This window comes from Muntiacus reevesi, chromosome 22 (assembly GCF_963930625.1).
Source record: "Muntiacus reevesi chromosome 22, mMunRee1.1, whole genome shotgun sequence".
Taxonomy (NCBI): domain Eukaryota; kingdom Metazoa; phylum Chordata; class Mammalia; order Artiodactyla; family Cervidae; genus Muntiacus; species Muntiacus reevesi.
The window spans coordinates 29,784,863-29,856,951 of record NC_089270.1 but is presented as its reverse complement, the minus strand read 5'-3'; the positions used below and the strand labels follow the sequence as shown (position 1 = coordinate 29,856,951).

General features: G+C 38.8%; 1 protein-coding gene and 1 non-coding gene across 2 annotated transcripts; one reads left to right on the top strand and one right to left on the bottom strand.

Moving 5' to 3' along the window:
• Positions 1 to 29,675: 29,675 nt before the first annotated feature.
• LOC136152734 (mucin-2-like) lies at positions 29,676 to 42,586 on the top strand. Its single transcript, XM_065914120.1, has 3 exons — positions 29,676 to 29,711; positions 32,891 to 41,633; positions 41,775 to 42,586. Exons 1-3 carry the CDS (start codon positions 29,676 to 29,678, stop codon positions 42,584 to 42,586), a joined length of 9,591 nt encoding a protein of 3,196 aa, XP_065770192.1.
• Positions 42,587 to 52,861: 10,275 nt separating this feature from the next.
• LOC136153095 (U2 spliceosomal RNA) lies at positions 52,862 to 53,057 on the bottom strand. Its single transcript, XR_010660336.1, has one exon. It is a non-coding gene; the product is annotated as a U2 spliceosomal RNA (small nuclear RNA).
• Between the last annotated feature and the right edge of the window lie 19,032 nt (positions 53,058 to 72,089).

Below are 72,089 nucleotides of genomic sequence, written 5' to 3'. Positions count from 1 at the left end.
TAATTTGCCTTAAATTTAAAAGCTAATTTAATTTCAAAAGCAACACATTGTTCATGGCTGTTATTTGGGGAAATTTGGATCTACAATATCAGGCTACTTTATACAGACATGTATAAATGTGGGTCCCACACATTAGCAATTTCACAAGTGGTTGAAACAAATTGATTGAAAGTCTGAACATACTGAAAATAATATTTGAATATTATTGATATTTAACACTGTTGTTTAATGTTTGGGGTGCTTTATTTCCTAATCTATAAAATGAGATAGTTAAAAAAGAACATTTGTGGTCATCATAGTGTTCATGGAAAATCCCATGGACAGAGGAGCCTGGCAGGTTACAGTTCATGAGATCATAGAGTCGGACAGGACTGAGCACATATACATAGTGTTCATGGATCATCTACATCAGAGTTAACAGATTCATTTATTAAAAATATGCTATATATTCTGCACTTCATCCTGCAACAAAAAAAAGAGACCAGAGGGGAGGATTTAGGGATATACATTTTGTGAAGCACTCAGGGGAATCTATGCATGTTAATTTTGAGAAACTATAAACATTTGTACCAACATATCTCATGGAAAAGACTGTAGAAGCTTCTAAATATCTTAAATTGCAAAGGATAAAAACCCACAAGTTTTTGGTTTTGTTAAGTAGTGAAATGATAATCTCCAAGGAGGTATGGATGAATTCCAATATAGGAATGAAGAGATTAATTCCAGAGTAATTTCTGCCAAAGATCTGTAAGATCTTTTATACCAATTGGAAGAAGAAAACTTTTTTTTCAGATCATTAGGACTTTCACAAAACAAGAAACATAAAATTATATCATTCTGAAACATCAAACAATGCTTCTTCCATCTACTCTCAGAAACTTGAATAAGACCAGGTCATTCAATAGGTCTCTCAGGGAGTCCAACATTGGCCTAAGTACATATTAATGCATTATATCACTAAGTATATTATATTATCAAGTATCCTATGATATACTTTTTGATAAGCCAGTTAAACATGCAGACATATTTAAAAGTTCATATCATGTCTTACTGATCTAATCTAAAAGCTGATTTTCAATATGTTTATATTCTCAGAATATGAGAAAAAACATTTTCTTAAGTTAAAGGATCATATTTTGATTATATAAATAATGATTTTTTTGCAAAATAAATGTGAGTTCAATAATATAAGCAGTCTAAATAGAAATAAGTCTTTTCTCAGCTTAATTATATGAGACTAATGATCATTAACAACAGTTGAATTTTAAAAATGCAATTAGTAGAATATCTTTTACATGTGGGCAAGATAAATAGTAATATTTGGCATGAAATCTTTTATGTGTTCATTCCACTATACATAATTTTACATAAATTAAAATAATTTAGACATTATCTCATAATCCTCAAAGAAAGACAAATGGTTTATTATTAATTCTATTAAAATACAAACAACTTTAAGTCCAAAGGATCAGCTCCAATTATATTCCAGTGAGAGGACAGGTTCTTCTACTGACATAGTATTGTCATCATTTTTACCAAGTTTACTACCTTGACCCCAAGGTGGAAAAATAACCAATCAGTATGACTGGGTTAAGAGATTAGGAAAAGAAAAGGCATTTACTATGAAGATTTTTCATTAGATGTAACCTTTGGATCTATATGAGAATATCCTTAGGAGACAAGGCTACTTTTACATAATTCTTTGTGTCAACAATGAAAATGATGTTAAATATTTTCCCTACACTAAGAATTTGTTTTCTGGAAAAGTAAAAATTAAATCTGAAACTTTTAAAACACATTGACTAGTTTTTGGCTTGTCAGCCCTTGAGTCAAGTATCCTCCAAACTCCAGTCAGCCATCACTAGCTAGAGAGGGCAAACAAGAGTACTAATGTACAGAAGAGTTTTGGCATTTTACTACCTCATTAGCACACCAACAAAAGAATTTCACTGACATGTTGTGGGGAGAAGCCTGGCTGAAGAGTCAATAGAAATAAAGAAGTAGGGTTAGCAAACCTAGACTGAAAGTGTTGCTACAAAGGAAAGAGATGCAGAGAGCTATCACAGCAAGGGAAAGCACAGTCGAAAGTGGACCTTTTTCAAAAAGGTAAACTGAACATAAGGGATAGTTTACTGAGAAAAACAAGCCAATTGAAAGGCACATATATGAAGTGCAGGAAGTAAAAGGGACAATTGACAGAACTCTGAGATGTTACTTGTGAACGAAAAGGAAATATCTAGATATTGATGACTTATGGCTGTGTGGCTGGCAAATCTGTGACTCATTTCCAATTGTGTGCATCATTTTGGAGAAGAGGGAGGAAAATCATCTTGGTGGGGAGGATGGAGGCTCGGAAAGAGGTAGAGAATTCTGATGAAATCGGCATCCACTGGGGAAAATCACAGACCACTAGGGAATGTGAAAAGCAAACTTCAAATACTTGACAGGTTTGCAGGACAGCACTGAAGGACCATAATCTGTGGTGACACAGTGCTTTTATTATCTGCCAGCCCTGTTCAAGAACTCATGATAAGGAATCAAGGACAATTTAAGGTAATTCTCAAGTTGTGGGTTCTCAGTCATGCTCGACTTTTTGCGAGCCCAAGGACTGTAGCCCGCCAGGCTCCTCTGTCTATGGAATTTTATAGGCAAGAATATTGGAGTGGGTTGCCATTTCCTTCTCCAAGGGATCTTCCCGACCCAGGGATCAAACCCACATCTCTTTCATCTCCTGCATTGTCAGGCAGATTCTTTATCACTGCACCAGCTGGGAAGTCCAACTCTAAGGTTTGGAATTATCAAAGGGAAAACAACAGACAAATAGGTGGAGGGCCTGAGGAGAGCAAGAGGGAATGTGCTTGTGTGTCCATAGAAACCCTCAGTAAAGGAAGATTTGTACTTTCTTACCCTAGAGCGTTGCCATATTTTCCCTTCACTTGCACACCCTCTCCCCATTTTATATTTTTTAAGCCTCTTTACAAAGGCTGGCTTTTTAGTGAGACAATCATTAATCTTTCCTCTAATGAAACCTAATCAACATTTGTTTCCTGCACTATATCTTAAAAGCTATATTTTCAGAGTAGCAGGTAACATTTCTTGAGCACTGTACCTGAACCAAGCTAGGTCCAAGTACATGACAGGCACCACTTCACAACAAATCTCACAATGGCCCTAGGAGGTGGATACTTTTAGGACTGACATTTTCCAAATGAGGAAAGAGAGTCTCCAAAAGGACTCCACATTCACACAATCTCTAAGTAACAGATGCAGAATTTAAACCTGGGCATGAAACTCCAAGAGACTAGCTTTCTGCCTCCCTTTCGGCCATTTCTGAGCTACTGTGTATTGTAGGTACTTGGTTTGTAGATTCACAAAAGGCGGGAGTGTGTCTCTACCTCTCCTACATTAGTGTAGACCAAAAAGTAGTAATATCTTTCACACTTTATTAGTGTTCAAAGCCTGGAACAACCCTGAATAAAGAGACATTTTCCCCATTTGGAATGACTGCAAGCACACGTTGTACTTATAAGCAAACAAGATGATTTGACTGAACTCTTTTCCACTCAGTATTATCTCAGGTTTCATTGAGAGACTAGGCATTCAGAGAAAGAAACTCCACATTTTCTCTGACAGAGACTTTAGACACATGTAAGAGTTTTTCATTGCTGCAAAATAAGTTGCCTAAACTAGTAGTTTTTAAAAATGCATTTATTGTCTTGCTATTTGGTCAGACTCTGGCCTTGGCTCGGTTGGATTCTTGCTCATACTTTTAGAAATTTGCAAAGGTGTAGCCAGGACTATGGTCCATTCTGGAGCCCAGGTCCTCTTTCAACTTGCACAGATGTTGACAGAATTCAGTCCCTTGTCAGTAAGACTGAAGTCCCACTTGCTTTCTGGCTAAGAACCAGAGACCTGGGATCTTACCACCCAAGGCATTCACACCCAAGTCATCATCTCCACACATGGTGTGTGGCACTCTGCTTCAAAGTCAGCAGAAGGCATTCAAGTCTCTGAATTCTCTCTCTGACCTGTAGAACCTATTTTACAAAAAAAGAGCTCAACTGATAAAGTCAGGCCAGCTTGGGCCAGCAGGGAATTGGAATCTTGGGAGCCACCCAAGTATTCTGCCTAACACAGAAAATACACATTCTTATGTTTGACACTGAAATATCTAATTTAAAACTGTTTACTTCTTTTTTTTTACCCATAGTCTGGAGAGAGTCACAGAGGCCCCAGGCAACAAGTGCCTAGACCACCTGCTCGACTTCCTCCACCACGCATTCCTTCTGTCCCAGGATTTGTTCAACGCCCTTCTCTATCCTCTGGTCCTGGGAGAATTCCACCATACCTTTTTCTACCTTCTGGTCCAGGCAGAATTCCACCACGCCGTCCTTTCTTCCCAGGTTATCCAAATCCACCAAGACGTTATCCATCTAGACCTCAACCGTTCCTTCCATATCCTCCATTTTATCCTCCCTTCTTTCCACCTCTACCCCCAAAACCAGCAACTACAACAGGCTCCCCTACTATCTCCATTACCAACACAACAAACTCCATTACAAACACAACAGTCACCAGCGCCGACACAACAGTCCCCACTGCCGACACAACAGTCACCAGCGCCGACACAACAGTCCCCACTGCCGACACAACAGTCACCAGCGCCGACACAACAGTCCCCACTGCCGACACAACAGTCACCAGCGCCGACACAACAGTCCCCACTGCCGACACAACAGTCACCAGCGCCGACACAACAGTCCCCACTGCCGACACAACAGTCACCAGCGCCGACACAACAGTCCCCACTGCCGACACAACAGTCACCAGCGCCGACACAACAGTCCCCACTGCCGACACAACAGTCACCAGCGCCGACACAACAGTCCCCACTGCCGACACAACAGTCACCAGCGCCGACACAACAGTCACCAGCGCCGACACAACAGTCCCCACTGCCGACACAACAGTCACCAGCGCTGACACAACAGTCCCTTTAATAGGCAATACAGACTCCACTACAAACATACCAGAACCCACCACCAAATTCATCAACCCCACAACTGCATCACCCAATACCCAAAAATCCTTTATTAAGAGATTTTTAGAAAAATTTCTTTCCTTTTTTGGATATTGAAGAGATAGCCCATGAGCTCTGAGTTTTGGGGAGAAATAATCAAGAAATTGTAAAGGAAAGCACAAGTTATGAAAAGTGGATGCCAACAAAGTGAAAATAAAGAATTGAGCAATGATACTGAGCCTCCAGTGTCCTCAGGAGAGCCACCAATTTGTCCGCACTTATGCCACTCATTTGAACATTAGTGCTACCAGAAATCTGACCTCGTACCATGAAACCAAGGAGGGAATTAGGAAAAATACAATAAGACATCTAGACTTGTAGCTTAAGGTGATGAAGTTGGAAAAGTAGGCAACAGGATCCTTTCTTGGGTACCTCAACCCATCATATAATTACAAAACACAAAATAGCATGTTAAAAGATACTAAAATTAAATTATCTTAAGTCTTGCAGCTTTTTACATGATCTGTCAATTCCAGAGCAGAGATGTCTTCCTATCAAATCTAAATATCTAAATGAGGTGCATTCAAGGCACAAATCTTGAAATGTCATATAAAAAATTATTTTCCACCAAAGTAAGATTTGATAAATAATGATCATTTCAGACATCAATAATAAAAGGAAGATGGCTGAGATTTCCAAATTTCCGTTGCTTCCTATCATTAGGTAAGATTTTAATCAAAAGTATTATGACCATTTTGGAAAAAAAAGTATTATGACCTTCATGGCCTCATTGTATCATGAGAGCTATTATCTCTCATAGATTTTTTTCACTGTTGAAGTATAAACCTGCATTTTCTTTCAGTACACTTACTTAACTACCCACATTTCCACCAAGTACCTATGAATCAAAACTTCTCAAAGATACTTGAAGTAAGCCTAAATTTGTTTTTTGGTGTTTAATGCCATCCTTATTCTACAACTACTTACTGAGACTCTTCCATGAAACAGAGACTGTTATAGCAAATGAGAGATCAGTAATAATGAAGGCAGTCAAAATCACCTGCTTTCATGGAGCTTATATTCTAATATAACAGGAAAAGAAAGTAAGCAAATATAAATGCAATTTAAGAAGGAAAAAGCACTTTCCTAAGAAGTGAAGTTGCTTAGTCGTGTCCAACTCTTTGTGACCCACAGACTATAACTTACCAGGTTCCCTCATCCATGGGATTTTCCAGGCAAGAATACTGGAGTGGGTTGCCATTTCCTTCTCCAAGGGATCTTCCCAACCCAGGGATTGAACCTGGGTCTCCTGCATTGCAGGGAGACTCTTTCCCACCTGAGCCACTAGGGAAGACGAAGGGTGAGGTGATAAAAAAACTATGGTGATTGGCTGTCTTATTTGGCAGAATCTCTGATGAAATATCTAAGCAAAGACCTGAAGAATGTTAAGAGCAAAGTATTACATTATCTAGTAAAAGGACACTCAAGGCAGAAGGAATCAAAGATGGAAAGACCTGAAGAAGCAATGAATTCTGTGTGTATCAGAACCATAGAATGTTAATCTGATTCAAACTTAGTAAGAAAGAAGAGAATATCAAGGAGGCAGACAGACCACATCATAAAGGATCTAGGATTTTAATTTCATTCTAAATGTATGGGAGGCAACTAAAATTTTAAATAAAAAAATATCTGATTGGCATTTTCAAATTTTCATTTCTGTGACTCTCCTGTGAATACGATTCCATTTAGGAAAACAAAAAAGAGTAAAGTCCATTTCAAAGCTTCTGTTGAGAGAGGTGATGGTTCTCCCAGGGGAGAAGGGATTGGATATAGAGATGCTGGAAATACTCAAAGGTATTTGAAAAATGTTGGATGTGGGTTTCAAAGAAAAAAAATCTAGAAATAACTCTGATATTTGGGACCCAGGTGAGTATATGAATAAATGATGTCTTTTAGTGACAAGAAAGACTGGAGAGGAATCAGGGTTTAAGGATTTGGAATATAGTAAGTTCTGAACTGGATATATTAAGTTGGAGATCTCTAACTTCTGTACTTTTTTTATTACTGCCACAGCATATCACCATAGACTTAGCATCCTGGAATAGGAAAAATGCTTTATCTCCCAGTTCTATGTATCAGAAGTGTACACAGTAGCCGGGTCGCATAGTTTCTCTGCTTAGAGCCTCACAAGATTGAAATAAAGGCATCATCAAGGCTACAATCCTTTTTAGAAACTCTGGGGTGAACCTGTGTCAAGGCTCAGTCATCTCTCTATACATCTCTCTTGCCTAACTCTTCTTCTCCTACATCCTCTGACTCCAGCCAGAGAAATTTATCTATTATGAAGAGCTCAATTAATTAGAGCAGTCCTAACAACAAAAAAAAATTGAGGATACTTTCTCTTTTGAAAGAATTATAGCATAATAAAGGGTTTTCCAGGTGGCAAAGGGGTGAAGAATCTGCCTGCCAATGCTGGAGACACAAGAGACTTAGGTTCTATTCCTGGGTTGAGGAGATCCCCCTGGAGTAGGAAATGGCAACCCACTCCAGTATCCTTGCCTGGAAAATTCCATGGACAGAGAAGCCTGGTAGGCTACAGTCCATGGTGTTGCAAAGAGCCAGACACAACTGAGCACACACACACACACACACACATGCACACACACTGGAAAGTGCTTTGACAGCATAACTCTTTGAAAAGTTGTATTTACTTCCCCTCGTTATTCCATTGTCCACTGAAAAAATACGTGCAACCTAAAAGTTGAGAGTTAGGTTTATTCAGTGGGAATCATGAGGACTCCAAGCCCAGTAAACAGTATCTCAGGTGACCTGGAAAGAGCTGCTTCTGAGAAGGCAAGGGAAAGAGCCAGGCTATATACAAGTTTGCAGCAAGGGGGCAGGTAATCTGAATATTAAAAGATTATTGTTAATTATGGAAAACCAGATCTCTTGCATGAAGAGATGTAGTGCTCTTCTATGTATGGGAAGACACACAAGGCTTACTGAAATCATTTCTTTCATATGCATCTCAGCTATCTGGGGCCAAATTCTGCTTTTTGATTGTTCACATCCTAATTCCTTGTATAACCATAAGAGCTGGTGATGTAGCAGATTGCTTTTTGCGCTCCCCACATCCCCCCAAGTCCTCAGCACTTATCGGGGAGGAAGTGGCTGATGGCTGCAGAGTAGCTGGCATTGTTTTACCTGGGCTCAGATGGCTATGCCATGGCTTGTTACTGGTATAGCAGAAAATACTTCATTTCACAGAAATAGTTCATTTCAGAGTAATATTTCTTGTCACACAATCAATGAGAGCTTGATTGAATAATGAGGGAACGGGAATCTTGAAGGGCAGATGCTTAGAAACATGCCTACTACAACTTCTAGGTAGAAATTCTGAATAGGCAGGATATATACACAGGAGCAGTTCAAGTAGGAGGTTTGAGTTTCGCCAGGATCCCAGTTTTGCCAGGAGAAAGTTAGAAGGGGAAAGCTAGGTAGGGAAGAGGAGCTATTCAGGGAATGAGAGTTGCATGTAAGCTAAGCCATACAACAAAGACAAGTAAAAGTTTACAAAGTGGACTTAGAAACAACTGAGACTTGGATAAGTACACTTCCACTTCATATTATTATCAAGCATCTAAATGAGCAGAGAAAATGATGTGTTTGAAATGAGATCAAGAAAATGTGGTGCCAGTGAGTGAGCAGAAGGGCTGCCTGGTACTTCCCCTTCTTCCTCCTGTGGGCACAGACAAGCTTGGGGTGTCTCAGCAGCCAGGGTACATGGAAGAGTCTACCCCATCACAGGACCCAGAACTGACCTTTGAACCTTTAAATAGGGGAAACACGCATCACACTGAAAGTTTCACTATATTGCCTTTTAAGGGATTTTACGCAGAGCCTCAAAGAAGGCAATGGCACCCCACTCCAGTACTCTTGCCTGGAAAATCCCATGGACAGAGGAGCCTGGTAGGCTGTAGTCCATGGGGTCGCAAAGTGTCGGACATGACTGACTTCACTTTCATTTTTCCCTTTTATGCATTGGAGAAGGAAATGGCAACCCACTCCAGTGTTCTTGCCTGGAGAATCCCAGGGATGGGGTCGCACAGAGTCGGACACGACTGAAGTGACTTAGCTGCAGTAGCAGCAGCATGCAGAGCCTAAACAAAGTAGGTAACCTGTTTTGCATGTTTTTTCTTAATGTGCCATGAAGTTTAACTAAGGTTACTGAGCATGGACCTGGTTGATAACAGTATACAAGGAAAGATTACAGGACTGAACTATAGAAACATAGATAACAACAACAAAAAAATAAACAAATAAAAAGATTTGGGAAGTATATTTAATATGCTTTATTGTGTGCTTGTTCTTAATCATTCAGTCATGTCCGACTCTTTGTGACCCCAAGGATTGTAGCCCGCCAGGTTCCTCTATCCATGGGAATTCTCCAAGCAAGAATATTGGAGCGGGTAGCCATACCCTCCCTCCAGAGAATCTTCCCAACCCAGGTCTCCTACATTGCAGGTTGATTCTTTACCAGCTGAGCCACCAGGGAAGCCAAAAATACTGGAGTGGGTGGTCTATCTCTTCTCCAGGGGATCTTCCTGACCCAGGAATTGAACCAGGGTCCCCTGCATTGGGGGCAGATTCTTTATCAGTTGAGCTACCAGGGAAGCCCAAGCTTTATTATCATTTGTCTTCAAATCCTCATAATTTATATACAACTTCTTATATGAAAGAGGTGATAAAATTAAAATTTCTATTTCCAAGAAACAGCTTGATTTCTGCATGTGACTGAATTCAATCCAGCAGGACACAGTGACAGGGGAATAGGAAGGCAAAATTAGGGCAGAAGCCCTTTGTCCTGCTTTGACTGCCACCAAGCAAAATCGGATAGATATGCTTGAAGCATCACTACTGCCTCATGTGTGTGAGGCAGTTCTATACTTTCAGAGTGACAACTCTGACCCCAAGACAAAGAGACAGTGGAAGTCCCCTAATGTCTATTTCTTCAATCCTCTTACTAATGCTTTGTAAGCACACAGTTATCTCTATGGATCCCCTTTCTACTTAAAAGAATGCCTTCTTTCCTTGAATAGAACCCTGGCAAGGACAAAAGAAGAATGGGAAACAAGGAATAGGTGACTGGGTCAGCTGGAAGCAGAGCACGGTCTATATTGTATTGAATCAGCCCTTTCTACCGTCTGATAAGGGTCCCTGCTCTGTTATGAGCAAATATCCCTCTATTTCGGTTCTCTCTTTAATTGTAAATGAAGTATATCTGGTGCTTTCCTCACAATAGCATATACACATTCATTCCAATAAAAAAAAAAGTACTCCTTATCCCACTCCCTATAGACTATATGCCTCCAGGAAATTTTGCTTTATGCCCTCAGTCACAGCAGACTGCTGCCTTCATTAAAAAATTCCTTCTCTCATTAGTCATGGATAGGGTCTTCCCTGGTAGTCCAGTGGTTAGGAATCCACCTTGCAATGCAGGAGACGTGGGTCTGACCTCTAATTTGGAAACAGATTTCACATACAGAGGAGCAACTAAGTCCAAGCACTGCAACTACTGAATCCTGAATTCCAGAACATGCGTACCACAACTAGGGAGTTCATGCACCACAGAAAGATTCCATATACTCCAACTAAAACCCAACACAGTCAAATAAATAAATAATGTAAAATAAATAAAATGAAAGCCATGGATTACTTCCATATCCTCATAAAAGCCATAAACCAACCACCAGAATGCTCACCCATCTTTCTGAGTTTTAGAGCTTGCTGCATTTTTCCTCCTGCTCTGCCCTGTCACTTTCTGCACCATGTTAGTCCACCTGGTTTCATGCCAATTGATTTCTAGTTTCCTAGCTTCTGACCACATCATTTTTCATGGCCCATTTTGTTGGCCCACCAACATCACTTAAGCAAATCCCCAGAAAAACCATTCCAATATACAGATATCTCATTAATTTCCTCCATCCCAACTCTGGTATTCTAGAACCCTCCTCTCTAGCCATTTTCTGTATTCTAAATTGCATTTTTTTCTTCCTTTATTGAATATCCTCTGCAATTTCACTAGGTTCCTTAGGCCATCCTGACTTCTAAGTATATGATGAACATGTGAATTTCACTTGTTTACATTTTCTGCCTGGCTTCTCATATTGAAAAATAGCATATAGTTATACATACTATTCACCAAATATTTTCAAGCTAACAATAAATTCACTACAACACTTAATAACAATAACCACATTGAGTATTGTAAACCTACAAAATGCTTGAAAATCAGTATGCAAATTACAGATATTGAAAAGTAATCCAATATACCTAGGTAGTAGAGAGACAGAGAAAGATAGATGTAGAATATGTGTGTATATATATATATATATATATATCCACTACTGGGTTTATCTATGTACATATCTAGGTACTGACATACCTAGATAGCTGATATGCAGCTAGATCACTAGAAACATAGAATGATAGATATACATTATATACATATCAGTTCTACAAAAAAATGTATTCACATTTTCCTTATTCAGATGAGACTCAGAGAAGCAAAGTAACTTGGCTAAGAACAAGCATCTCATTGACAGAGACAGGATTCAATTCAAGCAGATCCAAATGCACATCTATATTCTGTACACAAATGCTTACCATTTCTGACATTCTTATTTTGATTTTTATGTTGTGAGCAACTCCCACTGTCTACTTTCTCTGTTCCCACTGTTAGGTCAATGAACACTGCTGAGAGAGCTAACCAGCCTATGCTGTCTGAACAGGCTACACGCTCCTACCACTACTGTAAACAGTCTGTTTAATCTACTTCCTCTCCTACGTGGTGAGCAACCTAAGAGCAAGTAGAGACCACTCATCCTTACAAATATGCAAATTCAAATCTCAAGTGTCTTGTCAATGAAAATAAAATTACACCTTAAGCTAAGATAAAATGACAATATAAAGAAGACTCCTAGTATATACCTATTCCTTTTATCCCAGTTGAGTACACAGGACCTTGATGAATCTGCTCACAAAGATGAAAAATGATCTCACCTTGGTTGCTGATAGTTACACCTGATTTCATATATTGACAGTACTGTGGTGTAATGTTCACTTCATAATGCCAGCTTTCTGTGGGTGTCCCTCCACATGGATAATGCTCTATTGTGATGTCATCCATTTCTGTCAATTACAAACAGTATGGCTGTAGCAATACCATGATGAATGAAGCTTCAGAATGAGCCAATTGAAGAATCATATGATTAAAATTTGGAGTTTAAGAAATCCACAAATACCCAGAAAATCCTGCATGAATAGAAATGAAAGAGTCCTTTATAAAAATATTTATTCTAAAGTGTCATTTCAAAGGAATGCCAAGCCTGTAGGACAATCCATAAAATAAGGAAAGAAGTTTAATTGTCAAAACAATTCAGACCATAGCAGGAACACTAAAGTGTCAGAAAAGAAGCCATTTTTCTCTTCTTCCCCACTTTTGAATTCTCAGCTAGATTATATTTCCCAGGCTTCCTTGCATTCAGATATGGCAATGTGTCTGAATTTCAGCCAATGAGTGAGAACAGAAATGGACAAGGTCACATCTAAACACAGCCATAAATTCTTCCTGTGTGTTCCTTCAGGATTTCCCCTTCCTGCTACTGGAATGCTGACCCCCAGGGAAACCTTTATAATCACATGTTGACGATAGCAGAGCTGCCATCCTTCTCGTTCTCTAAATAGCTGCCTGCAAACAAGCCTCTCCAGTTTTAACCCTGATGACCTATGATGTCAATAAAACATTGTATAGGCAAGAAATTAAGTTCCCTTATTCTAAGTTACTATGGTTTTGGTATATATTCTTGTACCTTTTGCTACTCTAACAAAGAAATCAGTATCCTATTTTGAAGTGGGGGACTATACTGATAAAGAAGAATGAGAGGGTTCTAATCAAATGGTGCATGGTTAAGACATAAAAGAGGATAAAAAGAATGAGAGCATATAAGGCAGTAAAAAGTAAGGTAAAACTAACCTTTGCAATAACTTGGGAGATAAGCCATCCATGTGCCCACTGAGCATGTAATTCTAGGGCAGAGGGTGAAAAAAGCTAGTCTTCACTTTCCCACCTCCTTTACAACATTTATATGGGTGCTAGATTACTTGAACTTTAAATATGTTTTTCTTATATTTTGAAGTTTTTTTTATAATCTTATCCAAATAGATTGAAAGTTTCTAGATAAGTATGTAAATAGATTCTGAAACACCTATATTATTTTCTGAATCCTCTTAGGTGTTTTGTAGATAGTCATAACTGAATATATAATAATGATTTTTTTAAACTGGAAATAGACTGCCATATGACCCAGCAATCCCACTCCTGGGCATACACACCAAGGCAACCAGAACTGAAAGAGACACGTGTACCCCAATGTTCATCGCAGCACTGTTTATAATAGCCAGGACATGGAAGCAACCTAGATGCCCATCAGCAGACGAATGGATAAGAAAGTTGTGGTACCTATACACCATGGAATATTACTCAGCCATTAAAAAGAATTCATTTGAATCAGTTCTAATGAGATGCATGAAACTGGAGCCCATTATACAGAGTGAAGTAAGCCAGAAGGATAAAGACCAATACAGTATACTAATGCATATATATGGAATTTAGAAAGATGGTAATGATAACCCTATATGCAAGACAGAAAAAGAGACACAGATGTATAGAGCAGACTCTTGGACTCTATGGGAGACGGCGAGGGTGGGATGATCTGAGAGAACAGCATCGAAACATGTATATTATCAAGTGTGAAACAGATCTCCAGTCCAGGTTTGATTCATGAGACAAGTGCTTGGGGCTGGTGCACTGGGATGACCCAGAGGGATAGGATGGGGAGGGAGGTGGGAGGGGGGTTCACGATGGGGAACACATGTAAATCCATGGCTGATTCATGTCAGTGTATGGCAAAAACCACTACAATACTGTAAAGTAATTAGCCTCCAACTAATAAAAATAAATGGAAAAAATAATAATAATAATGATGTTTTTTTAATATTACTTTGACCACTGCAACAGATTATTAAGAGGTCTCATTTTTATCTTATACCAGGGAATATATTCTCCATCCTGGATAGGTAGGATTTATGATGAAATATAATCACACAAGATAGTCTAGAATAAAATGTAATAAGACGAAATGGAATGGAATGGAATGGAACAGAGTATTGCTACAGCTACTAAGTCACTTCAGTCATGTCCGACCCTGTGTGACCCCATAGGTGGCAGCCCACACGACTCCACTGTCCCTGGATTCTCCAGGTAAGAACACTGGAGTGGGTTGCCATTTCCTTCTCCAATGCATGAAAGTGAAAAGTGAAAGTGAAGTCGTTCAGTCGTGTCCGGCTCTTGGCGACCCCATGGACTGTTGCCTACCAGGCTCCTCCATCCATGGGATTTTCCAGGCAAGAGTACTGGAGTGGGCTGCCATTTCCTTCTTCGGAACAGAGTACACTGCACTTCATAACTCCTTGTTCTATTACATATGTGCCCACGTATGCATATTGGGCCATAGTGTTCAATGTATTTCTATGTACCATGCATAAAAACTGCTATGCCTAATTTAAATTTTTAAATACTGACTCAATATATCAGAAATAATATTCCCTTAATAGTTTTCCTTTAACTCTGTACTGAATAAAAAGGGAAATGACAAAGAGTTGATGGATATCGAGGAAGCCAAAAGGTCAATGGACTGGCGTTCCAAGTGAGATGCCAGTGGGAAAAGTTGAGCATGAAAACTTGAAAGAGGGTGGTTGTGGCCCTCCCCCACCAACTGAGATATCTGAATGAATGATTTATATGTGGAATGTTTTAAGTTAATAGTAACCCAGGAGGAATCTGGCATGCTACAGTCCACAGAATCACAAGGAGTCGGACACAACTTAACGACTGAACAACAACAACAAACAGCAAAGGATGCTTCAGGTGCACTTGAAAATTTCAGAATGCTTATTCTGGGTTTTCTGGATTGTAATGTCTTCAAAGCATCAACGAAGTCTAAGGGTTCTATTGTGTCATTTAGGATCTCTGTTGCCTTATTGATTCTCTGTCTGGAAGATCTGTCCGTTGATGTCTGTTGGACGTTAAAGTCTCCTACTATTATTGTATTACACTCAATTTCTCCTTATGTCTGTTAGTATTTGTTTTACATATTTAGATGCTCCTATATTGGGTGCATATATGTTAATAAGTATAATATTTTTCTCTTGTATTGACATTTTTAAAGTGCTAAAAGTAACTAGAAACCTAGGATTCTACATTGTGAAACTATATTTTTTTAACCTTGCAAAAATATCTTTCAAAAATGAAACAAAGAGATTTGAAGATGATAAAAATCTGAGAAAATGGGTCACCAGTTAACTCACAATAAAGAAATTCTAAAGACAGTTAATCAAACTAAAGGAGTATGATCTCAGATGGAAATAGGAAATACAGGAAGAAAGAAATAAGAACTATAAAGAATAATCATATGAATATATCTAAATAAATAGCTATTTCAAAATATTAATGATGCCCTTTTCAGTTTAATATATGTATATGCAGAACTATAATTCATTAAAATAACAGCATAAAAGTTGTAAGTAAATTGAATTAAATTGCTGTGAGTCTCACACTGCCTGGGAAGTGATAAAAGTATTAAGATAAATTTTAATAAACCAAGGAGGCATACTTTAATCTCTAGGATAATAACTGAAATAATAATAAAAGAATATATTGCTAACCAATGAATATAAGGGAAATAAAATAAGAAAAATGAAGCTAATAAAGATCAAACACAAAGAAAGAAAATATATAAAGAGACAGAAAACAAATAGTAAAATGATAAATTTAAACACAAAGATATCAGTACTTAACATTTAATGTAAGCAAATAGATTATCTAATTAAAAGACAAAGATAGTCAGACCTAATTTTTAAAAATTATTTATTGACTACAAAAGATTCTCTTTAAACATGACAACACTGAATGTTTGAGGGGGAATGGAAAAATGTACATTGTGCCAAAAGCACTATTCAAAAGTAACCTGGTGTAGTTATACTAATAGCAGACAGATTTAAAGACAAGTATTACTAGAGATAAGAAAGCAGATTTCCTAACACAAAAGAATGAATTCAACAATAAACCAACCACTTTAAATTTAAGGCATAGCCTCTAGGTATACAGTACAAGAACTGATAGAACTAAGGGATAAAAAGGGCTCTTATAACAGTGCAGCAAACTTTTATCACTGAATTTAATTATTATAGATACAGATCTCTTTAGAAAAAATTTTAATCTGTCAAATAACTTTATTCACCAAAGCCTCCACCTGCAATTTGAATTCCCTGTGACAAAAGATGATTGTTACTTTAGATACTGTTCTAGAAAGCAGCTAGTCAAAATCTTTTAAAGTCAGGTTTTAATTAAAATTGCACTTGAGTAAGTTTTTGTTTTTAAAAATGTGCTTCCGCTTGCTTCAGACACTCAAATCCTTTGTTGGCTACGACCCATGCAGAAATTGTTTCAGTTTTGATAGTGTTCTTCCTAAATCCTTCACAGCCAGTGTTCCATTAGAACTATAAAGTAAACTTTGTATTTAAAACACTTAACTGAAAATGTATCTTGGCATCAAAACAACCTATAGCACCAAGGAGAAAGAAAAGTTAGCTTTTCCATAAAGTGAGTATGTGACTAGCTGGCGTGCTAAGTCACTCAGTTTTGTCCTGACTCTTTGGGACCCCATGTACAGCCTGCCAGGTTCCTCTGTCCATGGGATTCTCCAGGCAAGAATACTGCAGTGAGCTGCCATTTCCTCCTCCCGGGGATCTTCCTGACCCAGGCATCAAGCCAGCCTCTCTGCATTGCAGGTGGATACTTTACCAGCTGAGCCATCTGGGAAGCCCTTGTATCTGGCTGGAAAAGGTAACAATGGGTAACAATTCATGAAGTATTCAGCATTAGCTTAGATGATTTACTGGCTCATATAAATGTATAGCAACAGAATTGTGTCAAAAATAATTAGCAAACTAATAAACTGTGCATGAGTTCTAGTTGTCAGGTACATGAAATCATTAGCAAAGATAAGGCAAAGAAAACTTGCTAGTTTAAGATCAACTTCAACTCAATTTCCCCTTCACCACTAAAAGCTTTCAAATCACCTTTACAAATTAAATACACAATACCCCTCAATTACTGGGCTTCCCAGTAATTGCAGGAGACAGGAGAGACGCAGGTTCTATCCCTGGGTGGGGAAGATCTCCTGGAGGATGGCAGGGCAACCCACTCCAGTATTCTTGCCTGGAGAATCCCATGCACAGAGCAGCCTGGAGGGCTACAGTCCATAGGGTCACACAGAGTCGGACACAACTGAAGTGACTTAGCATACATGTACACACCCTTCAATTACTATAGACTCATCATACCAGGGTATTTTAAAATTTGAATGAAGTAAAGAAGAAATTGCTATTGAAAGACAAACATTTATTTGTCACATGGGCCAGATTTTTATATGTCCAATTTTATTTAATCTACAGAACAAATTCTAGAAAGCAGATTAGTACTATTTTATTTTGTAGACGACAGTGGTGAAACACAAGCGATTAGGTTTCTGGCCATACAACACACAGCTATATACAAGAGAGGAGCTGGGATTTCAATCAGGCTACCTGACTTCATCCCACACACACCTCTAAACTGCTGTATAACAAAAGACTCACATTTTTCTCACTGCGAGGCAAATACAATTTACAAAGTAACCCAATGTATATCCACCTATATAACCATAAAATGTTTCCTGAAAATATACTTACACATAATGCAATCTGATATTTTTTCTCTACTCTGCTCTATCCATGTTTTAAATTGTTTCCTATTCTATAAATTGATATCACAGATTATAATGGGTTGCATCCACACTTCAAGAAGTGTTGTCATTTTTTTGAAGTATGTTAGTTAAGTGACTGGAAACTAATTGGATTTGGAAAACAAAATAGCACAGTAGAAAAGATTCAATCTTTGAAATGTGTCAAATTTAAGTTCAATTCCTATCTTAAATATTCAAGCAAACTTGAACTAGCTATTTTATTTTTCTTATGATTTCTTTCCTAGTGAGTGATCTGGCAGTGAAAGTCAAAGTGAACTCACTCAGTCGTGTCTGACACTTTGTGACCACATGAACTGTAGCCTACCAGGCTCCTCTGTCCATGGAATTTTCCAGGCAAGAGTACTGGAGTGGGTTGCCATTTCCTTCTCCAGGGGATCTTCCCAACCCAGGGATAGAACCCAGGTCTCCTGAATTGCAGGCAGACGCTTTACCATCTGAGCCACCAGGGGCCCTTCAATCTAGCAGTATTAACATATATTTCAAAGGATTATTGTGAGGATTAATTTATCTAATCCACATTAAGTGATTAGCACACAGTCCAGGAAGTGGCAAAGGCCCAACACACCATAGCTATTAGAGAATAAAGAATAACATCTTCCAGGATAGGATAATTTTTTTCTCAACTTAATAAACATTATCTCATATGGAAAAATCTCTCAGTACCTGGATTCATCTTAAACATAAAATTATCTGATTTACTATATTCAATTAAAAATAGATTAGTAATTTTCCCATTCCTACCATCTTTGCTAGGCTAGTGTATATCGTATCCGTTTACATATGAACCAAATATATTTTGGAGTATTTTCTTACTCTTTAAGTAATCCAATTATTCATTAATATAGGAAAAATATATTAAGCAATTTCCATATATTTACTATTTTAAGTAGCTCAAATACCTGTATGCAATAAATACCTATAGATAAAAGTACACATTTAGGGAGGAAATATAAAATTAAGATAACTGTAAAAGAATATAAATATATGTATAAATGTGTGTATATATATTATATATATATAACTGAATCACTTTGCTATACACCTGAAACTAACACAATGTTGTAAGTCAACTATACTTCAATAAATACATTTTTTTAGAAAAGAAACTATAAAATCTCTGTTTCCTAATTCTTTATTTCTCACCACAAGATCCTTCCTCTTGATCTTTCCAAAATTGAAACAAGGCATTTATTTCAACTGCCTTCTTTTCCTGTTCTTCAAAATACTTCTTCCCAAATAAGTCAGTGCTTACCATATACACGTGAGTTCTGATATGTAAATCTAGACATGTGCAAACTGCAGAATCCATACCATTTTAGAGAAGTGATTCACAAGTTTTCACTTTGCAATAATTTCAAGGAAGTTTTAAAAATACTTTTGCGTGTCCTCTTACTCCATAGATTCTGATAAATTGTTCTGGGATAAGGTCTGAAAATTGAGAATACTGTTAAAGTTCCCCAGGTAATTTTCCTGTGCAGTCAAGTTTGAAAACTACTGTATTAGAGCATTCAGCATACTTCCTCAAGGCTTACTAGGTGATGACTGGATCACAGTTTTACGGAAGAAGCTGCCAAACTGGTAACTGCAACTGTCGTTGCTTTGTTTACATAAAGAAAATCAACACATATTACCTTCCCTCAAGCTTTCTCTTAACTCCAATAGAAATCCAGAGAGAGGTATTTAAGGAGAGAGATTTTTCTGTGGGAGTTCTTTTTCTTCTTGTGTTTTCAAATTGTGGCTATCTAAGCTGAGTATCTGACAAAAAAAAAAAAAAATTAACCAACAGTTTGGTTATTCCAAAGAAGAACCTCCTGCCAAGGTAGGTACTTAGAAAATAGATGTAAGGATTTTGACTTTGGAATTCTAACTTTTACTCATACTTTCAATCATATCATTTCCATGGTGTGATACATACACAGGAATATTATATATATGGGAATAGTATTCAACCTTAAAAAAAAAAGAAGGAAATATTGTCATTTGCAACAATACAGATGTACCTAGAAGGTATTATACGACATGAAATAAACCAAAGAGAAAAATACAAATACTGCATGCTATCACTTATATGTAAAGAAAATTTTTAAGCCAAAACCATAGAAACAGGGTAGGGGGTAGAGAGTGAAATGGGGAGAGGTGAGTAAAGGGAACAAAATTTTCACTTATAAGATAAAGTCTCAGGATCTAATGTATAACACAGTGACTATAGTTGACCTATAGTTGACAATATTGTATTGTATAACTGAAATTTGATGAGTAGAACTTAAATGTTCTCATTAAAAAATAAATAAATAAATAGGTGAGGTGATAGACACATTAATTAATCCAGTGAGGGGAGTTCTTTCACAATGTATACATATCAAATAATAATGTTACACAGTTTATGTTATATTTGTCAATTACATCTCAATAAAGCTCAAAAATTTAAATAGTCATGCTACCTAAAAAACTCAGATGTATTTTAAGAAAAAAGTATTGTCAGTGATAAAGCTCATTAAGTCTAAAATTCCTGAGTATGTCGAGAACATTCATGTTGACTGGTTGCACAATTTACATCCAACTTCATAAACTATTGACTCTTTTCTGCTGACATATTTTAATGGTCTCTAAAGTTAATCATGAATAGAAGAGTCTTAAACTCAAAGATATATTTACATTTCTGTTGTTTTTGTTTGAGTTGAGTTTTTAATGCATTTTGAAACTGCCTTTTAAGGGAACATACTAGAAAGGTAATTTTAAAGGTGTGGCCTCACCAACCTACAACTGTAGAATCTGTGGACCTCTTGTCCTAGGTCCTTTTCAAGGCTAGTGCAGATGATGGACACCATTCTGATCCCAAGGCAATCTGTCATTATGGTGGTGATTGAATTTGCCTTCCCAGTACACAGGTTGCCAAGTACTTGTGATATATTACTGAAAACTGTAACAAAATTAAGGACAAAGTCTCCTTTTTTTAATTCAGGCTCTGATGGACAATAATTGGCTTTTAGGAATCATTTACGGAAAAAAATATGGCAATAATATCTTGTAGTGTTGTTAAAGGGAAGATACACATTGCACAATATTTTCTCTTCAGATAAATCTAACTAAGAGGGATTAATTTTTTGTTTTTTAAAAATAATAATTTTACTAAGAATTTATTTTTTTACAACAGTCTGGCCACATTGACATTATCCAGGTCATGAATCTACAGAAATCTATCAGTTATTACTACTATCAAAAGTACACCCAAATAAGTTATGTCTCTTAAAAGTAGTCACCACTGTATCAAGGATTTTCCAAAAATACTTTTATTTTCAAAATGTATTTGAACAACTATCTGGGAATTGCCTTTCATTAAATACAAGTCCCATCATTTTGTTATAAAATATCATAAACAACAATATTGCTGTGCACACATGCTGCTTCCTTTCCCCAAAATGTCAAGCACACCTTTGAAAGGCTGCAATGCTATTTCTTTCTTATAGCATATAACATATACTAGAGTCCTTACTAAGTTTTTATTTTAAATTTTGAAAATAATAACTGATCAATTGACTAATCATGGACAATCATTGGTCTGCTTTCAGGGGCAACTTTAAAGAATGAAAAACTTAACTTTCATCTTCAGCCTGTTGGCTCTTGTCACACATCTTATGGTAAGTTCCCTCAGTCTTATTTTTCATATGTTTCTTACTAATTATAATTTCAAACAAAATTCTGATATCTATGATGTCATCCTACTTCATATAACAGGAGAGTGTCCAAATGTCAATCATTATAGACTTGTTCTTATTTCTTTTTCTTTCTCTTTTACATTTGATCACTCATCTGGGCAATGGTCATGGGCTTGAAGGAACAGAGGCCAGGGAGAATCTGGAAGAGTTTTGTCTAATCCAGAAGCATATCTTCCTTTTTTTTCTTTCTTTTTCAAAAGCATTACAATCAAATTGTCAGAAATACATAATGTAAGTTTACTAAGTGCTTTAAGACTAGAGGAAATAGGAAAACAGAAAGTGTGTCTCAAAGACAAATTTCCTAAAATTTATAAATGCATTGTAAAGACTTTAAAATTAGAAAGTCTTTCTTATGTCTTAAAACACATTGATTAGGGCTAAAATGTTTCTATTAATTGACTAGGAAATAAAGTTCTACTTTTTACTTGAAACAAAAAGAAAAGTCATTCACTCAAAAAACACTTACGTTAATTCAAACTTCTGAAAAGCATTGGTTAAGCTGTATAGAAGAGTCAAAATACATATAATGCAAAGAAACAATTGATAAATTCCATAGCCATAAGCATCAATAGGTTAATTTGAACCCTGAGAAAGAATAGTTATGCTAGTGCACTTTGGTACTGAGGTGGGAGTTAAAGAGAAGAGAGAAAGTTCAAAATATGTTTCATTCCTTAATAATTACTGACAATCCACTGTGGCCTGAGTCCAGTGCTGGATGGTACAAAAAGCAGTGATGCTGAATTTGAAATTGAGGTCCTCAGGATCAAGTTCTCATTTCTTATACTTACCTAAGATAAACTATATAGAAAACAATCTATACTACACAGTAAGCAAATATATGTTGATAGTGTCTAACAATAATATAAGGAGATAAAATAGAATTATTATTTTGATATATTCAATGATGTTGTGTAAATATTCTTAGACAAATGGCCTAGCTCAGATTCTTATCTACAATATGAAGTTGAAAAAATGTTTCATTCCATGGGCTATCTGTATCAGGAACACCTAATCCAACTCTTAAGACTGTATATTTACAGACCCTGGACCAGGTCTGAGAAGAAAAAAGAACATTTGACTTTGAGGTCTGAATATCTGCAATCCAGGGAATTCTTATGCATGCTAAAGTTTGAGATTACTCAAATAGATTTTACTAAAATTAACTTCTCAAGCTATTCTGTTATAGTTACATGAGGTATATAAAGAGAATTTTTAAGACAAATGTAACTGAAATCAATACATAAAATGAAAAAGTCAAGTCAATGATATAATTAATTATCAAATTTATCATGCTATAACAAAACCCCTTTTTTGGAACATTTCCCCGAACTTTGTGATAAATGTGATTTCCCTGGAAATGTAAATAGTTTGAAGATAAGGGAAGCTCCCTGGATAAATTATTTAGGAAAGTCGAATACAATTAATTACAACTTGGTTTACTACAGCATTTTTCAGAGACAATGACAGAGAAAATGCTGTCTTTGGTCCCCTTCTTTAACCATCTGTTTCACACTGAGAATATGGAACTTCTGAGGAACCTAATACAAATCACCAATCTTGAAGAGTATAATGAATTAAAGGCAAATTTTTACTCAAGATGCCTGCACTGTGAAACTAATACAACTTAAATTCTTTCTAGTTTAAAAGATTATAGAACCTCAGCTCTGAGATTTCAATCTGCATTTACAAAGCTTCATGCCTTTTCAAACTCAAAATGACTAAAACTTAACTGACCCCTTTCCCTCTTGGCATGTTTGTCTTTATTAATGACAGGGACCATGACTTAAGATCTGAGAATTTTATCTGAGTCTTTATTCATTCATTCAAAAACATTTACTGAGTGTCTGGAAGGTGCTGGAACTGAAGATAGAAAGATGAACAAAATAGAGACATTGTTTTGGGGGGTACTGGGGGAAAAGAGAGAAGCTAAAGGTGGTGTTAAAGAACCCAACTGCCAATGCAGGAGAAGTAAGAGACGAGGGTTCCATCCTTGGGTCAGGAAGATCCCCTGGAGGAGGAAGTGGCAACCTACTCCAGTATTCCTGCCTGGAGAATCCCATGGGCAGAGGAGTCTGGCAGGCTGCAGTCTATAGGGCCACAAAGAGCCAGACATTACTGAAGTGACTTAGCACACAGGCAAGCAATTACTATACAAAGTGGTAAGGGATTACAAGTATTATAATAAAAGTGTTAAAGCAACAAAAAGGCCAAGGACACCGAACTTAATTCCTTCTCACTCCCTCAAAGATGTTGGATTCTGACTGAGATGCTAGAGATACAAAACTGAGGAAGATACCAACTCTTTCTTCAGCAACAATAAAAGAGCTTATGATATTAAAAGAGAGAAATATCGAAACAAATTGTTTCTATCACTGTAAGAACAAAGTAATGATGCTTAATTTGAACTCCAGTGAAGGCTTCACAAAAGTAAAAATTTGGTTGATTATATATTATATAAAGATATCTGCTAAACAATTTTTTAATTTTTAAATTAATGTGTTGAGGGCGCATAAAGATACTTAAACATGTTGAAGGAAGGCAATGGCCACCCAAGTGGATGGACATTAGGGAGGGAGAAAAGAAGTCTTAGCTAGAAAAAGAGCCTGTACAAAGGCACAGGGGCAAGAAACATCTCCTTGTGTTGATAGCTCTATATGGTCTGTACAGTCAAAGCAAGCGATAGTTCTATGTGGTCAAAGCAAGGATAAAGAAGGGAATGACAAGAGATGAACTTAGATGGTATAACAGGCTATCTTGTAGGTTGCAAAGGACAGGCATCCACTATTGATAACTCAAGAAAAGATAAGACAGTGCAAGAAATAAATGTAAATTAGAACTGGAACAACAAATTCAGGCATCCCTAAAAAACAGTCCCTATCTCATGGCATACATCCTTATCCTTGCACTGTTCTCTCTCTCAGGAGAGATGTGTTCTCTTTACTCATAGTTTCTGCGTCCCTGTAGTTTAGTTTACATGTGACTCTTATTAAAGCTCCAGTCTTTATCTAGCTCATTTAAACTCCCAATATTCATATTTTAGTTCCTATTTACTAGGCAATTTTATTTTTTTTCATTTATTTTTATTAGTTGGAAACTAATTACTTTACAATATTGTAGTGGTTTTTGCCATACATTGATATGTATCAGCCATGGATTTACATGTGTTCCCCATCCTGAACCCCCCTTCTACCTTCCTCCCCATCCCATCCCACTGGGTCAGCCCAGTGAACCAGCCCCGAGCACTTGTCTCATGCATCCAACCTGGATTGGTGATCTGTTTCACTTGATAATATACATGTTTCGATGCTGTTCTCTCAGATCATCCCACCCTCACCTTCTCCCATAGAGTCCAAAAGTCTGTTCTGTACATCTGTGTCTCTTTTTCTGTTTTGCATATAGGGTTATCGTTACCATCTTTCTAAATTTCATATATATGTGTTAGTATGCTGTATTGGTCTTTATCTTTCTGGCTTACTTCATTCTGAATAACGGGCTCCAGTTTCATCCATCTCATTAGAACTGATTCAAATGTATTCTTTTTAATGGCTGAGTAATATTCCATGGTGTATGTGTACCACAGCTTTCTTATCCATTCGTCTGCTGATGGGCATCTAGGTTGCTTCCATGTCCTGGCTATTATAAACAGTGCTGCAATGAACATTGGGGTACACGTGTCTCTTTCAGTTCTGGTTGCCTTGGTGTGTATGCCCAGGAGTGGGATTGCTGGGTCATATGACAGTTCTATTTCCAGTTTTTTAAGAAATCTCCACACTGTTCTCCATAGTGGCTGTATTATTCTGCATTCCCACCAACAGTGTAAGAGGGTTCCCTTTTCTCCACACCCTCTCCAGCGTTTATTGCTTGTAGTCTTTTGGCTAGCAGCCATTCTCACTGGCATGTAATGGTACCTCATTGTGGTTTTGATTTGCATTTCTCTGATAATGAGTGATGTTGAGCATCTTTTCATGTGTTTGTTAGCTATCTGTATGTCTTCTTTGGAGAAATGTATATTTAGATCTTTGGCCCATTTTTTGATTGGGTCATTTATTTTTCTGGAATTGAGCTTCAGGAGTTGCTTGTATATTTTTGAGATTAATCCTTTGTCTGTTTCTTCATTTGCTATGTTTTTCTCCCATTCTGAAGGCTGTCTTTTCACCTTGTTTATAGTTTCCTTTGTTGCGCAAAAGCTTTTAAGTTTCATTAGGTCCCATTTGTTTATTTTTGCTTTTATTTCCAATATTCTGGGAGGTGAGTCATAGAGGATCTTGCTGTGATTTATGTCAGAGAGTGTTTTGCCTATGTTCTCCTCTAGGAGTTTTATAGTTTCTGGTCTTACATTTAGATCTTTAATCCATTTGACTTTATTTTTGTGTATGGTGTTAGAAAGTGTTCTAGTTTCATTCTTTTACAAGTGGTTGACCAGTTTTCCCAGCACCACTTGTTAAAGAGGTTGTCTTTTTTCCATTGTATATTCTTGCCTCCTTTGTCGAAGATAAGGTGTCCATAGGTATGTGGATTTATCTCTGGGCTTTCTATTTTGTTCCATTGATCTATATTTCTGTCTTTGTGCCAGTACCATACTGTCTTGATGACTGTGACTTTGTAGTACAGTCTGAAGTTAGGCAGGTTGATTCCTCCAGTTCTGTTCTTCTTTCTCAAGATTGCTTTGGCTATCGAGGTTTTTTTGTATTCCCATACAAATTGTGAGATTATTTGTTCTAGTTCTGTGAAAAATACCGTTGGTATCTTGATAGGGATTGCATTGAATCTATAGATTGCTTTGGGTAGTATACTCATTTCCACAATGTTGATTCTTCCAATCCATGAACATGGTATATTTCTCCATCTGTTTGTGTCCTCTTTGATTTCTTTCATCAGTGTTTTATAGTTTTCTGTGTATAGGTCTTTTGTTTCTTTAGGCAGATGTACTCCTAAGTATTTTGTTCTTTTTGTCGCAATGGAGAATGGTATTGTTTCCTTACTTTCTCTTTCTGTTTTCTCATTGTTAGTGTATAGGAATGCAGGGGATTTCTGTGTGTTAATTTTATATCCTGCAACTTTACTATATTCATTGATTAGCTCTAGTAATTTTCTGGTAGAGTCTTTAGGGTTTTCAATGTAGAGGATCATGTCATCTGCAAACAGTGAGTTTCACTTCTTTTCCTATCTGGATTCCTTTTACTTCTTTTTCTGCTCTGATTGCTGTGGCCAAAACTTCCAAAACTATGTTGAATAGTAGTGGTGAGAGTGAGCACATTTGTCTTGTTCCTGATTTCAGGGGAAATGCTTTCAATTTTTCACCATTGAGGATAATGTTTGCTGTGGGTTTGTCATATATAGCTTTTATTATGCTGAGGTACATTCCTTCTATTCCTGCTTTCTGGAGAGTTTTAATCATAAATGGATATTGAATTTTGTCAAAGGCTTTTTCTGCATCTATTGAGATAATCATATGGTTTTTATCTTTCAATTTGTTAATGTCATGTATTACATTGATTGATTTGTGGATATTAAAGAGTCTTTGCATTCCTGGGATAAAGCCCACTTGGTCATGATGTATGATCTTTTTAATATGTTGTTGGATTCTGTTTGCTATAATTTTGTTAAGGATCTTTGCATCTATGTTCATCAGTGATATTGGCCTGTAGTTTTCTTTTTTTGTGGCATCTTTGTCTGATTTTGGAATTAGGGTGATGGTGGCCTCATAGAATGAGTTTGGAAGTTTACCTTCTTCTGCAATTTTCTGGAAGAGTTTGAGTAAGATAGGTGTTAGCTCTTCTCTAAATTTTTGGTAGAATTCAGCTGTGAAGCCATCTGGTCCTGGGCTTTTGTTTGCCAGAAGATTTCTGATACAGTTTCGATTTCCGTGCTTGTGATGGGTCTGTTAAGATCCTCTATTTCTTCGTGGTGCAATTTTGGAAAGTTATACTTTTCTAAGAATTTGTCCATTTCTTCCAAGTTGTCCATTTTATTGGCATAGACCTGCTGGCAGTAGTTTCTTATGATCCTTTGTATTTCAGTGTTGTCTGTTGTGATCTCTCCATTTTCATTTCTAATTTTGTTGATTTGGTTCTTCTCCCTTTGTTTCTTAATGAGTCTGGCTAACGGTTTGTCAATTTTGTTTATCCTTTCAAAAAACCAACTTTTAGCTTTCTTGATATTTTCTATGGTCTCTTGTCTCTTTTGCATTTATTTCTGCCCTAATTTTTAAGACTTCTGTCCTTCTACTAATCCTGAAGTTCTTCATTTCTTCCTTCTCTAGTTGCTTTAGGTGTAGAGTTAGGTTATTTATTTGGCTTTTTTCTTGTTTCTTGAGGTAAGCTTGTATTGCTATGAATCTTCCCCTTAGCACTGCTTTTACAGTGTCCCATAGGTTTTGGGTTGTTTCATTAGGCAATTTTAGTATTTTCTATTTCAAGTTACAGAGAAAGAAAGAATTTTGTAAATGTGGTTTATTTCCCTTCATCTGACCATAAGTCAAAGTATCCTGGGTGGCAAGCACTCTGGAAGATCTTTGGTCTATAATCCAGAAATAATTCAAATAAAGGTAGCCAGAGAAAAATCAGTCATGTGAAAAAAACATGGCTGTGGATCCTTCTGAAATGACTTAAAAATTTTTTTGTATTGAAGCATAATTGATTTACAATAGTGTTAGTTTCAGCTGTACAGCAAAGTGATTCAGTTATATATATATTTTTTTTCAGATTCTTTTCTATTAAAGGTTATTATGAGATAATGAATATAGCTCCCTGTGCTATATACTAAATCCTTGTTGCTTGTGTATTTTATGTATAGTGGTGTATACCTGTTAATCCCATACTCCTCATTTATCCCTTTCCTGGCCTTCCTTTTTGGTAACCATAACTTTGTTTTGTATGTCTGTGGGCCTGTTCCTGTTTTGCAAATACATTCATTTGTATTATTTTTTAGATCCACATATGAGTGATAGCATATAGCACTTGTCTTTCTCTGTCTGACTTACTTCACTCAGTATGATAATCTCTAAGTTTATTCATGTTGCTGCAAATGGCAATATTTCATTCTTTTATATGACTAAGTAATATCCCATTGTATATATATATATACACATGTATGCATGTGTGTGTATCACATTTTCTTTATTCACCTTTTAATGAACATTTAGTTTACTTCCGTGTCCTGGGTAATATAAAGAGTGCAGCTATGAACATTGAGGTACAGGCATGTGTCTTTTCAAATTAGAATTTTTGTCTCTTATAGGTATATGCCCAGGAGTGGGATTTCGGGATCATTTCTGGTAACTCTGCCTTTAGATTTTTAATAAACCTCCGTACTGTTCTTCATAGTGGCTGCACCAATCTACATTCCCATCAACAGTGCAGGAGGGTTCCCTTTTCTCCACACCCTCTCCAGCAATTATTGTTCGTAGACTTTATTATGATAGCCATTCTGATCAGTATGAGGTTTTGATTTTCATTTCTCTAATAATTAGCTATGTTGAGTGTCTTTTCACGTGCCCACTGGTCATCTGTATGCCTCTTTGGAAGAAATGTATATTTTGGTCACCTGCCCATGTTTTGATTGGATGAACTGTTTGACAGAATTTTTTAAGTTTATTTCTTTTTAATTGGAGGAAAATTGCTTTACAATATTGTGTTGGTTTCTGCCATATATCAACATGATTCAGCCATAGGTATATGTATGTCCCTCCCTCTTGAACCTCCCTCCCACCACCCCCTCCATCCCATCCCTCTAAGTTGTCACAGAGCACCAGAATTGAGCTCCCTGCATCATACAGCAATTTTCCACCAGCTATCTAATTTTACATATGGTAATATATATGCTTCAATGCTACTCTCTCTCAATTCATCCCACCCTCTCCTTCCCCTCCCTGTGAAATGACTTAGAATTTTTAAGTGATGTGTAAAAGGGATTCAGCTGTGTGTTAGTAATAGACATCAGGATAAATGGGAAATAGAAATTAAGAGTAGGAACATAAAATCTAGTCTAACCTTCTTCACCATATGGCTAGGAATGAAACAAGATAAGCTTGTGATAACAGCTACAGAGGTACTGTGGAGGTTAACAACCAGAGGAACTCTGGTTGAGAATGAGATTCTTTAATACATGAGATGTAAGTTGATAATTATGAACTAGGAGAATACAGCAAAGGATTAAAAAGAGGTTGCTATGAAAAGTGAAAGGTGATAATTAAAAGAGAAAAAGCCCTGGGCAGGGAGAGAAGATAGTTACAGGATACAGATGAAAAAGTTGACTGTAAACAGGAAGAGGAAACAGCTGGAGATAGTGGAGTTTTATAGGCATGTGGGCAGAAAAGCAAAGTTCTCCATGCAATAGTATCAATTTTGTGAAACAGAAGACATGATCATCTTCTTTTAGGGACAGGAGGCAAGAGGAGATGAAAAGAGGTGTAGATGCTCAGAAGACAGCATCTTGGGGAAAATAGGGGAGAATGGATTAGCATTGCTGGGGTGCTAGATGAGGATGGACACTAAAAATCTAATATTTGGTGATTTGTGGCATTCTCCAGCAATGTTCACCCATCTGGCAATAGAAATAGTTTGTACAGAGTTGATCCAAGTATTTGATGTTTCCTAGGTCAATATGGCAAAAAGACACAAAAGCAAGTCACTGAAAGTGACAAGTGAGTGACTAGAGTCCTGCACCTTCCTGAAACTTCTATTGCAGGCCAACTGGTTTTCTGACTATCCCTAGACTAGGACTTCTATTTCCTGACCCTGTTTATTTGCTAACAACATTCTTTTAATTTGAATTCAACTTCCTCATTTCAATTTTATTGTTTAAGTTTCATTTTAAATGTTGTCTTTCTACAAGGCAATCCTTAGTTCTCTTTTTAACCAAAATTAAACTTTGCCTTAAAATTGTTATTGCATCAGAAATTTTTGCACTATTTATCAACTATTTCTTGACCTGCTATCAGACCCACAAATCACTGCAGCTGGTATTCACAGAAGACGAAATAGCTCACATTGAGACTGGACACTATGTAACTCCTAGAGGGAAACATAGACAGAACTCTCTCTGACATAAATCACAGCAACATCTTTTTTGATCCATCTTTCAGAATAATGGAAGTAAAAACAAGAATTAACAAAGGGGACCTACTTAAACTCAAAAGTTTTTGCACAGCAAAGGAAACAATACATTTTTTAAAAACCCACAGATTGGGAGAAAATGTTTGCAAATGATGTGACCAATAAGGGATTAGTCTCCAAAATTTACAAACAGATTAGCAGCATCAAAACAACTCACACACAAAAATGGGCAGAAGACCTAAACAGATATTTCTCCAAAAAAGACATATGGTTGGCCAATAGGCACATGAAAAGATGTTCAATATCACTAATTATTAGAGAAATGCAAATCAAAACTACAATGAGATATCACCTCACACCAGCAATAATGGCTATCATCAAAAAATCCACAAACAATAAATGCTGGAGAGGGTGTAGACAGAAGGGAACCCTCCTGCACTGTTGATGGAAATGTAAATTGATACAGCCACCATGGATAACAGTATGGAGGTTCCTTAAAAAACTAAAAGTAGAGCTACCATATGATGCTGCAATCCCCCTCCTGGACATGTATCTGGAGAAAAATATCCAAAAGGATACACGCACCCCAATGTTCATTGCAGCACTATTTACAATAGCCAAGACATGGAAGCAACCTAAATGTCCATCAACAGATGAATGGATAAAGATGTGGTACAGATATACAATGGGATATTAGCCATTTAAAAAGTTAGATAATGCCATTTGCAGCAACATGTGACATTTGTGTCACAGTAAGTGAAGTCAGACAGAGAAGGAGCAATATTGTAAGATACCCCTTATTTGTGGAATCTAAAAAGAAATGATACTAATGAGCTTACAAAACAGAGAGACTCACAGACTTAGAAAATGAACTTATGGTTACGTAGAGGAAGGGGTAGTTAGAAAATTTGGGAAGGTCATGTATACACTGCTATACGTAAAACAGATAACCAACAAGGACCTATTGTATACCACATGGAACTCTGCTCAGTGGTGTGTGGCAGCCTGGATGGGAGGAGAGTTTGGAGGAGAATAGATACATGTATATGTATGGCTGAGTCCCTTCACTGGTCACCTGAAACTATCACAACATTGTTAACCAGCTATACCTCAATACAAAATAAAAAGTTCAAAAGAAAAAAAAAAGCAACAAATAATAGCTCACATTAATATTGAGTCCTCACCACACTTCACCATGTCTAAGTACTTTCCATTGATTAAATATAGTTATATCAACAGCATATAAGTCACGAATTTTTCCTAGAACCATTTTAGAAATGAAGAAGCAGAGGCAGAGACAGTATAAGCATCTCAGCTGGCATGCAACAGAAGGAATAGCTCTAGCAATCAGACTCCAGCATCTTTGTCTTAACCAACACACTATACAACTCCCCACAGGCTTTTTATTATATTGTCTCATATTGTAAATTAGGATCGTAATATTGTAAAACTTATAGATTTCAGACTTCTGTAAGAAAGGATTCAGGTCTTAAATTTCTTTCCCTTAACCCCTAAAAATGTGTGTTGCATATAAGCAGCTCTCAACAAATAGTTACACAGTTAATTAATGACTCAGAGTCTGGAATCTCACTGAATCCTTGGAATGAAGAGTAACAAGGAATTTTCCAGGTAGTTTCATTGGATCATTTCCTTCCAACTAAAGCTATTTCCAAAGATTGCTGTTCAGTCGCTAAGCTACATCCAACTCTCACCAGCTCATGGACTGTAGCCCACCAGGTTCCTCTGCCCATGGAATTTATCAGGCAAGATTACTGGAGTAGGTTGCCATTTCCTTCTCCAGGCGATCTTTCCGACCCAGGGATCAAACCTAGGTCTCCTGCACTGGCAGGCAGATTCTTTACTGGTGAGCCACCAGGAAAGCCCAAAGATGGTCTCTTTTATTATGCAATCAAGGTGATTTGGCCTCCTCTGAAATCTGTAGGTGAGGGAGTAAGTTTATTTCTGCTTTGTTTTTTGCATGTATTGCTATTCTAGGTTTCGTCAAGTGCCCAGACTTCCAGAAGAGAAGGGAAATTCTCTACTTCTTTTATCTAACTTATTTTCTCAGTGAACTATACGACTGCATGATTTTTAAAAGTACATATATCAGTGTTTGAACTTTAAATAAGACTTGGAAATCATTTTGCTTTTTGTTGGTTTTTATCCCCACAGCTTGGTGAGAGTCAAAGCATCCCCAGGGGACCATATCCATCCAGAGAGCGATTTTCATCGGTTGCACCTTATAAAACAAGCAGAGATGTTCCTCCACTCGCTCCTGCCAATGACCTAGGATTCATTTCACCACAAGGGCCTGTGCTATCTCCCCCTCTTTTTAGAAACCGGCAAGGTGCACCACCTACTTCTCTTGGAACCACAGGTCGCCTGGCTCCACGTCCTCCTTCTGACGCAAAAGGGAACCGTGCACCTCCTCCTGCTCCTGGTACAGAAAGGCAACTTCCATCTTCTCCACCTGACACTAAAGGGCGCCTTCCCCGTTCTGTTCCTGCTAAAAAAGGGCGCCTTTCCCCTCCTTCTTCTGGCACAAAAAGGCGTCTGCCTCCTCCTGCTAAAAAAGGGCGCATTCCCCCTCCTGCTGCTGGGACAAAAGAGCGTCTTCCCTCTCCACTTCCTGGCACTAAAGGGCGCCTTCCCCCTTCCCCTCCTGGCACAAAAGGGCGCCTTCCCTCTCCTGCTAAAAAGGGGCGCCTTTCCGCTCCCTCTCCTGGCACAAACGGGCGTCTTCCCCCTCCTGCTAAAAAAGGGCGCATTCTCCCTCCTACTCCTGGCACTAAAGGGCGGCTTCCCCCTTCCCCTCCTGGCACAAAAGGGCGCCTTCCCCATCCTGGCACTAAAGGCCGTCTTCCCCCTCCCCCTCCTGGTACTAAAAGGCGTCTTCCCCCTGTCCCTCCTGGTACAAGAGGCCGTCTTCCCCCTCCTCCCCCTGGCACAAAAGGGCGCCTTCCCTCTCCTGGCACAAAAGGGCGCCTTCCCCGTCCTGGGGCAAAAGGGCATTTTCCCCCTCCCTCTCCAGGCACAAAAGGGCGTTTTTCCCCTAACTCTCCTGGCACAAGAGGCCGTCTTCCCCCTCGTCCCCCTGGCACAAAAGGGCGCCTTCCCCCTCCTGGCACAAAAGGGCGCCTTCCCTCTCCTGGCACAAAAGGGCGCCTTCCCCCTCCTGGCACAAAAGGGCGCCTTCCCCCTCCTGGCACAAAAGGGCGCCTTCCCTCTCCTGGCACAAAAGGGCGCCTTCCCCCTCCTGGCACAAAAGGGCGCCTTCCCCCTCCTGGCACAAAAGGGCGCCTTCCCTCTCCTGGCACAAAAGGGCGCCTTCCCCCTCCTGGCACAAAAGGGCGCCTTCCCTCTCCTGGCACAAAAGGGCGCCTTCCCCGTCCCCTTCCTGGCACTAAAGTGTGTCTCCCCCCACCTCCCTCTCCTGGCACTAAACGGCATCCTCCCCCTCCCCGAATTGGCACAAAAGGGCGCCTTCCCCCTCCCCCTCTTCCTTCTGGCAAAAAAGGGCGTTTTCCCCTTCCAGTTACAAAAGGGTGCCTTCCACTTCTTCCTGGTACAAAAGGGCACTTACCACACTCAACTAAAACAACCACAACCACACCCACTACTACTAACATTATGAAACCCACTACCATCTCAGAACCCACCACCACAGCAACCATCACTTCTACAGAGCCCACCACTATAGCAATCACCATCACTTCCTCTGAACCGACCAACACAACTACCACCACTTCCACAGAACCCACCACCATAGCAACAACAATCACTGATACAAAATCTGCCTCCACAGCAACTATAACTTCTACTCAATCTACTACCACCATACCCACCATAACCACTGAATCCTACATCACCTCTACAGAATCCATGACAGAAACTACCACTGCATCCACAGAGCCCACCATAAGAGAAACCACCACTCTTTCCACAGAGTCTGCAACCACAGCAACCACCACTACTTCCACAGAATCCTCCATGGCAACCTTCATTACTTACACAGAACCCATCACAATAGAAACTACCACCACTTCCTCAAAACTCACCAATAAAACAGCAACCATCCCTACCACAGAGCCCAAAAGAGCAACCACCATCACTTCAAATGAATCTGCCACCATAACAGCAATCATCACCACTTCCACAGAACCCGATACCACTTCCACAGAATCCTCCACCACAGCAACCATCATCACTACTACAGAACCTACCACAATAGTAACCAATACTGTTTCCATTGAACCCACCACTGCAGCAATCACTTCAGCTGAACCTATCACAACAACAGGAAACAATACAATTCCCACAGAATCTACCGTAGCTGCCATTATTATTTCCACAGAACCCAACAAAATAGCAACCACCACTACTCCCACTTATCCCTTCACCACAGCAACCACCATCACTTCTACAGAACACACTATTACAGCTACCACTATACAATCCACAGAATTGCTCAGCACAGCAACCATCATTACTACTACTACAGAACACACAACCACTATTTCTTCTAGAGAACCAACCACCACAGCAACCACAAGTTCAACTGAACCAGCCACCACAATAGCAACCACCATCACTTCCACTGAACCATATTCTACTTTCACAAAATACTCCACAGCAAGCAACATTACTTCCGTGGAGCCTGCTGCAATAGAAACCACCACCACTTCCACAGAACCCATTGATAAAACACCAACCATTCCTATCACAGAGCCCACCATAGAAACCACTACCAGTTCATCTGAACCTATCACAATAGCAACCATCACTTCCACAGAGCCCACCACCACTTCAACTGAACCTACAAAGACAATAGCAGTCAAACTTCCCACAGAGCACACAACAACAGCAGTTACCACCACTTCAACTCAACCTAACACCTCAATAGGAAAAACCATAACTTCTACAGAATCTACTACCATTTCCACAGAATCCACTTCCATTTCCACAGAATCCACCACAGCAACTATCATTACTTCCACAGAACCTACCACAACAGCAACGACTACTTCCACAGAGTCCACCAACCCAGGAACCATGACCATTTCAACTGAACCTTCTGCTAAACCTGTAACCATCATTTTCACAGTGCCAACCACCATAGCAACTACCACCACTGCAACTGAAACTACCACAACAGGAAACATTATAACTTCCAAGGAACCTGCCATGACAGCAATAAACATCACTTCTTCAGAGCGCACCACCATAGCAAACACCACCACTTCTACAGAACTGACCAACATGGCAGCCACGGTAACTTCAACTGAACCTACCCCAACACCAGCAACCATCACTTACATAGAGCCCACCATCACAGCAACCAACACTGCTTCCACTGAACCTTCCACCACAGCAGCAACCATCACCATGTCCACTGAACCTTATACAAGTTCCACAGAATATACCACAGCCACCATTACTATTTCCACAGAACCCACTACAATAGCAGCCACCACCACTTTCATAGAGCCCACCACCACAGTAACCACCACTTCTTCCACAGAATCACCCACCACAGCAACCATCGTCACTTCTACAGAACCTACCACATTTTCAACAACCATAAATTCCACAGGTCCCACAACCAAAGCAACAATCAACACCTCTGCAGAATCAACCACCACAGCAACCACTACAGTTTCCATGGAACCTACAACCAAAGCAACAATCAACCCCTCTATAGAACCCACATCCATAACAACAATCATCACTTCTACAGAGCCCATCACTACAGCAATAACCTCTACTTCCTTGGAATACCCCAACACAACAACCATCATGACAATTATAAAACCCACTGCAAGAGCAATCATCACAGCTTCCACTGAAACCCTCACCACAGCAAACACCCCCAGTTCCATAGTATCAACCACCAGAACACCAACCATTACCACTTCCACAGAACCCTATACCACTTCCACAGAATCTACCACAGTAACTACCATTACTTCCACAGAGCCCACCACTACAGCAATCACCAATATTTCTGCAGAATACCACACCACAGCAACAATCATCACTACTACAAAACCCACCACCCAAGCAATCACTATCACTTCGGCTGAACCTACCACAACAATAGGAACTACCACAACTTCCACAGACATTATTACGCATGCAACAATCATCACTTCTATGGAATCTACCACCACTGAACCCACCATAACATCAACTATCACTTCCACCAAGCCCACTAATCCAACAACCACAGCTACTTTAACTAAACCTTCGACCACAACAGCAACCATCACTTCCACAGAACCCCCCACCACAGCAACCATTATTACTTCAGAACCTACTATCAAGAAAACCACCATCACTTTGACTGTACCTATCACCTCAAACAGAACCACAACAACTTCTACTGAACCTAGTGCCACAGCTACAATCTTCACTTCTAGAGAATCCACCAACACACCAACCACAACCACTTCCACTGAATCGACCACAATGGCCACCATCAACACAAACACGGAACTTTATACCACTTCCACAGAATCCATAGCAGCCACCATCATTACTTCCACTGAATCAGCCACAGTAGCAAACAAAATCACAAAGCCTACCACTACAGCAACCATCACCATGTCCAAAGAATCCGCCACCACATCAACCAGCATCACTACTACAGAATCCACTACATTAGCAACCCGCACCACTTCCACTGATCTCAATACTACAGCAACCACTACCTCTCTAACTGAATCTACTACCACAGCAGGAACCACTACAACTTCCATAGAACCCACAGCCACAGCAACAATCAACACTTCTGAAGAATCCATCACCACAGGAACCACCACTTCTACTGAACCCAACACCAGAGAAACTACCACAACTTCCATAGAACCCACCAACAAGACAGCTACCATTTCCACTTCCACAGAACATTATGCAGCTACCACAGAATCTACTATACCAGCCATCATTAAAGAGCCAACTACCACAGTAACCACCACCAATTCAACTGGACCTACTACCACAACAGCAACCATTACCACAGAACCCTATCCCACTTCCAAAAAACCCACCACCACCACCACAGCAGTCATCACTTCCACAGATTCCACTACCATAGCAACTACCACCATTTCCACAGAACCTATCACCACAACAGCAACCATCACGTCCACAGAGTCTTCCACTGCTGTAACCACTGCTACTTCCACAGAATTTCCCACCACAGCAACCATCATCACTACTACAGAACCTGCCACAGCAGAAACAACCACTGCTTCCACTGAACAAATCACCATAGCAAGCATTATCACTTCAACTGAACCTACTACAACAGGAACCACAACTTCTAGAGATACCACCAGCACAGAAACAATCATTACTTCCACAGAATCCACCACTACAGCAATCAACACCACTGCAACTGAATCTGCCACCACAACAGGATCAATCACAACTTCCACAGATATTACCACCACCATAGGAACAAATATCAGTTCTATAGAGTCCAACACCACTTTCATAGAACCCTATATCACTTCTGAACCATCCACCACAGCAACCATATTTACTTCCACAGAATCCACAATAGCAACCACTGCAACTTCCATATCACCCACCACCACAATGGCAACAATCAGTTCCACAGAGCCCAACACTACAGCAATAGCCACCACTTCATCTGAACCTGCCACCACAATACAAATCACCACCACTTCCATAGGACCTACTACCAAAGAAACAACTATCACTTCCAAAGATTCAACCAAAACTCAAATCGCCACCACTTTAACTGAGCCTACCAACAAAACAGCAACCATCATCCCTTCCACAGGACCCTACGCTGCTCCCATGGAATTTACCATGATAGCAACCATCACCAATTCCACAGGACCCACCACTTCAACAGCATCCATCACTACCACAGATTCTACCACCACAGAAACCACTACTACTTCCACAGAGACCCCCACCACAGCCACAATAGTCACAGCTACAGAACCTTCCACATTGACAACCACCATTATTTCCACAGAACCCATCATCAAAACAGCAATGATCACTTCTACAGAACCTACCACTATAGTAACTACCACTACTTCCACAGAATTGCCCAATACAGCAGCCATCATCACTACTACAGAACCCACAACAACAAGCACCAGTGCTTCCACTGAGAACAGCACCACTTCAAATAAACCTCCCACCACATTAGCAACCTTCATTTCTACAGAACCCTATAGAGCTTCCACAGAATTAACCACAAAAGCCATCATTACCTCCACAGAACCCACCACAGTAGCAATGAACAACATTTCCCCAGAACCCACCACCACAGTTTCCATGATTACTTCCACAGAGTCCACCACCACACCAGCAATATTCACTTCTACAGAATCCACCTCCATAGCAACCACCAGCACTTTCACAGAAATTCCAACCACAGATATTATCAATACTAGTACAGAACGCACTACAAGAGCAGTCACTGCTTCCACTGTGCCCACCACCACCACTTCCACAGAGCCCACCACCACATTGTTAACCAGTAACACTTCCAGAGAACCTTATTCCACATCCATAGAATCCACCACAGCAACCATATTTACCTCTACAGAACCCACCACAATAGCAAACACCATGACTTCTACATCATTTACCACCAAAATGGGAACAATTACTTCCACAGAGCCCACTACAGCAGCTAGCACTTCATCTGAACCAACCACCACAACTGAAAGCTTCACCACTTCCATGGAAACCTATGCTACTTCCACAGGATCCACCAAAATAGCAACCACTAACACTTCCATTTATCCCACCATCGCTTCCACAGAGTCTACCACTATAGCAACCACAAGTATATCCACAGAATCCCCCACCACAACCATCACTACTATAGAACCTACCATAGCAACAACCAACACAGATTTCACCAATCTCACTTCCACAGCAATCACTACTTCAACTGAATCTCTCACCACTATAGGAATCACCACAATGGCCACAGAGCAAACCACAAGAGCAGTAATCACCGATTCTACAGAACCCACCACCACAGCAACCCCAATCACTTCAACTGAACCCACCACCATAACATCAACCATCACGACTTTCACAAAATCCACCATCACATCAGCACCCATCAGTTTCATAGCACCCACTGCTACAGCAACATTCAATACTTTACCAGAATTCGCTACCACACCAACCAGATTTACTACTAAAGAACCAACCATGCCAGCAATCACTACCCCCTCTACTGAACCTACTACCACACCAGCAATAACCACTTCCATAAAATCCACCACCAGAACAGCAACCACCACCACTTCCACAGAACCCTTCATCACTTCCACAGAGTCTACCACAGCAAACACCATTACTTCCATAGAGCCCACCACCACAGCAACCACCTCTACATCTGAAGAATCCCACAATAGGGCAAAACTCATCACTACTATAGAACTCATCAGCAAAGGAATAACCACCACTTCAACTGAACCTACCACCGCAATAGGAACCACCACCACCTCCACAGAACCCACCACCAGAGAAAATATCTTCACTTCTAGAGAATCCTCTACCATATCAGCCACAATCACTGTAAGTGAACCCACCACCACAGCAACCACCAATTCCACTGAACCTAGCACCAAAATAGCAACTATCACCACTTCCACAGAACCCTATGCCACTACCAGAGAATCCACTACCACAACAGCAATCACTCCCACAGAGCCTGGCACTACAGTAGACATTACTACTTCCACAGAATTCCCCAACACAGCAATCTTCATCAGTACTACAGTACCCATCACATCAGCCACCACCCCTGCTCCCACTGAATACATAACCCCAGCAACCAAAATCACTTCAACTGAACCTACCACCACAGCAGGAACCATCACCACCCCCACAGAACCCACCACCCGAGCAGCAATCTTTTCATCTAGAGAATCCTCTGCCACCACAACCACAACCACTGTAACTAAACCCACTACCACAGCAACCACCAATCCCACTGAACTTACCACAATAGCAACTATCCCCATTTCCACAGAATCTACCTCCACCACAGCAGCTATCACTTACACAGAACCTGCCACAATAGCAAGCACAACTATTTCCAGAGAACCTGTTGCCACAACAGCAACCATCACTTCCACAGAGCCTGCCACTACAGTAGCCATCACTACCTCCACAGAATTCCCCAACACAGCAACCATCATCAGTCATACAGAACCCACTACAACAGCAACCACTCCTGCTCCCACTGAACACATAAACACAGCAACAATTACCACTTCAGATGAACCTCTCCCCACAACAGGAACCACCACAACTTCTAGTGAATCAACCACAAGAGAAACAATAACCACTTCTACAGAACCTACCACCACAGCAACCACCATTACTTCAACAGAACTTACCACGACACCAGCAGCCACTACCAATTTGACAGAACCTACCATGATCACGTCAGCACCCATCAGTTTCACAGCACCCAGTTCTATAGCAACCCTCAGTATGTTACCAGAACTCTCCACCACAGCAAACAGTATCACCGCTACAGAACCCAGCAGAACAGCAGTCACCACTGCTTCCACTGAACCCACCACCACAGCAACAATAACCACTTCCATAAAATCCACCACCAGAACAGCAACCACCACCACTTCCACAGAACCCTACACCATTTCCACTGAGTCTACCACAGCAAACACCATTACCTCCATAGAGCCCACCACCACGGCAACCACCACTACATCTGCAGAATCCCGCAACAGGGAAAAACTAATCTCTACCATAGAACTCATCAGCAAAGAAATAATCACTACTTCAACTGAACCTACCACCACAACAGGAACCACAACCTCCTCCAGAGAACCCACCACCAGAGCAAATATCTTCACTTCTAGAGTCAACCACAACCACTGTAAATGAACCCAGCACCACAGCAGCAACCACCAATCCCACTGAACCTAGCACCAAAATAGCAACTATAACCACTTCCACAGACCACTATGCCACTATCAGAGAATCTACTACCACAACGGTACCCTTCATTCCCACAGAGCCTGCCACTACAGTAGCCATCACTACCTCCGCAGAATTCCCCAACACAGCAACCATCATCAGTACTACAGAACTCACCACTACAGAGCCACCACTCCTGCTCCCACTGAACACATAACCACAGCAACCATCACCACTTCAAATGAACCTCTTCCCACAACAGGAACCACCACAACTTCCACAGAATCAACCACAAGAGGAGCAATAGCCAGTTCTACAGAATCTACCACCACAGCAACCACCATTACTGCAGCTGAACTTACCACCACAAAAGCAGTCACTACCACTTTGACAGAGCCCGCCATCTCATCAGCACCCATCAGTTCCATAGCACCCAGTGCTGCAGCCATCAGTACTTCACCAGAACCCTCCACCACAGCAAACAGTATCAATACCACAGAAACAACTGGAACAGAAATCACCATCCCTTCAACCCAACTCACTGCCACAGCAGCAACAACCACTCCCATAAAATCTACCACCAGAACAGCAACCGTTACCTCTCCCACAGAACCCTATACCACTACCATCAACTCTACCACAGCAACCGTCATTACTTCCATAGAGCCCACCACTATAGCAACAACTTCCACAGAATCCCACACCACAGCAACAATAATCACTACTACCAAACTCACCACCAAAAAAATCACCACCACTTTAACTGAACCTATCACCACAACTGGAACTACCACAACCTCCAAAGAACCCACTACAAGAACAACAATCAGTTTTACAGAATCTACCACCATATCAACCATGACTGCTTCAACTGAACCCAGTAGCACTGCAGCTGCTATTTCTAATCTCTAACACCACAGCAACCACCACCAATTCCACTGAACTTACTACCACCAGAGGAACCACCAATATTTCCACAGAAGAGACCACCATAACAGGACCCATTACCACTTTTAAAGAACCCACAGCCACAGCAACCGCCACAACTTCTAATGAAGGCACCACCACCACAGCAACCAACACTATTTCCACTGAGCTCTATCCTACTTCCAAAGAATCCACTTCAATAGCAACCACCACTACTTCTACAGAAACCCCCACTGCAGCAACAAACACCACTTCTACTGAACCAGCCACAATCATCACCACCACTACTTCTACTAAACCCATCATCACAGCAGCAGTCATTATAGAGCCCACCTCTACAGTAACCATCACCTCTTCCACAAAATTCCCCAACATAGCAACCATCATCACTACTACAGAACCCACCACTTCTGCTGAACCTCCCACCACAACTGCAACCATCATTCTTTGCACATAACCCATCACAATAGCAACCACCAGCATTTCTGCAGAACTCACTACTATACCAATTACCACAACTTCCACAAAATTCTCCACTACTGCAACCACCATCACATCCACCACAGCAGCAACTATTGCTTCTATAGAATCCACCTCCACAGCAACTACCACTATTTATACAGAATTTCCCACTCCAGCAATTATCAACACTAGTACAGAACCCATCACAATAACAATCACAAGTATTTTCACAAACTCCACTACCACAGCAACCACTTTCAGCATTTTCACAGAACCCACTATCACAACAGAACTCACCACCTCTTCAACAGTACCCATGTCTTCAGCAAAAGAGTCCACCAACACAATATCAGCAGAAATTACCTCCACAGTTCCTACCAAAGTAACTACTCAAATTATAATCCGCCCTCCCTCCACCATATTGCCCAATACAACTCTCTGTGTTTACAACTCCCAAACTACATCCACCTGTATAAATTTAAAGAGTTCTGGAGGTCTACAAGCAATAAATGCTGGAGAGGGTGTGGAGAAAAGGGAACCCTCTTACACTGTTGGTGGGAATGCAAACGAGTACAGCCACTATGGAGAACAGTGTGGAGATTTCTTTAAAAACTGGAAATAGAACTGCCATATGACCCAGCAATCCCACTTCTGGGCATACACACCGAGGAAACCAGATCTGAAAGAGACACATGCACCCCAATGTTCATCGCAGCACTGTTTATAATAGCAAGGACATGGAAGCAACCTAGATGTCCATCAGCAGACAAATGGATAAGGAAGCTGGGGTACATATACACCATGGAATATTACTCAGGCAATAAAAAGAATTCATTTGAATCAGTTCTAATGAGATGGATGAAACTGGAGCCCATTATACAGATCGAAGTAAGCCAGAAAGATAAAGACCAATACAGTATACTAACACATATATATGGAATTTAGAAAGATGGTAATGATAACCCTATATGCAAAACAGAAAAAGAGACACAGATGTACAGAACAGACTTTTGGACTCTGTGGGAGAAGGCGAGGGTGGGATGTTTTGAGAGAACAGCATCAAAATATGTATATTATCAAGGGTGAAACAGATCACCAGCCCAGGTTGGATGTATGAGACAAGTGCTCGGGGCTGGTGCACTGGGAAGACCCAGAGGGATCGGGTGGAGAGGGAGGCGGGAGGGGGAATCAGGATGGGGAATACATGTAAATCCATGGCTGATTCATATCAATGTATGGCAAAAACCACTACAATATTGTAAAGTAATTAGCCTCCAACTAATAAAAATAAAAGGAAAAAAAAAAACTAAACATTGAAAAAAAAATTTTAAGAGTTCTGGGAATAAATTCCTTTAATTTCTTGTTTAGAGATGTGAAAAATTATTTTCTAAACTGCTCTGAGATCTTAGGTAAAATGAACTTCAATTATTTCAATGGAACCAATCTTGTTCTAATCAAAGCAAATAAAGTGTTCAAGCAATTATATGCACTTATTGCTGTCTTGATGACTATCGCCTTTCCTATTTTTATTACTTACCTACAGCTAATAAAATGAGTTTCAGAGAAAGAAACAGACACACTTTATGAGGGGAAAAAAAAGCATTTAACAAAAGATCTCCTTAAAGAGAATGGACAATATTAAGTGAACCAGCAAAGGGTGTTGTTGCATACAAAGTCTAACCACAGTGGAGCTTGTGGTGTGCCTCAACTTGATAGGACAAAGGAGCAAACAGCAATACCAGAACCTGAATGAGAATTGGGGACTGTGGATGAAATGAATGTTATCTGTTGCTGTGAACGGTCATCACTACTGCCCACAGCAGGAAGAGAGCAGTATAATATCCCTTCCTCTTTCCTTCTCCTATTTCTTTCATCAGTGGACTCCAATAAAAATCTGAGAGATGAGGAGTTTGTATGGTTGTCCTCCCAGGATAGAAAGCTAAGCAGAGAAGGGTGACCTGCTCATTAGGAACTATTAACTCATATCAGTAGCAACCTGTTCAGCATCTTGAAACTAAACGAGTAGGTAAGGTAAAATATGAGTTCCTGACTTCTTGCACAGACAGGGAGAGAGCTAGCAGTAAGGTAAATTATAAAATTATATCAACTTTTTACTATCTTTCTCCCAGGAATGTACCAATCAATACAGACAATGAGATAGTAAACATATGTTACAACACAAAATTTTTTAAATAAATATGTAATAATAAAATTGAAATATGCATGCATAAATACATTAATGTAAATTAAATATATTATTAAATTTTAACATACTGTCTTGAGTACATCAGCACAAGCCAATAAATATTTTAAAAAAACAGTATTCTAATAAATTTATCATTTTACTTCCCCTCAAAATATCTCTCAAATTATATAATCATTTTTTAATAATGACAGTGTCATTGATTTGGAGAGTAAAAAGTCCATTCTATCCATTCTAGCAAATCTAAATGTCCAAATGGAGACATGAGGCAGAATTTTATTTATTTTAATAAAATAGAATTAAAATGAAATTTGATTACAGCAGGAAAATACTTTTTAGAGGTATATCAGGTATATTAAGGTCATTTCAAATTGCATTTATTCCTGAAAAATTAATTTTAAATTGTTTTAAACAAAAGATTAACCAACTTTTTATGGAATGTATAAAATGTCTGGGAGCATACATATTTGTATCTCTGTATATTTAACCTTTTAAGAATAACTCTGAACTCCTACTTTAAGGCACTACTATGGCCAGATTGCCCCAGTCTCCTTGTCAGCTGGCGTTACCATACTCTGGCTTGCAAATTTGTATAATATTTAAGCATTACATAAGGAATCATCATAAGCATGAGGGATCATCAGGGTCTCTGCAATGTCAGCTGTCTACTCCCTCACCTGTTTCTGCTAGTAGCAACTGAACATATCTATGCCAATTCCAATTTAATCTTCAATTTGAGGATTAAATAAATACTACTAGGCATTCATAGTCAAAAACATTTCCTACCATCAAGGAGCTTTTTATCCCTTTGAGGTTAGGAATGCATTATCTCATCTCTCCACAAAGTTTTTAATGGGGGCAATATGCCATCTCTGCCATGAGCCCTATTTCAGTCACCAGGCAAGGCTGGCCACTTGCTCACTCCTCTCCTCTCTTCCATGAACCCATGGTAAATAAGTTTGTTGGGTCACATCACACTGACACTCCAGTGAAATGTAAGGGCTCATTGGTGTTGAAAGTCTGCCATTAACTTCATTTCACATTCAGCATACCTTTCCTCCCAAGCTTCTGTTTCCCATATGCCTGTTAGGCACAACTTCCAGTCAAGACTTAGAGCCCTTCCCACATCTATTCCCTCCCAAAACCTACTCCCTGTCACTCACACTTCCAGAGCTACCCCTCACATTCTGCAAGTTGTACCCTATAGGTTTTAGGAGGGCTATTGCCCACCAGCTGCACCATACCCAGTAAGTCTGCCCGACTTCCCTACAGACATATTAATACGCTAGACACGTTCACTATGCCATCTGAAGTTCTTGTTCTTTTAGAAGAAAATTTCCCTAGATCCTGAGATTTCCCTTGAAGAGTGAAATGAAAGAACCAGGTTTCCCCCAAAAGACAGAACTGCCGCTAACAATACTGTCGCTATTCAGCCAGTCACATCCGACTCTTGGTGACCCCATGGACCATAGCCCGCAGGGCTCCTCTGTCCTTGGGATTTTCCAGGCAAGAATACTGGGGTGGGTGGCCATTTCCTTCTCCAGGGCATCATCTCAATCCAGAAATCAAACTCACATCTCCTGTTTGGCAGGACTATTCTTTACCACTGAGTCACCCAGGAAGCCCTAAAGACAGAACATGTTTTCTCAAATCACAACTATTCAAGCCCTCTGCAACATTAAATTATAAGGCTCCAGAAGTCTTAAAATGTTCTGTACATCTTTATCTCTATTTAAAATAAAAGAAAAAGGCACTCTTACTTTCCAAATTTCTCTTTAATCACATAGGAGAATACATACCCATCAGACACTACTGCCATTATAATCAAGCCCACAGCTCCTAGGAAAAAGGTTATATTATAATCATAAAAGATGACTAGGAATGACTTTTCAAATTTTTTTAGAATTTTAAACCACTTCAGGGCATCATCAGATATCATATGTGTGTATGTCTCACACCATATCCACTTGGCTGGGTGAAGGAGAGAGTGAGATGTGGGTAAACTTTGACAGAAAGTTCTGTCGAATGAAAGAGCTTAGCCACGCTGACTATGCTTCAGGGGCTGGACACAGTGGGTGTGATACACACAACAGTCACAATGACACAGGGTTGTGGCTGGAAAGCGAAAAATGCTTCGCCTAAGATGCTTCATGCAATCCAATGCCATTCACCCCAGAAACATCTTGCCATGTGTCAGGCATTGAGCTTGGTGCTTGAGTTTTAGCAAAATACAGGGTTATTATTTTCACAGAGCCAACTATTTGGCTGAGAAGGCAAACATTAAAAAAATTATATTGCAAATGTTTTGCAAAAGCAGAGAGCTGTGGGATCAAATAGGAAGGAAGCAACCTACGTTAAATGAAATTCCCTAAGCTACTGATGGCGCAGAACAGAAGGACTGATGCTGAAGCTGAAGCTCCAATACTTTGGCCACTTGACACAAAGAGCCAACTCATTGGAAAAGACCCTGACGCTAGGAAAGATTGAGGGCAAAAGGAGAAGAGGGTGGCAGAAGATGAGATGGTTAGATAACATCACTGACTCAGAGGACATGAATTTGATCAAACTCCATGATATAGTGAAGGACAGGGAATTTTGGCATGCTGTGGTCCATGGGGTCACAAAGAGCCAGATATGATTTAGCAACTGAGCAACAATTCCAAGTTCTAAAGTATAAAACGTTACAGATCAACAAGAAAATTCTGTTCAAAGACCCAAAATGGGTTTCACTGGCCTAGAATTAAGGTGTCAGAAAGGCTGTGTTCTTTCTGGAGGTTCTAGGGGAACATCAATTTCCTTGTCTTTTCCAGCCTCGAGGGGTGGCTGTGGTTTCTTCCCCCATCATCAAGGTGCATCACTGCATCCCTCTTCCATACTTAAGAACCCTTGTGATTACATGGTCCATCTAGATAATTCAGGCTAATTGGCTTATAATATGGTCAGCTGATTAGCAACCTTAATTTCATCTCCCATCTCAATACCCTCCTCACCATGTAATAGGCTTCACAGGATTCAGGGATTAGGGCACAGACATCTGGGGAGTGTATTATTCTGCCTAAGCAAATGAGTGAAAGACAGGGATGCTGCTAAACACAGGGCACAGGATCATCCCCATAAATGTCAATAGTTGTGGGGTGAAAGACCCAGCTCAAAGTTGATGGATGAGTTATGCTTGGAATGTTACAGCTAGAAGGATGTAAAAGGAACTCTGCTGCTGGGTAGCTAGCGATCTTTTGTACATTGATCTGGGCTCTAGGCACACATATGTATGCATAGATAACACGTGTAAAAATTCAAGATGTAACATGTGTGAAGGTTAAGATGTGCACATTTTATTGGAAATATGTTATACCTCCTTAAAAGGCCAATAGTCCTATACCCTAAGAAAATCACAATTCAAAAAGACACGTGTACCCCAATGTTCATTGCAGCACTATTTACAATAACCAGGAGCTGGAAGCAACTTAAATATCCATCAACAGAAGAATGGATAAAGAAGTTGTGGTACATATACACAATGGAATATTACTCAGTCATAAAAAGGAACAAAATTGGGTCATTTGTAGTTATGTGAATGAACACAGAGTCTGTCATACAGAGTGAAGTAAGTCAGAGAAAAAAACAAATATCGTATATTATTGAGTATATATGGAGTCTAGAGAAATGGTACTGATGAACCTATTTCTGCAGGGCAGGGATGGTGATGCAGACATAGAGAATAGACTGTGGACAAAGAGAGGGAAGAAGAGGATGAGACAAATACAGCATTGACTACATCCACTGTCATGTGTAAGATGGATAGCTCATGAGAAACTGCTGCATGGCACAGGGAGCTCAGCTCAGTGCTCTGTGATGACCTAGGGGGTGGGGGGCAGGGGGAGGGAGGCTCTGGAGGGAGGGGATATATGTATGTTGTTGATGTTTAGTTTCTAAGTCATGTCCAACTCTTTGAGACTCCATGGACTGTAGCTTGCCAGGCTCCACTGTCCACGGGATTTCCCAGGCAAGAATACTGGAGTGGGTTGTCATTTCCTTCCTTCTAGGGGATCTTCCCAACCCAGGGATCAAAGCTGTGTCTCCTGCATTGGCAGGCAGAATCTTTACCACTGAACACCAGGGAAGCCCAAATATCTGTACACATACAGCTGATTCACTTTGCTGTACAGCGGAAACGAATGCAACACTGTAAAGTAGTTATACTCCAATTTAAATAAATAAGAAAAAAATGCCAAAAATTAAATGCCAACTTTAAAGTACCTGTTAAACTTATGAGATTTAAGATATGGAGGCAAATACTGGAAGGAACCACTCAAGAGTTGGAAACACTTACCTCTGAGGAGCAGGACTGAGATGTGAAAGGGTAGAACGGGGGGAGCATTTTTTCCCCTTAGAGTCTCAGTTGACCTATAAAAATTTAAAATATGACAAAAATAGGGGGAAAAAACTCTGCTGAGTCATTTAGCTTGGTAATCTGAGAGCCTCACCTAACAAAGGCCCACTGAACTGAACTGAGGTGAACAGATGAGACAGAGAAAATCTACATTAAGCCACCACCAGCAAAACTTGTTCTATTTAACACATGCATGGTACTGCCAAACAGTAATAACTTTATAAATATAAGCTCATTTAATCCTCAAAAGAATTATTATGCTCCATCAAACAGCCTAAAAGTGTCAGAGTGTCAGGATTTGGTAGTCTATAAACTTTTGGACTTCCCAAGTTATGATAGTAGTAAAGAACCTTCCTGCCAGTGCAGGTAGATGTAAGAGACTCAGACTAAATTCTTGGGTCTGGAAGATTCCCTGGGGAAGGGCATGGCAACCTATTCCAATTTTCTTACCTGGAGAATCCCATGGACAGAGGAGCCTGGCAGGCCGCAGTCCACAGGGTCACACAGAGCCAGACACGACTGAAGCAACTTAGCACATGCACAAACTTATGGATGTTAGAGCTCTGAAATACCCACTTTCTATATTACTAATTCTGGACAAAATAATTGATAAAACTGAATGTCTCACATTTACTTAAGCTTACTCTCTCTCTTTCTCTCTCTAATACCTCCCAGAAATAGCCATGACATAAATAAGCCCAGTTTATCTTTGTTGACAAGTTTTTTTCATTAGTAAAGATAATGGCCACAGGACTGGAAAAGGTCAGTTTTCATTCCAATCCCAAAGAAAGACAATGCCAAAGAATGCTCAAACTACCACACAATTGCACTCATTTCACACGCTAACAAAGTCATGCTCAAAATTCTTCAAGGCAGGCTTCAATAGTACCTGAACCGTGAACTTCCAGATGTTCAAGTTGGATTTAGAAAAGGCAAAGGAAGCAGAGATCAAATTGCCAACATCTGTGGGATCATCAAAAAAGCGAGAGAGTTTTAGAAAAACATCCACTTTTGGTTTATTGACTATGCCAAAGCCTTTGACTGCGTGGATCACAACAAACTGCAGAAAATTCTTAAAAAGATAAGAATACCAGACCACCTGACCTGGCCTCCTGAGAAATCTGTATGCAGGTCTAGAAGCAACAGTTAGAACTGGACATGGAACAACAGACTGGATCCAAATCAGTAAAGGAGTACATCAAGGCTGTATATTGTCACTCTGCTTATTTAACTTATATGCAGAATACATCATAAGAAATGCTGGACTGGATGAAACACAAGATGGAATCAAGACTGCCGGGAGAAATGTCAATAACCTTAGATATGCAGATGACACCACACTTATGGCAGAAAGTGAAGAATTAAAGAGCCTCTTGATGAAAGTGAAAGAGGAGAGTGGAAAAGTTGGCTTAAAACTCAACATTCAGAAAACTAAGACCACAGCATCTGGTCCCATCAGTTCATAGCAGATAGATGAGGAAACAATGGAAACAGTGACAGGCTTTATTTTGGGGGGCTCAAAAATCACTGCAGATGGTGACTGCAGCCATGAAATTAAAGGATGCTTCCTCCTTGGAAGAAAAGCTATCACCAACCTAGACAGCATATTAAAAAGCAGAGTCACTACTTTACCAGCAAAGGTCCGTCTAGTCAAAGTTATGGTTTTTCCTGTAGTCATGCATGGATGTGAGAGTTGGACTATAAAGAAAACCTAGCATCGAAGAACTGATGCTTTTGAACTGTGGTGTTGGAGAAGACTCTTGAGAGTCCCTTGGACTGCCAGGAGATCCAACTTGTCAGTCCCAAAGGAAATCAGTCCTGAAGATTCATTGGAAGGACTGATGCTGAAGCTGAAACTCCAGTACTTTGGCCACCTGATGTGAAGAACTGACTCATTTGGAAAGACCTTGATGCTGGGAAAGATTGAAGGTGGGAGGAGAAGGGGATGACAGAGGATGAGATGGTTTGATGACATCACCAATTCAATGGATTGGAGTTTGAGTAGGCTCTGGGAGTTGGTGATGGACAGGGAAGCCTGGTGTGCTGCAGTCCATGGGGTCACAAAGAATCGGGCATGACTGAATGACTGAACTGAACTGGACTGAAAGATAACAATAGTAGTAGTCACACTTATAAATCTTTAGCACTTGGTTATATTAAGGGTAGTCTACCCTTAATGAGATAGTAAAGGATGACTGACCTCAGTTTCTAATACTGTTACTAATGGGGCACATCCAGGTTTTGTGGGACCGGAATCTTATACCATTTGGGTGGTCCTCTTAAGGAAAAGAATACAAAATTATAAATTCCAAATCATGTAAAAACAAGAGTGAATGTTTACTTAGAAAAATGTAAGAAATCTCAACAAATTATAAACTTTTAAAAACTAACACAATCTCCCCCCCAAAAATCTTAATAATCAACCACCTAAAAAATGTCTACATTCTTAGTAAGTTGCATTTTTTATAGTCTTTGATTACCACTTCAAATGACATGACTTAATGAGATGTTTCTTACAGAAATTATCATTTTCTGTAAGAAACAAAAAATAATAATTCAGCTTCCCTTTAGCATGTATGTGTGTGCTCAATTGTGTCCAACTCTGCAACCCCATGTACTGTAGGCTGCCAGACTCCTCTATCCATAGAATTTTCCAGGCAAAAAATACTGGAGTGGGTTGCCATTTCCATCTCCAGGGGAACTTCCCACCTCAGGGATTGAATCTCCATCTCTTGTGTCTTCTGCATTGGCAGGCAGATTCTTTACCACTTGAAGCATCTGGGAAGCATGCATGATTAAAATATATTTTTATTATTGATAGTTTAGAAATTTCATTTAAGCTTTACAACTCACTGTTGGCGATAGCATGTAAATTTTTTAAATCATTGCCAGATATTGGGAAATTTTGCCAAGTTTCCTTCATATATGAGCTATAAGAGTTCAAAGTAATGAAAGTTTTCTTATAAAAGTGACTTATCTTAAACATTTTTTGAAATCATGCAGTTTATTGTTAATGTCCTCAATTATAGTAATATATTAAAAGTTTTATAATATTTTTGACAATACTAACATTTCCTGGATACATATAAAATATGTGGCTCAAAATAAAGATGTACTCATTGTTTAAATTGGAGCTTCTCAAGTGGCTCAGTGGTAAAGAATTCTCCTGCCAATGTAGGAGATGAGGGTTCAATCCCCGGATCAGGAAGATTCCCTGGAGAAGGAAATGGCAACCCACTCCAGTATTCTTGCCTGGGAAATCCCATGGACAGAGAATCCTGGAGGGCTACAGTCCATGGGATTTCAAAAGAGTCAGAATAGCTTAGTTCATGCACTATGAAAACAGAAAATATGAATATTATATTCCACACTTGATCTTAGCCAAAAGGCCGAGAAGCGATGAATATTATATTCCATGATATTCTTGAGATAGATATAGAACAGATGATAAATAGCCCATGGGGTCACAAAAGAGTCAGACATGACTTATCAACTAAACAACAATAATTAAGGCAAGTTTCCATTTTGACTAGGCATCAATGAGAACTAAATTATATCTTTACAATTTTCTGTATCTGATGAGTAAGAAATTTTTCACAGTCTCTGTACCTTTCAAAATTTGTTTCTCTTCCTCTGTCCACTTTTCTTTTGGGGCTAGTTACTCTAAGAAATGTTTTTACACTGACGTGACATTTGGCCCTACACATTCATATCACAAAGCAAAGTAACATAATTATTTCCAGAAGCTGCTTTTACACCAAGAAGCCTAGTAATAACTTAACTATATCTAAAAGTGACTGTGACCCACATAAATATATCCTATTATGTCCAAATTAAATATATCCCTCCTCTCCAGTTCCCCATAACACATTCTCCAAAAGGCTTGCAACACCCTCTCCAGTGCTACCAGAAACAAAAGGAAGTGAGACAGAAGAATTGAAGAGGAAAAAGACATTAGTCTTAATCTTTCATGGTTAAATATTTTATTACTGTAAATATTGCAAGAAAAAAAAAAAAAAAAGAACTTCCCTGGTCGCTCAGACAGTAAAGAATCTGCCAGCAATGCAGGAGACATAGGTTCTATCCCTGGGTGGGGAAGATTCCCTGGAGAAGGGAATGATACCCACTCCAGGATTCTTGCCTGGAGAATTCCATAGAGAAAGGAGCCTCTCCATAGAATGGAGGATGGTGGGCTACAGTCCATGGGGTTGCAAAGAGTTGGACACAACTGAGTGACTAATCACAACACAGTACATTACAAAATGTATGACCATATGACTACTTTGATATGCATTCTCCTATAATTAAGAGGCTGGCTCCATTTTTGATGTTTGACCATTGACAGCTTTTAAGTCCCTAAGCTCTTCCCTGTCTTTCCACATCTGAACAACTAAGAGAATAAATTCAGTGTGTATTTCATGTTTTTTGGTGTCCGAGAACAATTCGAACTTCACAGTACCCAAACCCACCGTGAACTCTTACCCAGACCCACCTGTCTAAAAGCTGGAAAGGCTCAGCTCACTTTCTCTGCTTCTCTTAAGCCACCTGGACCAGACTGTACCCACACTTACCTCCCCAGAAAGTCCATGCTGACTGTCCGTGAAATCTGCATAATATCAAAAACATCACTAATACTAAGGTCATTTTCCAGTATGTTAAACTTTCAGAATCCAGTTTGATGGGTTTGTCATGACACTAGCTAATGCTTTGTAAATCTGCACTCAACCAGGACAGCAGGAAACTTGGGTTTCCAGGCAAATGTGGACATCGAGGTCACAGGAAGAGGCCACCTGCAGCATATTCTTTCTGCCTGTGATCCATCTCTCCAGCTCTACCCTGCTCTGATCTATGAGACTGAACTTCTATTTCTCCTCTCTTTCATGAAATGGGAAGCCTGGTACTTTTGACACTCATTTGCAAACCTGACTCTGCTCCTTTGCACTTCTGACTTTTCCTGATCAACTGTGTTCTTATCATCTGGTTACTATTATTGCAAATTTGACCTCTGTGTGTTAAATCCTGGTCTCTATCTTTTGGACCCCAATTTGTCACCTGATACAAACCCAATCTTGATCTTTACTTCATGATTCAGTTTGTTGTTGTTATTTTTAATTTTATGCTACATCTATTGATTGACTGCTTTCTATGATTTGCCAATGTCAGCTCATGAAGGGCAATATAACAGGGAAGATTAAGAGACAAGGTAAAAAGAACCTAAAATATGGCACAAACCCATGCAGCAAGTTGATGCCAAGAGATCAAGGAGTCTATCTGGATCCTAATTACTTCATATTCATTCAAGAAAAAAGTTTGATTATTTTTTTAAGAAATAATTAGAGATCAAGACATCATCCATCAGATTCATCTTACTAGGGAAGCTCAATGGAATTGAAGGCTTCTGTATACAGAAAAGCCACACATTGAATTCCTAACTGAGCTACACATCTTACAACTATCTTATAACTGTGTGTGTTGCTTCCAGAAATGATTAGAAGAATAATATGAGTATCTAGGAAAGTCACCCTCACTACAGGGAGACCGCTTGAAATGCTAGGCTGTAATCATTCCCACCTTCCAAATACTGTTTTGAAGTAAAGAGCATGCAGACACCTGATAGACAACTAAGTTTGACTGTCTTAAATCTAAACCTCTTCACTATGTTTCAGGGTTTCAAATAAACCATAAAGCATCTTTGTGAAAATAAAGAGCTACTATTCCTTCTACCAATTTAATACAACCCTTTACAAACGTTCATGACTTAGTAAGCAGGAAGAAGGCTAGATTTCAACTCTCACTTGCCCCTATTTCTGGGCACCTTTGATCAGTGAGCAACTCATACAAGCATATTGGCAGACTTGATATTGTCAATAATGACTAGAGGATGACTATAGCCTCTCAACTTTCACCTTATTAGTTTTGGACATCACTGACCAAAATTGAGGGAGAGAACATAACTAAGCTCTCTCTCTGTCCCTGACTGCTCTGGTGAAGAGGAAGTGTATTCTCTTGTACATACACTAATGTGATTGCCTGGTTGATAGCTGAGACCACTGTGGTCAGGAACTCTTCTCTGCTTTTCCTAAGCCTGAGTCTTGGACGCTCATGGTCTGGAGACTAATCTCCATTATTCAGCCACCATAAACAACACCTGAAAGGATATGCAGTGAAAGATGAAACACTTAGGTCCATCTCCAAAATACTTAGAGATTAATCCAAAAAACAGATTGAATACTCCAAAAGAGTATTGAAAAGACCCAAGAAGTAGAGAGCAACCTGAAGGGCTTTCTGTCTGTCAGCTATAAAATGAGCAAGTTGCCACTGTAGAACACAACAAAGGCTTTATCCCTCATCCTAACAAGATGCTTCTGCTAAAACAGGAAACTGCTTCAACTGAGTGACAGTATTTTATGAGCCTTGAAGATTGCTGTGGAAAAGGCCTGCCAAAAGAAGCCACTAAATAATTTTAAATTTCATGTCCCAAAGAATAAAGTTTTCTAGAAAGCAAAAAATAATCCAAAAAATGATACGTCCTTAAAACATGCCAATTCAGAGATTCTCACTTCTCATGGACATAGGTGATGCCAACTGTCTGCTTGGTTAATTGAAAGAGAAGGAATTAAAATATCAAAGGAGGCTTCTGCTGCTAAGCACAGTTTCTCTAACCTTCTGATGCCGACTCTCAAGGATATTATCCTGGAGACAGAATCAACTTTATAGACTTTTTTACTTCCAGAAAACTCTACTGTTATCCCAACATAAAATGTCTCAACTCCCTGCGTCACTGAGCATTAGATTATGAAAATCTTTTTAAGTATAGAGTTTTATGAAGAAGGAAATGGCAACCCACTCCAGTATTTTTGCCTGGAGAATCCCATGGACAGAGGAGCCTGGCAGGCAAGAGTCAGACATAACTTAGCAACTAAATCACCATCAATAGATTTTTAACTAACAGATGATGTCTTAGGCACAAAAGATAATTCCAAACCAATTTGCCAACTTTGCAAAGTATCTGTACCCAAGGTGTTGGCAAACTACAGTTCTTTTGGAAGGAAAAGAAAATCTTTCACACAGACACTCTACCCTAGATTGAGAAACAAATCTAAGACACAAGATACAGTGCCAAAAATGAAATAAAGAAAACAATGTAAATAGTGTTCTGTCCTAATTTAAACAGAGTATAATCTCATACAAATGAGAGGAAGATGAAATAGAAAGAACATGCTGGAGATGGATGACTTCACAGGGCATGAATCTGGGAAGTTTAAACTATAAGAACAGGGAGCTGTTCTAGACACATATATATTAATGTGAAAGAGAAAAAAGTAAGAAAAAAGCATTCAAAACCTCATGGAGGCATTACTTATTAAGAAACTCTGTATCTATTGGTATTATTACCTAGAGCTGTCCTAAAAAATGTTTCACACACTTGGTGGTTTAAAACACAAAAATGAGTTTACGACCCACCTCCCAGAATATTGGAAATAAAAGCAAAAATAAACAAATGGGACCTAATGAAACTTAAAAGCTTTTGCACAATGAAGGAAACTATAAGCAAGGTGAAAAGACAGCCTTCAGAATGGGAGAAAATAACACCAAACGAAGCAACCGACAAAGGATTAATCTCAAAAATATACAAGCAGCTTCTGCAGCTCAATTCCAGAGAAATAAATGACCCAATCAAAAAATGGGCCAAAGAACTAAACAGACATTTCTCCAAAGAAGACATACAGATAGCTAACAAACACATGAAAAGATGCTCAACATCACTCATTATCAGAGAAATGCAAATCAAAACCACAATGAGGTACTGTTACCTGCCAGTCAGGATGGCGGCTATCCAAAAGTCTACAAGCAATAAATGCTGGAGAGGGTGTGGAGAAAAGGGAACCCTCTTACACTGTTGGTGGGAATGCAAATTAGTATAGCCACTATGGAGAACAGTGTGGAGATTTCTTAAAAACCTGGAAATAGAACTGCCATATGACCCAGCAATCCCACTCCTGGGCATACACACCAAGGAAACCAGACCGCAGCACTGTTTATAATAGCCAGGACATGGAAGCAACCTAGATGCCCATCAGCAGACGAATGGATAAGGAAGCTGTGGTGCATAGACACCATGGAATATTACTCAGCCATTAAAAAGAATACATTTGAATCAGTTCTAATGAGATGGATGAAACTGGAGCCCATTATGCAGAGTGAAGTAAGCCAGAAAGATAAAGACCAATACAGTATACTAACACATATATATGGAATTTAGAAAGATGGTAACAATAACCCTATATGTAAAACAGAAAAAGAGACACAGATGTACAGAACAGACTTTTGGACTCTGTGGGAGAAGGCAAGGGTGGGATGCTTTGAGAGAACATCATCGAAACAAGTATACTATCAAGGGTGAGACATATCACCAGCCCAGGTTGGATGCATGAGACAAGTGCTCGGGGCTGGTGCACTGGGAAGACCCAGGGGGATGGAGTAGGGAGGGAGGCGGGTGGGGGGATGTGGATGGGGAATACATGTAAATCCATGACTGATTCATGTCAATGTATGGCAAAAACCACTACAATATTGTAAAGTAATTAGCCTCCAACTAATAAAAATAAATGAAAAAAAAAAAAAAAAAAAACACAAAAATGTATAGCCTCACGGTTCTGGCTGTCACAAGCCTGCCTCTGCCTCTGGGTGGGGAGCAGCCAGTACACAGCCAGCTAGCTCTCCTTTGGTATTTGCTCAATCCTTTGTTCCGTGAGCAGGCCAGGCTGTTAGGTTAGAGCTTTTCACGTTAGGTTACAGTCATCCACTGGATCATCGAAAAAGCAAGACAGTTCCGGAAAAACATCTACTTATGCTTTATTGACTATGCCAAAGCCTTTGACCGAGTGGATCATGACTAACTGTGGAAAATTCTTAAAGAGCTGGGAATACAAGAGCACCTGACTTGCCTCCTGAGAAATCTGTATGCAGGTCAAGAAGCAACAGTTAGAACTGGACATGGAACAACAGACTGGTTCCAAACAAGTAAAGAACGTCAAGGCTATATACTGTCACCCTGCTTATTTAACTTATATGCAGAGTACATCATGCAAAAGACCAGGCTGGATGAAGCCCAAGCTGGAACCAAGATTGCCAAGAGAAATATCAATAACCTCAGATATGCAGATGACACCACCCTTATGGCAGAAAGCAAAGAACTAAAGAGCCTCTTGATGAAAGTGAAAGAGGAGAGTGAAAAGCTGGCTTAAAACTCAACATTCAGAAAACTAAGACCACGGCATCTGGTCCCATCACTTCATGGCAAATAGATGGAGAAACAGCAGAAACAGTGAAGGACTTAATTTTGGGGGATCCAAAATCACTGCAGATAGTGACTGCAGCCATGAAATTACAAGACGCTTGCTCCTTGGAAGAAAAGCTATGACCAACCTAGACAGCATATTAAGAAGCAGAGACATTACTTTACTAGCAAAGGTCCATCTAGTCAAAGCTATGGTTTTTCCTGTAATCATGTATGAATGTGAGAGTTGGACCATAAAGAAAGCTGGGCACCGAAGAATTGATGTTTTTGTACTGTGGTGTTGGAGAAGACTCTTGAGAGTCCCTTGGACTGCAAGGAAATCCAACCAGTCTTTCCTAAAGGAAATCAGTCCTGATTATTCATTGGAAGGACTGATGCTGAAGCTGAAAGGTCAATATTTTGGCCACCTGATGGGAACAACTGACTCATTTGAAAAGACCCTGATGCTGGGAAAGATTGAAGGTGGGAGAAGGGGACAACAGAGGATGAGATGGTTGGATGGCATCACCGACGTGATGGACATGAGTTTGTGTATGCTCTGGGAGTTAGTTATGGACAGCGAAGCCTGCCATGCTGAAATCCATGAGGTCACAAAGAGTCGGACATGACTGAGCACCTGAACTGAACTGAACTGACATGGTTCTGGAGGCTAGAACTTCAAAAACCAAAGTGTGGGCAGGGCCTTGCTCCCCCTGAGGGAAGAATCCTTGCTTGCTTCTCCCACTTCCTGGTAGCTCCAGGCATCCCTTGGCTTATGACAGCATAATTCCAATCTCTGCCTGTCTTCCGACAACATTCTCCCTGGGTCAGTATGTGACCGTCTTCTCATCAGGACATATCATAATAGAGCCCACTCCAGTATGACCTCACCTTAACTGATTACATCTGCAGTGACCCTCCCTCCAAATAAAATCACACTCTGAGTTACTGGGGGTTAGGATTTAAACATATCTTTTGGAGAGCAGAGGCATAATTTAAGCCATAACATAATTTAACATGCATCACTTGTCATCTTTTTCCTAAAATCATGTCAAATAATACTTGCTGCTGATCCCATGTATCCACTACCTGTGCTAAAGTAAAGGTTTGCATTTTAGCTAATTAGCTAATAATCTGGAATTCATAAATATTAACATTATTAAAACAAGGCAAATTTGTATTCTAAACTAACAAACTTCAGAAGCATAAAACCCAAGTTCAAGACTCCAGAAGACAAAAACTTTCCAAAGTAAATTTCTGGGTTTCTTTTGGTAAATATAAGTAGGCTTTCAAAAAATAATAGAGCCTATGTCACACTGGTTCTTTCACTTTCCTATAAGTTAATATTAAGAAGCTAAAAAATATTAAGAAGCTAAAGTAGAGGACTAAATCATGAGATATTAAATAATAATCAAAGCTCAGAATGGTTTCATAAAGGAATGAAATGTGAGAAGTTTTGTTTTGATGGATAAGTAGACAAATGTTACATGAGAAGTAGAATCCAAAAGAAGTGACAGCTCCAAGAGTGAAGTGAGTGATATGCATAAAAGTTGTGAAAAATTCCTATTTAAATTGTACATCTAATATTTCACATATTCCTCTACATATTTTTGAAATATAGGAAAGTGGAATGTGACCAAGTCAACAGTACCTGATGTTACAGTTCCCATTTCCAAAAGAAATTCTGTCTTCCATCAAATAGAATAAAATCAGGTTTAGCAGGCAGATATTAAGTACCTGATTTACACAATAGTCTATATTGGAAGCTATGGTCAGTACAAAGATGAACAAAATACCAAATATGTCCCTAACTAAGTGGACAAGTCAGACAGACATCCACGTTACTGTAATAAAAGGCATAATGAGGTGGGTGCAAAGTGCAATGGGATTTATACAACAAAATGGGTTCCTTTCACTAATATTTTATAGTGCCTGTCATGTCTTCAATCTTTTTATTATTCTTTCCCAACTTGCACATTATATCTTGGATAAAATGGGAATGATTTATAAAGGGTATCTTTTTTTATTAAAATCATTAGACATTTTTAAGAAGCATGGGAAGCTCAGTCTTTGAGACCCCAGGTGCACATAGATTACCTAAATTTCCAGAAAACTAAATTCAGCACTTAGAAAAATCTGGCGCGGTGAATCCCAGTGCACTTGTTCCTCTGGAGGAAGACAAAGGACAACTGTCAAATGCAGTAAATGACAACCATCTATTCTCTTATTTAAGCAGAACTTTTCAATCCAGTCATGACCTTCTCTTCCAGCAGAATATTTGCTATCTTCAAAAAGAATGGAATAGGGGAAATGGCAGTTTATAAAAACCATTGTTGCGGCCCTGGTCCTTCTCACTCCTGTCCCCAGCCTTCACTTACCCTTGGATTGCGAACATGCTCAAGCACAGAATCCATTTAACTAATAATTTAACCACGTTGAGAAAGAAGAAGCCACAAGGGTAGGTACTGGTCATTTTCTAAATCTAGGAAAAGAGACTTCTGATATGCTTTTCATGAAGGTGCAGAGAGTGTTGCTGTTCTTCTTATATACTTGTAAAATATGTGACAGGAAACATGATAAAGAATATTATTCATTCATTACATTCTTCTTCATTCTTAGGGGAATATCTTTTCCTTTATGATTTTCAGGCTACTTTTATAATTTCCATTTTGGTATTTGTTGTTTCATAGTTTCAGTAATATATAATTAAATAATATATATGCACTGCAGGCAGACTCTTTACCATCTGCGCCACCAGGGGCTCCTTTTTTTGGCATTAGCCTACATAAATCTAAGAGTTGGTGTCTTTTAGCAATTTTAAAAAATTGCCAGCATTGTCTATCAAATAATATCTCTACCACCTTCAATGTCTTTTCTTTCTGGGATTCCAAGAAAGATACATACATTATCCTAGTCCTTGTGGCTCTATCTTCTATGTCTTTTAACTGTTTTTATATCATCCACTTATTTTCTCCTATATTGCATTCAGGATAACTTCTTCATACTTATCTTTTGTTCACTTTTGAGTTACACCTAATTTGAAGTTAAATACACCCTCTGAGTTTTTTTTTTTAGTTCAATTTATGGGGTTTTTTTCCATTTCTAGAAGATAATTTGCTCATTTTAAAATTTACTTTGTTTTTTTCATGGTGCTTTGTTCTTACATGTATTTTCAAGCATATATATCCTTACATTTATGTCTGATAATTCCATTAACTGAAGTCCTTTGAAGGTCTAATATAGCTATTTGTTTCTGCTGATTCTCCTGACATGATTTGTACATGTGGGGTCAGTTATTCTTGACTATGAGCTTTTTATTCTTTGTGGCCTGGAATGAGGATAAGTTCCTTCAGAAAAGAAATTTAAATTAAGGTTACAAAACTCTAAGAGTAGCAGCTTGTTTCCCAAGTCCTCTTTTTTACTCAGCACCAAGTATCTAGTTAGCTGAAGTTTTTGCTGCGCTTCATTAGATTAGATCCATTCTGTTACAATAGAGAGTCACTCTGTGTTCTGTTTTAGTAATTCTCTTGATCTGAAAGTCATTGATTCATACCTCTGCCTGTTAGAAAATCTATACATCTCCTGATACTATAGGCCTTCTTGACCCTTCTTGGCAAAAGTGACCCCTAACTGTCATTTCATAATATGTTTTATGTCAGGTCAGGATAATCTTCCCCTTTATGTTTGTATTTCCAAAAAATGTCATTGTTTCTATTTTTTGTTCAAAATATCAAGTGATTTATTTTCTGTGAATATTTGCTTATTTTCTCAGTCAAAACTAACTAGTTCTTTGCCTACTCATCTTACTGCTCATCATTTTGTTTACTATGTTTGCCCTTTATTTCTGCGACCTCCCTTTCTCACTACACTATAAGTGTATCCACCAATATACAAACTATGAATCAGATAGACACCAGAACTTGAAGGTGCCCGTGCCCTAGTGATGAAAGTAACATGGTATATTATGCTAATAATGATTTTGCTCCAAAGTGTCTACTCAAAGATAGTTATATTCAAACACATCTAGAGACACAAAGAATAGGCACCAAAACCAGTTTTTCTCAAGAATTTCACATATTTACCCTTATTCACTGTTTTACCAGGCTTCCCAGCTGGCGCTAGTGGTAAAGAACCTGCCTGCCAATGCAGGAGACATAAGAGACTCAGGTTCGATCCTGGGATCAGGAAGGTCCTCTGGAGGAAGGCATGGCAACCCATCTCATTATTCTTGCCTAGAGAATCCCTGTTAGAGGAGTCTGGTGGGCTGCCGTCCACTGGGTCACAGAGTCAGACACGACTGAAGTGACCTAGCATGCATTCACGGACTGCTTTAACTTCTCTCCTTGGACCAAGTGCTTCCATGTCTGCAAAGGCTTGAAAAATGGTTCAGAATTGACAGAATGTGACATAGAAAAAAAAATCAACTCTAGTAGCCAACTTTTGTGAAATATTTACTATGTGCCTACTATATCCTAACTGCATTTTTATTTCATTTAACCCTCACAAGAACCTTAAAAAGAGATACCAATATTGTAACTCCACAATTTACACATTATGATCTGAATTATGGGCTAGTTAGAAAGAAAAGCATCCCAAGGTTACACAACTGGCCATTGGCAAAACCATAATGCTAAGCCAGATGCATTTGGTACCAGTCTGTGCTTTTAAATATTAACATACATAGAACTGAAATCAGCAAGGTTAATTCCTCCAGCTCCATCCTTCTTTCTCAAGATTGCTTTGGTTATTCGGGGTCTTTTGTGTTTCCATATGAATTGTGAAATTTTTTGTTCTCGTTTTGTGAAAAATGCCATTGATAATTTTATAAGAGTTACATTGAATCTGTAGATTGCTTTGGATAAGTGCTTATAGTAATTTTCATAATATTGATTCTTCCAATTCAAGAACATGTCATCTTTGGTTTCTTTCATCAGTGTCTTATAGTTTTCTGTATACAGTTCTTTTGTCTCCTTAGGTAGGTTTATCCCTAGGTATTTTATTCTTCTTGTTGCAATGGTGAATGGAATTGATTCCTTAATTTCTCTTTCTGATTTTTCATAGATAGTGTACAAGAATGCAAGGGATTTTAGTGTATTGATTTTGTATCCTGCAATTTTACTAAATTCACTGATTAGCTCTAGTAATTTTCTGATAGTATCTTTAGGGTTTTCTGTGTATAGTTCCATGCCATCTGCAAATAGTGAGAATTTTACTTCTTCTTTTCCAATCTGAATTCCTTTTATTTCTGTTTCTTCTCTGATTGTCATGGCTAGGACTTCCAAAACTATGTTGAATAATAGTGGTAAGAGTAGGCACCCTTGTCTTATTCCTGATCTGGAAGGAAATTCTTTCAGTTTTTCACCATTGAGAATAATGTTTGCTGTGGGCTTAGTATTGCATATGACCTTTATTATGTTGAGGTATGTTCCTTCTGTATCTCTCAGTAATAAATAGTTCTCTATTTCAGTTTTTCAAAGTCAACTTAAGAAACATATAAGAAACATCATAAACCAAAGTCAATTTGCTTAAAAAGGAACTTAACATTGACTACAAATCATTTTACTTACTAGTCAATAGTGAGTCAATAGTGTGGGCAGCTGTTCAAACAAATGAAGTTGACTGAGCCTGTGCTAACAGGGTTACTGAGGGTTACAATGACCTGTGCACACCCACCTCAAAAGGCTGTAATGACAGAAGGTGAATTAATAAGACAGCATGCTCAGAAATGACCTTAGCACACAACAAACACTCACAAAATATTGCTGTTGTTCAGTCTCTAAGTTGTGTCTGACTCTGTGACCCCATGAACTGCAGCACAACAGTCTTACCTGTCCTTCGCTGTCTCCTGGAATCTACTCCAACTCATGTCCATTGAGTCGGTGGTGCCATCCAATCATCTCATCCTCTGTCATCCCCTTATCCTCCTGCCTTCAATCTTTCACAGCATCAGGGTCTTTTCCAATGACTCAGTTCTTAATATCAAGTGGCCAAATTATGGGAGCTTCATTAGCATCAATATAAAAATAAAATAGCAATAAATTCAGGAACATACTAACAGAGAACACTGAAAAAACTAAAAATGTTCAGTAGAAAAAAATCAAAGAGGTGAATGTGATTTGAAAATATTTTTATCTGGCAAAGGAATGGTAAGGAAACAATATTAATATCAATGTTATTAATATTTATATATTGATATTAATATTTAAACTAAAGCAGAGAAATTGTAAGGTGGTTCTGATGTGAGCTATCAAATATTTCTTCAGTCAGTGAATACTTTTGTGGTCCTTTTTTATGAAAGACATTATAAATGATGAGGAGAGAAAGTAATGTATAATTTCTGGCAAGGAATTAAATTTTAATGGAGTAAAGTAATATGTTATACAAATAAATAACTATACTTCAATACAAAATATCACTACAAAGTTAAATAGATGTCACTCCCTAATAAGAAATCACTTTTGGCAAGAAGAATCAGGAAATACCTATAGTGTCAAAGGATGTGCAGGATTTCTGACGGTCAGAGATGTGAACCAACAGCTTTCACAGCCAGAGAGTTACTAAAGCAACATACAGAGCTAGTAAAGCATGTCCAAAACAAAGCATACAAAATGCATAATTTTAAAAGTTTAGATTACAGATTTGGATGGAATCATTAAAAAAAGATAGAAATGATCAATTCTAGATTCTAAGAAAATTCAAAATAGTTAATTTCAAAAAATGGATTCTTGAATTGGAGAATGGGAGTATTTTTGCAATGAAACTTCTAAGATTAGAGGATCTTATTGTAAAGATTAATTAGTAATTTGTCTGGAAGATGTGCCTAGAAGGATTAAAGAAAATGTAGTAGAGAAATGTTATATGGAAAAGTATTGTACAATAGTCTGTTTCTCTTTATATCATCTTTATATAAATATATATACTATTTTATAAACATGTAAACTATATCTTATATAGTTTATAAATCTATATCTCTGTTTTCTTTATTTATTAATATATGTTCTCTAGTAAGCATACACTGAGCACCTAAAATGCACAAGTTCTTTAGTTAAAGGTTCTGAATATAATTCTGCCTTGTCTTCTATGAGTTGGAAGTATTGCCGACTAATAGAGAACTCAAGGCTTTGCAATCTCCTCCATTGCACCAATCAAGGGTAGAAGATGTGGTAGGCTTTGTGACTCTGTGCTGGCAGCCGCAATGTGACATTTGGAGAGTCCTCTTGAAATAAAACTCTACTTCCAATACAGCAGTAGTCTCAGAGAAAAGAGTTTTTCCTATCATCTAATAATAATAGAGTTTTACTCAATGTATCACTTCATAGGAAATAGATGGGGAGACAGTGGAAACAGTGTCAAACTTTATGTTTTGGGGCTCCAAAATCACTGCAGATGGTGATTGCAGCCATGAAATTAAAAGACACCTACTCCTTGAAAGGAAAGTTATGACCAACCTAGATAGCATATTAAAAAGCAGAGACATTACTTTGCCAACAAAGGTCCATCTGGTCAAGGCTATGTTTTTTCCGGTGGTCATGTATGGATGTGAGAGTTGAACTGTGAAGAAAGCTGAGCGCCAAAATATTGATGCTTTTGAACTGTGGTGTTGGAGAAGACTCTTGATAGTCCCTTGGACTGCAAGGAGATCCAACCAGACCATCCTGAGGGAGATCAGTCCTGGGTGTTCATTGGAAGGACTGATGCTGAAGCTGAAACTCCAGTACATTGGCCACCTCATGCGAAGAGATGACTCACTGGAAAAGACCCTGATGCTGGGAGGGATTGGGGGCAGGAGGAGAAGGGGACAACAGAGGATGAGATGGTTGGATGGCATCACTGACTTGATGGACATGGGCTTGGGTAGACTCCGGGAGTTGGTGATGGACAGGGAACCCTGGCATGCTGCGATTCATAGTGTCACAAGAAGTAGGACTTGACTGAGCGACTGAGCTGAACTGATCTGAACTGAACTCAATGTATAAGAAACTTATTCAAGATTTTGAATTCATGAAATTTTAATTGAGAGGTTATTTACTCTAAATACTTTTTCTTTCTCTTCCTATAGACAAGTATGAAACAAAAGAGACAAACAGGTTGAAAAAAAAACAGACTACAAGTGAATTCATCTGTACAAGCATCAGATTCACTTCAGTCTGTACCTTCCTTGGCAAAAAATAGTTGGATTGCCACACAGCTAAATCCATCTGCTTGACAAAAACTTAGAGACTCTCAACCCTATTTAAATCGCACTGGTCCAAAGGAATCTCCAAAGATAAAATCTAGTCAAAGCTCTCAGCCAACCCAAACATCATAAGAATACAACTATCAAGCAACAGTTGCATCAAGTAAAAAAAAATCCTACAAGAAAGCAAAATGAGCAGAGAAAACAGCATTTCGACACTAGTGAAATACAAACAAACAAAAACCCAGACGCTCTAAACCACAAACAAAAGCAAATGGACAAAAGAGCTTAGTGATAGCCGAGCATAGCCCTCATTCACACAGTCTACCAAATCCTCATCAAAAATCTGCACCACAGAGTAGCCAACAAATTCAAAGCCCCAGAAATTCAGCACCTCACCAAAAACCTCAAATGACCAAATCACTCTAGCAGTATCAATGAATGATTTACAGTTTTCACTAAACCTAAGTTACAATACACATTTCACTCTATAACTGTCTCCATAGATTCTATTAGGACTTTCTTGTTATTCGTACTTTTTACTCAGAATACAAATTCCTGTGTGAGACATATTAGGGTCCATCTTTCTATGACTGCACGGAAACTACCTTAAATCATTGCAAATTGACTTCACTTGAGCAAATGTCTCTCCTTTTCTTTTTTGATTATGTTCAGCTAATCAAAGAAAAGATTTCTTCATGTTTAGAGTTCTCTTGGTTCCTTTCTTCTATTTAACACAAGAGAAAAGAAAAATTATGGATTTCCAGCATTTCCACACAAATTGCCGAGTGACTTTCTCTCTCACTAGAGGCCCCTGTTTTGTTTTGTTTTAATTGGATAGCTGTTCTGAGAGTCTCTACTTCCTTTGTAATGTTTACCTTATCTGTCTCTTAAATCAGATGAAATTTAAAAGCAATATTTTTCTCAGCAATTGTTTAGATAAAGGATCAGATTTATTTTAATATTTTATTACATAAAAGTTAAATTACAAGCATTTTAATGTATTTAACATATTTCATAACATTTCTGTTTTTTATGCTTTCCTGGAGAAAAAAAAAAAAAAACCTGACATTTAAAGGGAAAAAAAGTTTCAAGAAAGTTTTTTAGAAGACATACTGCATTTTAAAAGCCCTTTCCCTCATAGATGTCAATTGACCCTCTTCTTGTGTTCAGAAAGTGAAATTCTACCCTTTACAAAAATTCACAGGTCACAGATGTAGAAAACAAACTTATGGCTACCGGAGGGGAAAGCAAGGGAGGGGGGATAGATTAGGAGGTTGGGACTGACATACACACTACTACTTATAAAATAGATAACTAATCAGGACCTCCTGCGCAGCACAGGAAACTCTACTCAATATTCTATAATGGCCTATCTGGGAAAAGAATCTAAAGAAGAGTGGATATATGTACATGTACAACTGACTCATTTTGCTATACAGCAGAAACTAACACAACATTGTAAATCAACTATACTGTAATGAAATTTCTTAATTCATAGGATTTAAGAAAATGCCAGAATGATCACTGACACCTCCAACTACTTTTCTATTTATTACATATCTGCATTAAAATGACAAGGTAATGAAATACAAATGCTGTTAATTAACTTCCCAACTCAAACTGAGCATTTCTTCTATGGAAAAGCCTACCTGACAATGGACAGATGCCAAGAACCGCCTCCCCTACTTTTTGCTGTGAATATTCACAGATCTCGCTATCCTCATAAAAGCTGGCTTCTTTCCCTGTTCGTTAAGTTCAAGACTGTCTTATCCTATGTCTTTTGCTCCTATTCTAACACAGAACCCCATCTTTAAAGTAGCCATAAAACTTCAGAGGCATACTTGGCAATCACGAAAGTAATTGCAATTTCTCTCAATAAAGAAGAGCCTTACTCAGTGGAATGAGTTAGCTTACATTTTGCTGAATCCAAGCCAGAAGGAAATAATCAAAATGAAATCTTGACGTCAAAAAAAGAAGGAAAAAAAGATTTCCATGCTAAAAAGGGTTAGTTTTAGGAAACTGAAGCCAGAGGTACATAGCTGATACAAAAGGTGTAGTCATGACAAAGAAAGATTGACAAGCTGACTTAAGTGGGAGAAATGGAAAATACCAAATGAAGCATTTTATTGGAAAGAACATACTATTTATTTAACCTTCCTCTAATAAACACACTTAAAGAAAGCAGTATTAAGATGATTTCAATGTTACCATTATCCATTGTTAATCTGTTGGCTTTGTTTTGTTAAGCAAAATGAATGTCCCCACAGATTTCCAGAACACTGTGCTTGCTTTTGATAATTGCTCTAGATTATTGTTAATTGTGAACTATACAGAAAAACATAGAAAGTGAAAAGGATTTAGGCACATTTAAGACATTAGGACTGATACTATAGATAAAACAGGTAGTAGCAGAAAAAATCAAAAACTAAAGAAGATGCACATAGTTTTCATTGCCTTTCTCTTTGCATATATAGACAAAAAGTGATTATATAGTTCCTGCCAGGACTAGCCAAAGCTGAAATACTGCTCCCCACCACTTTTTAGGCCAGTCTTTTGTAGTGTCATTACCAAATTCTTTTGCTCCTAACTCCAGATTATTTCTCTAAACCTTGAAGTGGATTCCACAGTGTCTCCCATCCTGCTAAGAACTTTCTCAAAACTCTAACGAAAGCCAACTGTCAATTTTAGTAAAAATATAAGGTATATTTAAAACATCAAAAACAAATCCTAAAATAACATTGATGTGATAAAAGCTATCTTAATCCACTGATTGAAATAACTGATGATCTACATATTCTAATTATGTTTCATAAAGTATTTAGAGAGTATAAAAGGATCAGGGCAGAAAGAAGGTTGGTAAAAAGTTTGATGATCTGAAGTGGAGCTGATATAATAATAATAGAAATAAAGGCCACAATAAATGTAACTTAATGCACTTGAATCATCCTGAAACCATCCCCTGCACCCCCTGCTCTGTGGAAAATGGGTCTTTAAACAAAAACAGTCTTTTACTATGAATTCTATTTTAATGGACTTTTCAACATCTGTCCTGATTGAATCAGATAAGATTTCTTCCTCCTGACTGTGAAGCAGTTTGGTATGGAAGTGAGAATGTAGTGAGGAGCAGAAAATCAGCTGTGGCTTTTCTATTTCAAAAGAGCAGAACTCAATGGACAGAATACTGTAAGGTTATCATGTTATGCAACATATCAAAATATCTGGTGCTAATCTAAAATACAGCATAATGGTGATGTATAGTCTATATGTCAGTAATTTCCTTATTTTCCAAATTTCGTATGATTGACATATGCTTCTGTATAATCATGAGTCCCTAAAATGTCAAGTGGCAAAAACACTGCAAGATACTAAAAGAACAAACGACCGTCGTTATTTATTGAAAAATAAAATATGAAAGACGTGGACTAGGTTATAAGATATTATAATATGCTATTTTATGCTTTTCCAATATTAAAAAAAAATGAATCTGCTATCTCCAGGCATGAATCAAGACTGGAAATTATTAGACATTTCTGGAAATCATCATTAGATATCAACAACGAAGTGGGCAATAACTTAAGATAATTGATAATGGTTCTGATGATGCCATAGACTCAAAAAAACTTGTTTCACATCAACAAAAATTCTATTCCACAGTCAATTTTTACAACAATAAGCATATTGTAAATACGTATGACTGGTTACTTGGGCTTTCCTGGTGGCTCAGTGGTAAAGAAGCTGCCTGCAATGCAGGAGACTTAGGTTCAATCTCTAGGCGTAGAAGTTCCCCTGGAGAAGAAAATGGCAACCCACTTCAGCATTTTGCCTGGGAAATCCCATGGACAGAGGAGCCTGGCAGGCTACAGTCCATGGGGTGGCAAAGAGTCAGACATGACTTAACAACTAGACAACAACAACAATCAAAAAAGAGGGAAAGAAATTGATATATCCATATCCACAAACTCAGTGCTATGAAAAAATTACTTCTACTTCCCACTGATGGCAATTTAATAGCTGAGAGCATACAACTTCAAAGCACCATATCTGACTGTTTATCTAATGTTATGCTCACAACAACTTTGGAACGTAGATGCAACCACTATTTGGCACATAAGAAAAGTAAGGCTTAGAGAAATCAGATACCTTGCCAAAAACCAAATTTCTACTAAGTAGAGAAACAAGGAGTCAAACCCAAACAGTGTAACTGCTGAACCTGCTCTCAAAGGCCATATGTGGGGGGAAAAAATGGCTAGGAGTCTAAATTGTATTCCAGTTTGAAGACTTTTTATAGTAGAAATATCTAATTTCTAAAACTTCTATTAAAATGGTCCTTAAATTTCTTTCTGAAAATATTCATAAGACAACTAGTCTAGTTATTCAAGAGATCAATATCATGGGGGAAAAGAGAGGAGAAAGTTCTAGAATAAAAGAAACTAGAGATGTAGCAAGTACATGTAACACATAGTCTTAGAGTCCTGGTTTAGAACAAAACAACTAAAAATACTTCTGGGAAAATTCGGGTAATTTGAATACAGACTGAGTTTTAGACTAAATGTGTGAATCATTAATGTTGTTAGACATTGCTATGTTGTGTAATAAAGGAAGGGATTTTTAGAGATAAATACTGAAATATTTATAGACAAGCTGCCATGGTTTCCATAATTTACCTTAAAATACTTCAGTAAAGCAATCAATTAAGCATCTATAGCAAAATGGTAACCACTGTGAAATCTGTGGGTGTATGGTTGTGAATTACACTGCTACCCTCACTTTTCTGTATGCTTGAATATTTTTCAAAGTAAAAGTCCAAATGTTTTAATTATTCATATTATAAAATTCACTGTTTATCTCTCAGCTCTGAACCCATTGTCCTTCACCAGTACAGCTGACCCTTAAACAACACGAGTTTGAACTGCATGGATCCACTTATACAGAGACTTTTTTTTAAATAAAAACTATACTACAGTACCAGAAGAT

Coding starts and splice junctions, on each gene's coding strand:
- LOC136152734 (XM_065914120.1), top strand. CDS start 29,676: ATGAAACAAGATAAGCTTGTGATAACAGCTACAGAG. Junction 29,712..32,890: donor TTGTGATAACAGCTACAGAG/GTACTGTGGAGG, acceptor TTATCCCCACAG/CTTGGTGAGAGTCAAAGCAT. Junction 41,634..41,774: donor TAGAGTCAACCACAACCACT/GTAAATGAACCC, acceptor ATTCCCACAGAG/CCTGCCACTACAGTAGCCAT.